At 34.5% G+C, this 72,089-nt stretch overlaps 3 protein-coding genes across 3 annotated transcripts; all 3 read left to right on the top strand.

The window, feature by feature from the left end:
* The first annotated feature begins 6,951 nt into the window (after window positions 1-6,951).
* LOC139864579 (outer envelope protein 61-like) lies at window positions 6,952-20,352 on the top strand. The gene is made up of 10 exons (XM_071853160.1): window positions 6,952-7,096; window positions 7,296-7,352; window positions 7,476-7,604; window positions 7,717-7,794; window positions 8,009-8,079; window positions 8,272-8,300; window positions 8,416-8,618; window positions 8,794-9,228; window positions 9,533-9,673; window positions 19,897-20,352. Exons 1-10 carry the CDS (start codon window positions 7,031-7,033, stop codon window positions 20,155-20,157), a joined length of 1,470 nt encoding a protein of 489 aa, XP_071709261.1. The 5' UTR covers window positions 6,952-7,030; the 3' UTR covers window positions 20,158-20,352.
* Window positions 20,353-55,408: 35,056 nt separating this feature from the next.
* On the top strand, window positions 55,409-60,378 carry LOC139864578 (outer envelope protein 61-like). The gene is made up of 10 exons (XM_071853159.1): window positions 55,409-55,523; window positions 55,723-55,779; window positions 55,903-56,031; window positions 56,144-56,221; window positions 56,366-56,436; window positions 56,629-56,657; window positions 56,774-56,976; window positions 57,148-57,585; window positions 58,272-58,412; window positions 60,012-60,378. Exons 1-10 carry the CDS (start codon window positions 55,458-55,460, stop codon window positions 60,270-60,272), a joined length of 1,473 nt encoding a protein of 490 aa, XP_071709260.1. The 5' UTR covers window positions 55,409-55,457; the 3' UTR covers window positions 60,273-60,378.
* Window positions 60,379-66,720: 6,342 nt separating this feature from the next.
* Window positions 66,721-69,041, top strand: LOC139864576 (uncharacterized). Its single transcript, XM_071853158.1, has 8 exons — window positions 66,721-66,876; window positions 67,078-67,371; window positions 67,553-67,667; window positions 67,737-67,885; window positions 68,040-68,130; window positions 68,179-68,265; window positions 68,384-68,661; window positions 68,775-69,041. The coding sequence occupies exons 1-8, from the start codon at window positions 66,721-66,723 to the stop codon at window positions 69,039-69,041; spliced, it is 1,437 nt and encodes a 478-aa protein (XP_071709259.1).
* Window positions 69,042-72,089: the final 3,048 nt, after the last annotated feature.

Here is a 72,089-nt window from a genome sequence, read left to right as displayed (position 1 = left end):
AGAGATATAGAATATAGATATTGATAATTGATATTGATAATAGATAGATGGATCGATAGAAAAATGATAGAAAAAAAGTCGTACCTAAACTGCCTAATTCGTTTCAATTTATAGGCAATTTTTGATTTCAAACTTTCACTTATGACCCCTTAACTATGTTCAATTAACAACTTTTTATTATTTAATATTATTCTTATTATGAATTATTTAAATATTATATTTTATTCTTGTGCATAGTTGACTCGTAATTTTTACACCGTTGCGTCGAGCGTTGAGAGTTGACTCATGTCCCTGTTCCAGATTTTCGAACGTCCTTTCATACAATTTTATATCGTGTACTTTGCGTTTTGTAACTTGTACTCTTGTCATTTTTAGACGTTCTTCATCAATAAATTGAACCTTTTGAATTGTATCTTGTACATTTGAGCTTTTTGGACGTTTTGGTCTTTCAAATCTTCGTTTTTGTCTTTAAATCTTCATTTTCGAGCGATTTGCGTCTTTCGTCTTCGCACTTATTTATTTAACTATTACAACTAAAAATAAGGAAATTACATTTAAAAACTTTACATATTGGAACGATATTGCTACTAAATATATGTTCATTTGGAACACTATCAACATGACCTCTCCCTATCCCATGACTCAAAGGACATGGGGGATGAATGCTTTCTATTTATTTTTCAAAATATTTTAGAGTTTACGTTTAGGGTTTAGATTTAGGGTTTAGAGTTTACGTTTATGGTTTAATGTTTAGATTTAGGGTTTAGGGTTTAGAGTTTGAGTTTAGGGTTTAGGGTTTAGATTTAGGGTTTAGGGTATAGATTTTAGGGTTTAGAGTTTAGGTGTAGGGTTTTGGGTTTAGATTTAGGGTTTAGGGTTTAGATTCTAGGGTTTATATTTTAGGGTTTATGGTTAGGGTTTAGAGTTTAGGTTTACGGTTTAGATTTAGGGTTTACGATTTAGGGTTTAGGATTAGGGTTTTGGGTTTAGATTTAGGGTTTAAATTTTAGGGTTTATAGTTTAGAGTTTAGGGTTAGGGTTTTGGGTTTAGATTTTAGGGTTTAGGGTTTAGGATATGGTTTAGGGTTTAAATTTAGGGTTTAGGATTTAGATTTTAGGGTTAGGGTTCTAGGTTTAGATTTAGGGTTTAGGTTAGGGTTTAGATTTTAGGGCTTAGGGTTTTGGGTTAGGTTTTGGGTTTAGAGTTTACGTTTAGGGTTTAGGGTTTACATTTAGGGTTTTTAAAGCTTAGGTGTAGGGTTTTGGGTTTAGATTTAAGGTTTAGTTTAGGGTTTATGGTTTAGATTTTAGGGTTTATATTTTTGGGTTTAGGGTTAGGGTTTAGAGTTTTTAGGGTTTAGAGTTTAAGTTTAAGGTTTAGATTTAGGGTTTATGGTTTAGAGTTTAGGGTTAGGGTTTTGGGTTTTGATTTAGGGTTTAGGTTAGGGTTTATGGTTTAGTTTTAGGATTTAGGGTTTAGATTTTAGGGTTAGGGTGTAAGTTTAGATTTGGGGTTTAGATTTCAGGGTTTAGAATTTTAGGGATTAGGGTTTAGATTTAGTTTTTAAATCAAAGGATGCTCTAGAAAGAGAGCATGATCTTAAAAGTCGAGAAGTAGGTAAGCTGAAGAATGAAACCCCTCAGGTTCCGGGGCAAGGTTCTCCACTTAAGAAAGCAAAAATAGGGCATCCGTCACCTCAAAAACCAAGACAGTCACAATGTTCGTCACTCAGCCCGTCACCGACACAGGATGAGCCATGCGCTTCGAGCATTGAAATGAGACGTCTCACTCTCTGACCTAAAAGGATCTGACCTGGAAACAACTCAGCATTCGGGTCCCATGGAAGCTCAGACTATGGCACATTTCAGTATAATGATGACATGGTTAAGATCGGGAAAATGGCTTTAGGAGGTACACAAGAGTATGCCAGTAGTGAATATAGCCGACCCACGAGTAAATGCGGGTTGTATGCATCTGGATCTAATGAGGAAGGAGGAAATACTCGTGAAATGGAAATGGGCAAGTATAAAAGAGAAGACCCGAGTTATAGTGAAGGATTTTGATAATTAAGATAGATGGTGTAAAAATATTCTTGCTAATTCTTGATGATATTATTATATTTTGTATATTATAGCAAAGTTTTGTGACATGGGCCATGTTTTGCTTGACCATCTTTTAATTAGTTGATTTGTTGTGAGTTTAATTGTATCTAATCATACTACTATATGTACATCGAAGACTGGCTATTATGATTCTCTTAAATTATAATCATTATATAAAAGTCGCGAAATCGCGGGTCTTTAACTAGTAATAATACAATCTCTGTTTTGCGCCCGTGAACTAAACTTTTCTCCGTGTTTGAAGTTAGGATATAATCACGTTTCGTTTATCGTATTATCTATGATTTATGCTCGTGATTATCCGTTTGTTGTTGTGGATTTGTAATTGTGATCAATTATATATTATTATTAAAGGTCTACTAATAATTAATATTAACATTAACATTAACATTAACATATTAACTATTAGACAAACCTTATGAATAGTACCAGGGGTATTTTCATCTTTTCACCTTTTCTCCCCCTTCTTTCTTTCAAGTAACACCACAAAAACCCCCCACACTTTGTTTAAAAATTAAAATCGGCCCCCAACACAGGGGGTTAAAGCGTCAAATCAAAATTTTCATAAAATATCTTAAATAAACTCCACTCAAATATTCAACAGGTCATATCTTCTCGCTTGCAACGAGTTAAATTTTTCCGACACCATCCTTAAACTCGAAATAATTTTATGAACACAATGTCACTAACTATACGCAAAACGGACACTTTTTAAAAAACGCTAAATATTTAGGATGCTTTTCATATATATGTTGATTTTTCACTCGCAGGCTCCGTAACTAAACACAATAAAATACATTAAAAGACAAAACTTATGAATAGTACCAGGGGTATTTTCATCTTTTCACTTTTTTTTCCCTTCTTTCTTTCAAGTAACACCACAAAAGCCCCCCACACTTTGTTCAAAAATTAAAATCGGCCCCCAACACAGGGGGTTAAAGCGTCAAATCAAAATTTTCATTTAATATCTTAAATAAACTCCACTCAAATATTCAACATGTCATATCTTCTCGCTTGCAACGAGTTAAATTTTTCCGATACCATCCTTAAACTCGAAATAATTTTATGAACACAATGTCACTAACTATACGCAAAACGGACACTTTTAAAAAAAACGCTAAATATTTAGGGTACTTTTCATATATATGTTGATTTTTAACTCGCAGGCTCCGTAACTAAACACAATAAAATACATTAAAAATCGAACCCCCAGCGCGAAGCGAGGGTTCGAAAACTAGTAAATTTACTAACAACTACAAATTACAATTTACAATTAAATATTAAAGTGAACTGAATGAATATAAAAAAGAAAGGGAAAAAGATCATTGTTAAAAAAATCCAACACTTGCATATATGCTTACAAAGATTTAAGGAAAAACCATCCGTATCAAGGTATCAACATGTTTACGCTTTAGTAAAAAACATTATAAACGTTACTTATATTTGATTGGCTCACGTGCAACCAGTGGCTAACACGTGGCTCCGCCACTAACTCGAACATATGCTCTAAATCCAGTCTCAAGAACGCTTTTATTACATTTACGTGTTCTAAAGTTGTATTCATTTGAAAATACGATCCCCATAAATAAAATGCTAATCCTATCATATCGCATCTATCCATCATGTGGGTCTTGAATTCTCTCTTTTACAACCACTAAGGCCACATGCAATCGTTCCAATTTTCACTGAACTTCTCTCCGTCACATCAGCGCCACATCAGCATAAATCCTTTAACATTTCTCTCACATTCTTTTCACTAATCCCTCACTATCATACACTAAAATATTACCCACAATTATACCACTAAAATATAATATATAATATATACAATATATAAAGCTTAAATTACAAACAAAATAATATTAGGTCTCATCACTTTTACGGGAGAGGTCCGTTGAATCACTAACTAACAATGCCTTTCACGAATTGCTCATAATAAATGTGAGCGGGGTAGCGACTTTTAACGGGGTCCCTGGCGGACCATTGTAAGTAGCCTAAATCAATTGGGATCCAAATATATTTATTTCGGATTGAGTTTAATAACTATCGAAAACAATGATATACTACGTATAATGACAGATTATTGATTATAAACATTTCATCAACGACTTTGATTTTAAAAATACTAGGATGACAGTTTTATTTAAATAATCGTTTAATTATAGCTATAAGACAAATCTTTGAGAATAAAACACTTTGATACGATTGTTTTGAGAACTTTTTTAGTATTGATAAATTTTAGTATTTTATTTTTTTATGTATTTAAAACTTTAACGTGTGTAAGAGCCTTTTTTTCGCTCAGAACCTTTTAAATTTTTTAGACGGAGCAAATGATGTATAATGTAATCTTTGGTTTTGAGAAAATCTTACGGTCTTAATGCTGTTATCACGAAATGAATGGTCTAAGGGCATGCTTGGTTGAAGAGGGCAAAGGAAATGGTAATGAGAAAATGAATGGTAATGGGAATGCAATGAACATTCCCATCGTATTGTTATTGCTTGTTTGATGTTTTATAATAATAATAATAATAATAATAATAAAGTAGTAATATAAATAATATAAAAATAATAATAATAATAATATTAATTAAAACACCGTAGTTACAATATTGAAATTTTATAAAGTTAGTAAGAGCATTCCCAACGTCTAAGTGATATAACCGCCAAACACCTTAGCCAATATTTGGCTCCAGTGGCAACCAACTGCCAATGCATTGTCAATCTTCATGCGCAGGGGCGAATCTAGCTTTGAAGGGGTGGGGTCCTATGACCCCACTATCTTAAAATTTTTTAGAATAATGTACTCTTCAAATTATATATGACACCACTAAATTTAACTATAAGACCCCAAATATTTTAAAAATTTATAGTTTTTTAGAGGTAGACAACCACTAAAGTACTATTTAAATATAATTAGTTTTGAAATTTTTTTTGAGACCCCATTGGATTTTCATCCTAAATTCGCCACTGTTCATGCGTGATCATTTTCGTGGTTATAAGGCATTTTGCATCACGTAAACTTTTCATGGTTTATAGTTAAAAAGTAACATTGAATGGTTTGTAGTCAACTAATAAAATTAGGATTAATAATAAAATAATAAATGGGTTCATGTGAATTGGTATGTCATGATTAGGAGTGAATTGTGATGGGTTAGCAATGGAAAGGAAATGGAAGGAAATTGTGATGTGGCGCTGATGTGACGGTGTGTTAATATAAAAAAGGGTGTCATGAATGAGAATGCTATAATATAAATGCTAAAATTAAACTTGAAGTAGATACCCTTTTAGATTGGCTTACGTACACCATGGTTAATTTACATAACATACTTATAAATAAAATTAATTGATTTAAAAAAAAGAATCAAAAACGTGGAAGTTGTAGAATTACGTGAGCCATAAAAATAGCTTGTAAGTTAGATCCATAATGATTATCATTCCTCTCAATTTAGTGAGTAATGACTCATTAATTAGTTTAAGGTAACTGAGAATTCCTATTATAAACTACGCACCTTCAATTATTATTATACTCATTCCTTATAGTCCAATACCTCAACCAAGCATGCCCTAAATGTATTATGGAGTATTATCTACTATGACTAGTTATAAAATTCTGGGAATTTGTGTATTTACACTTGTTACTAAAAAGTTACTACTATAGTACTATGGTGGCTAGCACTGCCAGGGTTAACCTAAAGGTTTCATGCTTGGTGCATGCTCTATGGTCGTTCTGGGTTTAGTTCAACTCTTTAATTGCATGGTCCCACAAGCGAGGAAAGCCGGACTTTTGGGCGGCCCCACTTATGCCTTGGATACCAAGCGTTTAGATCTTTCTCAATATATTATTGTTGAGGAAATATCGACTCGCCTTCTTATGTTCGGTTTGGATTCTTTTCGGCTATTGTAGTGCTAATATACCTACTATATAGTGTTCATACTAGCTTTGATGGTGAGAAAGAAGGGAATATTTGTGAAAAGAATGTTGTAATGGTTAAGGAATCAATTGACATAGAATACCTTACTAAGTGAAAAGCTGACCGTTAGATTTTTTTTATAAATAAAAGTATAAGGTTTTTTCTGTTCGGGTTATCCGGGAGGACGAGTAATCCAACCAATCCGACCACATACTCTTATGTACGCAGCCTAGTAGGATTACTCTCTGACTGTTTCCTACTCTTCCCTAGCCACCACAAAATATTCGTCTTAGCTAGGTAGGATTCGAACATGAGACCTCTTGCAAGGAACTCAGGAACTCAACCACTAGCTATCTTGTGATGGTTTGTTTTAATAATAATAATAATAATAATAATAATAATAATAATAATAATAATAATAATAATAATAATAATAATAATCAAACAATCCGAAGCAAGGAAACCAACTCGAACCTAGAACCAAGCTATTCTCAATCTCAAATGATAATAATAATAATAATAATAATAATAATAATAATAATAATAATAATAATAATAATAATAATAATAATAATAATAATAATTAATAATAATACTCCGTAATAAATACTAATACTCCCTTCGTCCTATATTAATAGTCCACAGACAAAAAACACACAGTTAAAGAAATGTTATAAAAGTACTGTACTTTCTGTTTAATTTTCAGTTTTACCCTTACTTTTTTTTTTTCTTTTTAATCATATCCATATACATTAACGGCATAATATAACTTTACTTTATTATTCTGTCAAAAGTTCAAACGAAAACCAAAACAATGATGAGAACCGCAAGAACCATTAATATATATGATATTCTATAATAATCGGCATCTGTTGAATGTATTCTCATCTGGACTCATCTATATAAATACCACTCCGTAATACCAAAATTCACATAAACACTAATCATCTCAACTACACCCGGCCTCCAAATCTTCAAAACCTGAGGAGCTAGCTGCTATGCCGTCTCGAGTGGATGCACAAGTAAACTATGAATTGAAGGCAGCTGAGAGGCTAAAAAAAAAGGTAAGTCAGAAGTCATGGAACTGTTCTATTCTGTTTTTAAGTTGTATACTAATGCATGGATATGTGAACATACATATATAGACCATTGTGTCGATATACTTTCACTTTGGCCGGGTTTTTTAAAAGTGGTTTTGTACTTCAATTGTTGTATTCTTGTAATTTTCATAATTGCTGTTAGATTGTGCTTTCATTCTGACAGGGGAATGAATTTCACAGTCAGGGAAGGTTTAGTGATGCCTTGGAGAAGTATAAACGGGCAAGTGCTGCATCTAAAAACTTTTAATTCTTATGGTTTTGTTCTTTGGAGTTTTAAATTATAGATTTTTCTATAAGCTTTCAAAAACTGACTTGTTTTTATCTCTTACCTTGCATTATTCAGGCAAAAAATAATCTGAAAAATGTTCCATCTTCTAAAGGCGCAACTCTCGTTCTGGCATGCTCTCTTAATTTGATGTCATGTTACTTGAAAACAGGGCAGTATGATGAATGCATAAATGAAGGCACAGAGGTTATTTATGTTTTTGTCTTATCGTTCTTATATAATGGACACCCTTAGATTCTACAGAAATATAACTTTCTTAGTATGGTAGTAAGCAAAGCTCATTATGGCATTCTTTCAGGTATTGGCAACTGACACAAGAAACGTCAAAGCTCTTTATAGGAGAGGCGAAGCTTATAAAAGTTTGGGGCAGCTACAAGTAAGTTATATATATATATATATATATATATATATATATATATATATATATATATATATATATATATATATATATATATATATATATATATATATATATATATATATATATATATATATATTCTATTCTAAACTCTTAATCGAGGCAAACAAGTTATACTGCCAACATTTTCCGAATATATAAATCCATCTGATCCGAATTGCAAACATTCTAGAAAGCAGTGTCTGACTTGTCTAAAGCACATGGATTTTCTCCCAAAGATAAACTTATTGCAGATGCCCTAAGGTATAATAATACCTTTAAATTGTTTATTGTTCTTCTCTTTTCTAATTTTTATGACTGTATACTCTGTTACAAGCATGGATTTTGTTTAATTTCACAAACTTTCTAGTCCGATAACGATCCAAACGTTTAATGCTAGTTCTTGGTTAACAATATATATTACCTGATCCATTGTCTGTTAATGTACTCTCACAGGGATACCAAGAATAAATTGATCAAGCAAGGTGATGAGGATGCACATGTTGTGTGTATTTTATGTCAAATTTCATATTGACCAGCTCTGATGTTCTAATGTCTCCTTTTTTTTTTGCTAATACTTGTATATATTTATTTCAACAGGCATAAGAATCGAAGAAATTACTGCCTTATTATCTGAAAAGGATCAAACTTCATCATCAACGTTGTCTGATGATAATAAGGATGTTACTACACAAGCTAGGACGAGTAGTAACGTTCTTAACGATGACATGGAATTGATCAGGTTTATGTTCAATATTTTGTGTAACACTACTATCTTCATGCGTTTTATCTACATATTTTTTTAGCTAATCAGATATTATATGTTGTGGTGTTAGTAGCTCTTTTCTTGGGGACTAATTTACTTTTATTCTTATCTTAAGAAACAATCATATGCCAACTTACCACGTTTGGCGGTCTGTAATTTTTTGCATTAGACATGTTTTACTTTGAACCTAGGCTATTAAAGCCAATAGATAGAATATAGGTACAATTATAATAAAAAAAAAAAAAAAAAAAAAAAAAAATCTTTTATTGATTGATGGTTTTATTTGTTTATTGAATAGATTCTTTCACTTCATATCTCAAGCTGATCCAAAAGCCATAGCATCTCTAGGTGACGAAGAATCTGAAAGTTTGTCTCCTGAGATGATCAAGATTATATCAGATATGATTAGCAAGATGCCACCTGATGTATTCCAAAAAATGGTTCAGGGGGAGGATCCATTGTTGAATAGGAATAATAATAATAATAAGAAGAAGAAGAAGAATTCAGTAGGTCAAAGAAGCTCTATTGATAATGAAAATAATAATGCTTTTGAAGGGCTTTTGAGTTCAAGAAATGCACCTCAACCTAGCTTCCCTAGCTCTAGTTCTGATATTCGAAGTCAGCTCAAGAATCCAGACATGTGCGAGGTACAAAGCTCTTTATGTATCTAGTATCTAGCTTTTATATATATATATATATATATATATATATATATATATATATTTGAAAGTGTTAAAATAGGCGAATCAGGTAGTTTTGAAAGGATAAATAAACTAATATTCTCCAAAGATGATATTTATGTTTGTGTGTTCTGTATTAAATATCAGGGTTTTCTTCATTGTTTACAATGTCATGTTCAAATTTAATTCTAAATTTGTATAGTTGTATGTACTAAGTATTCTAGTGGGGCCATTATTTACAATTCTTCTTTGACTTATTAATGTTTGCTAGATGAAGACGTCAATGATGAAAGATACGAGCCCTGACATGCTGGCTAATATGAGCCAGCAATTTGGAGTTAATCTCTCAGAGAAGGATGAGGATGCAGAAATGGAGCAATTTGGAGCCCTGCTAGAGAATCTGGATAGACTGGTAAACTTCAACTTTACTAAATTGCACCTTTACAATGTTGTTAAGATGTCAATATCAGCCCAATTTCTTATAAACTAGTATTGTGGGCCCTACGATGTTGGGGCAATTTGGAAAAAAAAAGCAAGAAAGGGAAAAAAAAGAAGGAAAAAAAGGGAAAAAAAAAGAAAACTTTGTGAGGATGGGGTTGTCAAGTGGACCAATGAGGGATGGTTTAGAATACACCATTTAGTATATACAAGTTTTTAGTCATGTGCTTCGCTGTGGTTGAGAAGAATTTTGTTGTACATTACAATATGTTTTCGAGTGAAGTAATTTGACTAGAATAAGTCATACATAAACCAAAAAACAAAAGTCGATTTAACGGATCGAACACGTCTACATTTTTTTTCTAAAGAAAGTTAGATTTTTTTTTTTAAGATTGTAAAAAAGGTAAGAGAATAATTATGAAAATAACAAATATTTAGTATGTCTTTTTAGATTGTAAAAAAGTTAAGAGAATAATTATGAAAATAACAAATATTTAGTATGGCTTTTTAAAATATTAAATTGAAGAAAGAATTTTAGGGGGCATATTGGAAGATTAGAAAGTTAAAGGATAAAAGACAAAAAATCAATATTGGAAAACTAAAAAGTTAAAGGGTTAAAAGTAAAATATTAAAATATGAAAAAGGTTGTGAAGTTGCCATGTGGACCAATGATTTGAGTGAATTTTTACACTAATTAGTATATATAGTAATGGGTTGACTCAAGCAATGGTTCAATGGGTCAACTTTATTGCTAGAAAATACTGAGAATCGATCATGAACAAAAACAAATGTATGCATATAAGAATTATATGTTTTACATGTTGTTGGGCTAAACGATTTATTAATTCTGTCTATATATATATATATATATATATATATATATATATATATATATATATATATATATATATATATATATATATATATATATATATATATATATATATATTGGTAGGATCAAGAGGGAAGTAATCAATCGGGGGAAGCAAATTTTTTTTTTTTTTTTTCGTTTTTTGAAAAAACTTTGTTCACGAACATTATAGATTGGATGAAAATAAAAACATTTAGAAAAGACACTTCGTGATGAATGTTATTATTTTGGCGGGAAAACGCTCGAAGAAGTAATAGGGGCAGGATCAAAAAACGAAAAAAAAAATAATTTTGCTTCCCCCCGCTTCTCCCCGATTGGTTATGTAACATCCCGCGTTTTTCCGTTAAATTTATTTTAACACCGTCTTTTTCTTTTAAATAATACCTTTCGTTATTTAAATTCGTAGTTTCCGTTGACTAACGTTCATAATAATTCCGTCATTTAATTATAACATCTCTCGTTAACTTGCGTTTTAAAAATACTCGATCGGTTAATTCCCGCACCCGACTACAAACATGAGGGACTTAAGTTGACAAGTGGGCAAAGTGGTGACTAGGTCAACTAGTCAACCACTTCACCTCCTCCATCCATTTCCATCCATCTCCCTCATCTCTCTTTCTCTCTAGCAAGAACACACACACACAACACCCAATTCAATCATTCATCATCTAAATTCGATTTAGGAGGCTTACAACAAAACAAATTACATATTTGGAATCCTCTCTTCATCCTCTACAATTTGATACCAACTTCATCTCGTTTGGGTAACATTTCAAAAACTCTAGATTTCTCTAAATTCGTGTTTTTGATTTGAAATGGTGTTAGTTAGTGTCTATGGCTCAAGTCTAACATGAATATATGTTTGGTTTGCTCGATTTGTTGTTTTTGGAGTAACTAGCATGAACTTGAAATGGGTTTGCTTAATCCTTGATTTTGGATGAGTTAATGTTGTTAGATTGTTAAAGTGCATGTTTTAATTGTGTTACTAGTATCACTAGCTTCGTTTTGATGCGTAGGTTGATTAAGAAAACTTCAAAAACATGAATATTGATTTTGTGATGTTTGACTAGGGTTTGATAGTTCTTGACATGAACTTTTGATGCTTGAATGCCATGGAATGTTAATTGTTAGTGATTAGTTGTAATGTATGCTTCATTACCTTCAAAACGGCATATCACATGTGTAAATTGGATTCCCGGAACTTAAAATGCATATTGATGAACTTGAGGCTTTGAAATGAGCGTTTATTGATCACATGACGAGAATTCGATTTTTGTAAATGATGTTTTTGTTTGAGGATTTGTGTTTAGTTGTGTTCCTTGTCAAAAGAGCTTTCCAACGGTATAAGATACGTCTTCTAATTGTTTGCGGTTTGCGTTTTGCGATTGTTTGAAGTTTTGACCAAGACTTGAACCTTGAAAACGACCTGACACCAGACCATGTGTTATGTCGCGGCGCGACACCCCTTGCCGCGGCGCGACATTTGCCTTGTCCAGCTTCTGTCCAACTTTTCCATTTTATGAAAAATGTTTGCTATGCTATGGACCTCCGATTCACATGTAACTTGTTCTAACATGCTTATATATGAATAAAAATCTCAGAAAAATAGTTCGGAACCCGACCCGAACGTGTTGACTTTCGTTGACTTTGACCGACCAAAGTTTGACTTTTAGTCAAACTTAACCAAACTTTTATACAATCATTCTAACATGCTTTTATACTTGTTTCTTGTATGAAACTTGACAACGTGATTCACATGCTATACTTAATCGAGTCGTAACGAGCCATAGGACTAATTGAACACCTTTGACCGTTTGTGTTTACCGTTATTGATACAACCTATATGTTTAGGTCAAGACTAGCTTTGTCTTTGCACACGTTTACTTTGTGAAGTACATTTATACTCGTGCAATCAAAGGTGAGATCATAGTCCCACTTTTACTCTTTTTGAACTTATATTGGGATGAGAAAACATAAACGATTCTTTTGAACTAAGTGAACACAAGAACGGGAAAACAAACATTCTACATACGAGTTTAGAACAAAATCCTCAATTCGATTATCATTAATTACACTTGCCGGGTGTAAGCGAGAACTTATGTTATATGGCCATATGGGTTGACAACCCTCATCCTTGACGGTTCGCTACCGTCTACGGATGAAATATAATTTCGAGAATCAGTGTTTGTTCTAGCACTAAGTGATGGGGTATACAATGGAAGGAATGTTAAGCTTTGATAATTGGGTGCTCGTGAAACAAACTTTTGGAATGTATTACTATTATTTCATTGATGCAAATCTTGTGGTTCACTTGTACTTACTTACTTAAACCTATGATTTCACCAACGTTTTCGTTGACAGATTTCTATGTTTTTCTCAGGTCTTGCACGATATGTGAAACATGCTTCCGCTTACTATTTGATACTTGCATCCGATGTCGAGTATACATGCATTTCATGGAGCGTCTTTTGACTTTACTTTAAACCGTGTCGCCTAGATTTCAATCGTACTTATAACGTTGTAACTTAACTTTTGGTTGAACAATTCTTGTAAACTTTGAAAAAAAATCTTTATTTTGAAATGAAGGCGACATATTTTGGTTAAACGCTATCTTAAAGACTTATAATCAGGTAATGGGACCCACGTAGCCGACGCCGTCACTTGACGATTTGTCGGGGTCGCTACAGTTGGTATCAGAGCCTTGGTTGTAGGGATTTAGAGTTCATTTGTGTCCACCCCGAGTCATAGGGTACATAGGTGAATCTAGACTACAACCGGCATATAGACTGAAGTAGGAATTATTTGACAAATTGTGCATTTATACTCGAACTCTTCTATCATATCTAACTCGTATTCGATCTTGATCTTACGTTGATAAATTTTGTTGATGCGCCACCTTGACTTTATGAGGTAATGTTAAATGCACATGAGAATCAGGGTAATATAATTTCCGGGATTATATTACGGTGATTCACATGGACGTTCCGACATTATGACGTAAAGAATTTAAGGCGAGTCAAGGAAAATTTTCTCTCTATCCTTATTCCATACTGTGGTTAGTATTGTTGAAAATACTAACCAACGATATTCTTGTGTCATGAAGGAACAATGGCTCACCAAGGTCAACACAATACTCCTCTCGAAACTCTGGAACAAGCTCTTCAACGAATGATAACCACCGCCGTGGGCACGGCCGTGGCCGATCACTTTTCTAACAACAACAATCATGGAGCCGGTAATTCAATCGAGGGTTGCTCCTACAAGAACTTCATGAAGTACAATCCTCCCACTTTCGATGGAACCGGGGGACCGGTTACTCTCACCCGATGGTTTGAACAAATGGAGACCGTTTTTAACACAAGCGGTTGTCGAGACCAAGATAAGGTCAAGTTTTCCACCCTCACTCTTACCGGTATCGCTCTCTCATGGTGGAACACGTATGTACAATCAGTGGGTATCGATGAAGCCCTTACACTCTCTTGGACCGAATTAAGAGAAAGAATGATCACCGAATACTTCCCGCGCGATGAGACTCGAAGGCTCGAGCAAGGGCTAAGGAATTTAAGAACGGTCGGGAATGACCTCGGAGCTTATAATCAACGGTTTACCGAACTAGTCTCAATGTGTCCAAATCTCATGACTCCCGAATTCCTAAGAGTCGAACTTTACATGGATGGCCTCCCTAAGAGCATTCAACACGGGGTAATGGCATCCCAACCCACTAACCTACAAGAGGCTTTAACAAAGGCCCACCAAACTTTAGAAACGGTGAATGAAATGGAAGCACCGGTACGAATGGTCGAGAACCACCCGGGTAACAACAAAAGAAAATGGGAAGCCTCGCAACCAAGCAACCACAACAATAGCAACATCTCCAAGAAGCCTTTCACCCCCGGCGGCAAGAAGGGGTATGCCGGAACCCTACCTCACTGTAACAAGTGTCGCAAACATCATTTTGGTGAATGTGGCAAACCATTTTGCGTCAAGTGTCAAAGAAGTGGCCATGTAGCCCACGATTGTAGGAATACCGCTCCCGTCGCCCAAAAGGAGCACAATGCACCCAAGACGGGTGTTTGTTTTGAATGTGGCCAACCGGGTCATTTTAGGAGTGCGTGCCCAAATAAGAAAATCAACCCCAACGCACGCCGTTAAACTTTCAACATCAACGCCTAGGATGCCCGAGACGACGATGGACTAGTCACGGGTATGTTTCTTCTCGAAATTCTCACGTTACATGTTTATTCGATTCGGTTACCGTTAGACATTTTATAAACAAGTCTTTGACTCGTGCTCTTTACATTCCACTTTTTCCCCTAGATACTACTTAGACGATTTAAGTGACCAACGGAAAATATTGTGTGCCTATAAATTTTATTGGAGGATATACGTTAAGACTTTTGACTTGACACCTATAGAACTAGGGAGCTCGAAACCTATTCGTTAAAAAAAAAAAAAAAAAAAAAAAAAAAAAAAAAATTCTTTTTTTCCCCATCATCTTGTATAGATTATTGCGAACTGAATAATTTTCGGTTGGAAAACCGATACCCTCTCCCTCGCATCCATGACCTCATAATTTCTTGCATGAATCCCGTGTGTATTCCAAAACGACCTCCGTTCCGGTTATCATCAATTGGGGGTTAAGTGAGAAGAGGTCTCCTAAGCCATTTCCGAACTCGCAACGTTAGTTGTAAATCTCTCTTAGTACCGTTTGATTTATTTAGGACTCCGTCCGTATTCATGAACCTCCTAAATCACGTATGCAACTTATCTAGACAAATCTGTTATCGTATTTATAGATGACGTCTTAACTTATTTAAGCAAAGAAAGAAAAACGAACAACATCACCATCTTACGCTCGAACTTTTGGAGAAAAGAGCAACTTTATACCAAATTCTCCTAGTGAGAATTTCTGTTGAACGAAGTCCAATTTTCTAGACCATGAAGTTAATGGTCAAGGCATTACAATCAATCTCGAAATCAAGCCACATGTAATCAAGAAACTCTCCCAACTCAGACTTGTATTCGTAAAAATCTTAGATCTCACCGGTTGTTACCGAAGATTCATTTCTGACTTTTCTCGTATTACACGACTTTAATCTCTCCGCGATCGAACCTTGAGCGTGATTCTTCACACCAACATTTCTAGCTAAATTCGTACAACACCAGATGGGACTCAAATATGGAAATATTTCTACTTGAACGCCGAAAGGCATACCCTCTCGACTCAAAATCAACGTAACTGAAATTCGTTATTTTGCACGAAGAATTCGAATACTAAATTGTGGATCCGATCAATATTCTTGTCATCACGTACCACACTACATACCTCTGTTATTTCACCGTTACCGTCTGATATTACTGGAAATTAAGATAACACACAATCCAACGATACTTCACTCTTCTTTGACTTAACGCCCTTGTGTTTCTGATAATCGGTCAACTATTATTCAACCCCGAACTATACAACTACGTGTACTACCTCGTTTCTCTTTCAGACTTCAACTTTTGACAACTAGAGGCACGTTATAGCAACCTCGAGATGTAAACTCATCCTATTCTAAGTCCTCATTTCACTACTATCTTTACCGTTCGCATTTCCGTTTAAAGAAACTCCTTGTAACATTTCTCCATGGATAGAGAAACTCCTCATATTACATAAGTATTCGCCACGAGGGTGAATAGTCCTAACGAACATTTTTCGAACCCTAACTAACTTGTTCAAACGTATCTTAAGAGATTCTTTTCCAACACGGTGTATCTTTGTCAATTATTCTGTATCGAAATACTCGTTTCACTTCTAGTTTTACAAGAAACCTTGGGAACCTGCTTAGACATGAGTACCGCGTACCACCCACAAACTGACGAACCGAGCAAACGAACGATTTACGTCTTGGAAAGACATCTCACAAACTCGTATTGTCACCTTTAGTAGATCACTCTTACAACAGTAGTTACCACTCGTGTGTTCACGCGCACTTTTCGAAACCTTATATGACCGCTAATGTCATACCCCTGTTCATTTAACCAAAGCATCAACCACCGAAATCTGAACTCCATCAAGAAACAACAATTGAGATCGTTCAAGTCCGAGAAGGGCTCGAGACAACCCATTGTCGCCAGAAGAGTTATACCAAACTTAGAGGAGAACCTCACAAATCCCAGTGTGTAACCGCGTAATATTGAGAACCCGCACCTTGGAAGGGTGTGATCCGTTTTGGGAATCAGGGAAAGTTAAACCCGCGACATGTTAACCCTTTTGAAACCTTGGGGCGTATTGGAACCGCTCCCTACCGTTTAGAACTTCCGACTCAATTAAGTTTCCGTTTACCCTACATTTCGTGTAACAAACTTAGAAACGTGTCCTGCGGAACAGGAACGTGCAATCCTGCTGGATACATCAACTATCGATGACAAACTTCTCTTCATAGGAAAACCAGTTGAAACTGGGGATCGTAAAAACCGAACCTTAATGCAACGTAAAACCCTGACTATCCAAATTCATGAGAACCCTCAAGAACGTACTTTCACTTATTCATAGCATTGACAACGTAAAGTCTCGAGTAAGAGATATCGACTACTACTTCCAACTAAATTTCGGGACGAAATTTCTTTTGAGTTGTGGATAATGTAACATCCCGCGTTTTTCCGTTAAATTTATTTTAACACCGTCTTTTTCTTTTAAATAATACCTTTCGTTATTTAAATTCGTAGTTTCCGTTGACTAACGTTCATAATAATTCCGTCATTTAATTATAACATCTCTCGTTAACTTGCGTTTTAAAAATACTCGATCGGTTAATTCCCGCACCCGACTACAAACATGAGGGACTTAAGTTGACAAGTGGGCAAAGTGGTGACTAGGTCAACTAGTCAACCACTTCACCTCCTCCATCCATTTCCATCCATCTCCCTCATCTCTCTTTCTCTCTAGCAAGAACACACACACACAACACCCAATTCAATCATTCATCATCTAAATTCGATTTAGGAGGCTTACAACAAAACAAATTACATATTTGGAATCCTCTCTTCATCCTCTACAATTTGATACCAACTTCATCTCGTTTGGGTAACATTTCAAAAACTCTAGATTTCTCTAAATTCGTGTTTTTGATTTGAAATGGTGTTAGTTAGTGTCTATGGCTCAAGTCTAACATGAATATATGTTTGGTTTGCTCGATTTGTTGTTTTTGGAGTAACTAGCATGAACTTGAAATGGGTTTGCTTAATCCTTGATTTTGGATGAGTTAATGTTGTTAGATTGTTAAAGTGCATGTTTTAATTGTGTTACTAGTATCACTAGCTTCGTTTTGATGCGTAGGTTGATTAAGAAAACTTCAAAAACATGAATATTGATTTTGTGATGTTTGACTAGGGTTTGATAGTTCTTGACATGAACTTTTGATGCTTGAATGCCATGGAATGTTAATTGTTAGTGATTAGTTGTAATGTATGCTTCATTACCTTCAAAACGGCATATCACATGTGTAAATTGGATTCCCGGAACTTAAAATGCATATTGATGAACTTGAGGCTTTGAAATGAGCGTTTATTGATCACATGACGAGAATTCGATTTTTGTAAATGATGTTTTTGTTTGAGGATTTGTGTTTAGTTGTGTTCCTTGTCAAAAGAGCTTTCCAACGGTATAAGATACGTCTTCTAATTGTTTGCGGTTTGCGTTTTGCGATTGTTTGAAGTTTTGACCAAGACTTGAACCTTGAAAACGACCTGACACCAGACCATGTGTTATGTCGCGGCGCGACACCCCTTGCCGCGGCGCGACATTTGCCTTGTCCAGCTTCTGTCCAACTTTTCCATTTTATGAAAAATGTTTGCTATGCTATGGACCTCCGATTCACATGTAACTTGTTCTAACATGCTTATATATGAATAAAAATCTCAGAAAAATAGTTCGGAACCCGACCCGAACGTGTTGACTTTCGTTGACTTTGACCGACCAAAGTTTGACTTTTAGTCAAACTTAACCAAACTTTTATACAATCATTCTAACATGCTTTTATACTTGTTTCTTGTATGAAACTTGACAACGTGATTCACATGCTATACTTAATCGAGTCGTAACGAGCCATAGGACTAATTGAACACCTTTGACCGTTTGTGTTTACCGTTATTGATACAACCTATATGTTTAGGTCAAGACTAGCTTTGTCTTTGCACACGTTTACTTTGTGAAGTACATTTATACTCGTGCAATCAAAGGTGAGATCATAGTCCCACTTTTACTCTTTTTGAACTTATATTGGGATGAGAAAACATAAACGATTCTTTTGAACTAAGTGAACACAAGAACGGGAAAACAAACATTCTACATACGAGTTTAGAACAAAATCCTCAATTCGATTATCATTAATTACACTTGCCGGGTGTAAGCGAGAACTTATGTTATATGGCCATATGGGTTGACAACCCTCATCCTTGACGGTTCGCTACCGTCTACGGATGAAATATAATTTCGAGAATCAGTGTTTGTTCTAGCACTAAGTGATGGGGTATACAATGGAAGGAATGTTAAGCTTTGATAATTGGGTGCTCGTGAAACAAACTTTTGGAATGTATTACTATTATTTCATTGATGCAAATCTTGTGGTTCACTTGTACTTACTTACTTAAACCTATGATTTCACCAACGTTTTCGTTGACAGATTTCTATGTTTTTCTCAGGTCTTGCACGATATGTGAAACATGCTTCCGCTTACTATTTGATACTTGCATCCGATGTCGAGTATACATGCATTTCATGGAGCGTCTTTTGACTTTACTTTAAACCGTGTCGCCTAGATTTCAATCGTACTTATAACGTTGTAACTTAACTTTTGGTTGAACAATTCTTGTAAACTTTGAAAAAAAATCTTTATTTTGAAATGAAGGCGACATATTTTGGTTAAACGCTATCTTAAAGACTTATAATCAGGTAATGGGACCCACGTAGCCGACGCCGTCACTTGACGATTTGTCGGGGTCGCTACAGGTTACTTCCCCATTGATCCTGCTCCTATATATATATATATATATATATATATATATATATATATATATATATATATATATATATATATATATATATATATATATATATATATATATATATATATAAAGGGTTCGTCGGTCAACCTTGTCTAACTTGTTTTGACATGTATTACAATTTTTCCTCTTTTATATGCAATGTTATGGTCATACATACCTAACGATGTGTGATTTCACAATTGTTTGATAAGAACCTGGTTTAGCATCAAGTAGGTCTAGGGCCATTATATTTGGTAACTTGTTTTTGATTTTTCATGTTTGGTTTATTTTTGATACAGATGAAATGGGCAGCTAGAATACAACGCACCGTAGAAGTTGCCGTGAAAACAAAAAATTGGCTTATGGGGAGGAAGGGATTAATTACGGTGTTATGTATGCTCGTTTTTGCAGTATTCCTTCATTGGCAGGGGTTAATTATGGCGTTATGTATGCTCATTTTTGCAGTACTCCTTCATTGGCTGGGGTACATTGGCAGGTTACTGAAGGTAATTCGTTTACCAAAATCAGTCGACAAACAAGGAAATTATGTAATCTTTTGATCTAGCTGGGGAAATGGTGTCATGCAAAATAAACAAATTTGGTGATTGGGGCATGTGGAGTTAGATTATATAACATGTTTATGTTCTTAAGACCGATATTGTAATACCCTTGAATCATCTTTTTGCATCCAATCCATCAATTTGCTATTCAAATTAATCTTTAGATGCCTAAATATCACTTGAATTATTTCTCTAATCATGGATTATACATTAGATTGTTTTGGTCGGGGACTCGGGGTGTAAATGGCAGTTTTACATGCTCTAAGGCGTTGGTTATAACCATGTTGGTTGAAACTTGTAAATGATGCAAGTCTCAAACTCGCAGGGGCCACAATGTAAGTACTGCCACTATTACGAAACATTAAACAGTTCTCGTATTTGATATGTGATAGCTTCTATTATAATCACGCTACCTATTAAATGACTCACAATTTGCTCCGTCGATTAATTTTTCGCGACAATTGAACACCTAACATATTTTTTTGTTACTTAGAACGTAGTAAAATTGCTAAATGTTTATCTTAGTTAAATAAAAATGTATAAAGCCTATACATAAACAACACACATAATTCACAGGTCACAACAAGAATGAAAGGAAACAGAAAGTGATAAAATACAACACAACGTTTACCATCTTACGTTGCACCTAAACACATGATTAAATTTGTTTTGTGCCACCACGATTGATCCATTATATTATTATTATTACTCCTATTATTTTCCATATTAGCTTAATATATACTTTAAAAATTCTGAAAATATTTTTAAGCTCGATTTACCTTTTTCTTCGTCTTGTCACAAGTTTTTTAAAACATAAAAATTATTATACGTGTATAGTATTTCTTCATATTCACCCTTACTAGATTATTATTCAACAATTCAGAATAAAGGGTAAATATAAAAAATAAAGAAAAAAACAATAACCATATTATTAGAGATTTTTGTTATAACCAAATTACCATATGCAATAATTGTCTTATACTACGTACCCTACGTTTGATAAATCCTAATATGATAGTTACAAACAATAATATAAGTTAAGATGATGAAAACATTAAAGATACTAATAACCCCACACCTCACTAAACATTCGAATAAATACCCCGTAACATTTAGAATTGTGCTCATCTATTTCATACTGTATATTTTTAAAAGTGAATCACTTACATAAATCATGTTTTCATTTCTTCTCTTGTTTTAAAGCTTTTTATATCCATCATTATTCTTTTAGCTTCTTTTTTTAACGTTTATAAAATTTGTTGTATTTCATCGAGTTCTAATATGCTTAAACTTTGTATACATCCACATCTCCTTGAAAAGGCCAGTTAGATAACGTACAAAAAGAAAGAAAAAAACAGCATGATATTTATTATTAATCCACATAATACAACAATGACGTACGTCACGCCACGCTCTGTCACATGCTGCGTCACGTGAAACGCATGACGTCCAGCACACTAGAGCCTATCGGGAGCTTATTTAACGCTGTGTCACGTGATGCCCGTGACGTCCAGTTAGTTAAACGGTCAAGCTTCGCTGTATTCAAGTCAACCCCACGTATCGGGTAGCGTGACGTCTTCATAAGGTTGACTTGGTGTTGCCAGGCTGGACTAAAACCCTACATATCAGGAACGTGGAGGACGTGGAGTAGGTTGTGGGCATGATCAGAAGATTCTAATGGCAGTTATGGAGAGTGAGCACTAATATAGCGGTTATCATACATAACCGCCAATTATCCATCTATAAATAGTGCCCCTAAGCCTCATTTGAAGGCTAATCAACCTGCGCACATTATAATATCTTTTCATATCTACCTTGGAGGCTAGGCAAAAGAAAAACAACACTAGACCCCTCATATCTCATTTAACCGGAGGAACCCCTTCCAAAGGTTAGGCTTTCTTTTTATTCACTTGCACTCGAACCAAATGATTTTGGTTTGATCATTTGGCGCCATCCGTGGGACCTTGAGTACATCAATCTTCACGAAATGTCAGGAGGTCCTGAATTACCATTTTCTAGCGCTGGGGAACCATATGATCCTTTGAGACCTAACGTCGAAGATAATTATGTGACCCCTACTGAAAATGTTCATCGTACTAGGCTCAATTTTGAAGATAACACCAACACTGGACCCAACGTTTCAGCCCCAACCAGTCCTGAAATCGTTAGTTCCAGTTTGAAAACAATCAATGGAGAAGAAGTCATCCGCTTCTTGGCTAAAGGAGGATTCGTCATGCCCATGTTCATGGCAGGGGGGAGGATGATCAGACGGAAGCGTCAAAAGCACCCTATCATGACTCTACACGGACAACGCATGAATTCAGGAAACGGCCCGTCAAAACGAAAGTGGAGGCGCGTCAGGAGTTGATCCAAACCCTCATCTTGGGCGCTCCACCATCCATGACGGCACAAATTGAGCAGCCCGGCGTAGCAGATGGAATGTTAAACAATTGGCACGCCATAATGGGCGGAGTCAAATTGAAGAAACCGGTTGAGCCTTCCGCGACGTCGGAGAAGTTCATCAGGGAAATTGCGACTCATCCGTTACCTGCTGTTCTCACAACACCCCTCACGTTGGGCATGTATAATTAGTAGACACAGTTCCATTGTCTAAGCTAACCTCTTTAGCCCCATTCGTTTCAACCGTCCCTTTCTGAGTAGAACTATTAACTGAAGGCTTAATATCGACACCAACGAATTGTTTCAAGTGATCTGAGTTTGAAATATCATCCTCAGATGATGAACTTACTGAGGTATTACTCGACTCATCGCCTTTAGTTGAGACCGCTTCTTCATTAATACTATCAGTCACTATGGTAGCGTCTATATCAAACTGCCATGTACCAACCTCGTTTACAAATATCTCTGTATCAACACCATTAATAGAAACCGTAACTAAGGTAGAAATAGGACATTTATCATAAGTAGCAATACAAATCCTGCTTGTTGATAAAGGTAACTTGCAATTCGGTTCGAAAAACAAAAAGCGACCAAAAGAAGAAGCTATCTTTTTACTAGCTTTCGTTCCCCAAGCACAAGTGGGAATACCCGATAATTCAATCCAAATAATTCTTTCGTCAACAACGAATGAATCGGACGGTTAATTAATGCATGAAAACAATGATAGCATATTAGGGTTGGTTTTAAATAATTCACATGTATCAAGCGAATCGAATTGAAACCAAATCCACATGCCACCTATATACTGAATCTTAAAATTTGAGAAACCTTCAATGAAACACTGCTGATAAATCAGATACAAAGTACCAATATTCTTCACCTTAGCCATAAGAATCAAGTCTTCTTTGGATACATTAATCACATCTTCCTGTTCTAATGTAATTTTCTTGATAGGTTTAGAATTTTGGTTGCCCCGAATAACAGAAGCATACGAAACTTTATCATCAGGATTATTCTCTTTCATAACTGAGTTAGCAGATTTCTCCACCTCAACAACAGGAGCTGATTTAGTAATCGAAGGTTTAACCTGAACGACTGGATCTTTTTTCTGGATAGGGATCTTAGATTTATCGACCTTCGAAGCTTCAATGAATAGGTGGTGACTTCCCATCGACACGTCGGCCAGACGTCTTTCCATGGCCGAAACGTTCTTAACTCCCATGAATCGCACAAACGCGAAACGCTTTCCAGATTTGGCCCTTTTTAACCGATGTATACGTTAATCAAATATCCATATTGATCAAAGACTCTTCGTAACGAGTCTTCAACAGCAGATAACGTAAAATTTTTAACGTAAAACGATTGGCAGTTTCTAACTTGATTCTTTCTGTATTTGAGACAAAAGAAAATATCCTTTAAGACCCTCAATAATAGATAGAGAAATAGAAGATACCACCAATTACGCCTGTCCATGTCAGTTTCAGTAATTTGATTGGTTTTTTTTTTTTAATATATATATATATGATACTGTGTCGAATCTAATCATACAAATTAAAAAAACAAGATGTTTACATACTCAAGTGTTTTGTCTTTTACATTACTCTTCTGTTGCTTGTCAATCACTGCAGGTATGGACAATAGTGAAGGTTTAGTGTACCTAATGACATATGTTTAAAACGACATAATTCACTTACTGATTGATATATAAAAATAAGAATAAGAAGTATATATTAATATCACAGTTTTATCTAAAAATCACTTAAGTTCGAATTAAACTTCTCTAAATAATAATGGAAACGTTCATCGAGTATTACAATTATTAAATAATTATATTTGATATACTCTATATATATATAGATTTATTTTAATAACAATTTAATTATGTCGTATATTATTATTTTAAGTTATTATATATACATATATTTATATTTATATTTGTATGTATACACATTTGTTTACAAATAATGGTTCGTGAATCGTCGGGAATTGTCGAAGTTAAATAATTGCAAGAAAAAAAAACAGTTCAAAAATTTTGAGACTCAACATTACATACTTGGCTTATCGTGTCGAAATCGTATAAAGATCAAGTTTAAATTTGATCGGAAATTCCCGGGTCGTCACATGACTCGTGTGTTGTGGCGAAAAATCGTTTGTAGAAATACATGATTTCGCTACATTAAATAATGTTTAGGTAGTTTATTGTTTATTAAAGGCAAGTGTTTAGGTAGTTTATGATTACAATACGCATGTTGAAAATTGATACAAATACAAACATTTATTAAACGAAAAGTGATAAATTAAAAATAAATAAACTTTTAAAAAGTAGAACAGTAAAAAAAAAAAAAAAAAAAAAAGATGATGCTACATGGTGTTTATAGATATAGGTCAAAAAAATAAAATTGCAAACGACTATGATGTGCTTTAGTGCCAAAACGACAACTATGCATACCTAAAACGACCAATAATTGCTCTTCCTTTAGTATACGACAAGTGGAGAGTCCATGCGTGTTGTTGTGAAAAATGGTTTCGCTTTATACCTCAAACAATGTTTCGGTAGTCTATAATTGCAATTTGCACATCAACTATTGGTAACAAACTTTTATCAAATGAAAAGTAAAAATATACATACATACTAATTATTTGGCGCACAATATTAGTTCCTTCCTTTGCAAGCCCATTAGAGATAGTCATGACCCATCCTCCAACAGTATATGCATCAATTCCAGACCCAATTATTAACTTGTATGGATGAATCTCACAGACCACCAGGTGGTAAACGGGGATATGTCTTGGTGATTGGTGCTACTAATAGACCTGATGCTATTGACCCAGCACTAAGAAGACCTGGACGGTTTAACCGAGAGTTACTTTTAGGTCTTCCGGACGAAGATGCTAGAACAAAGATTCTTTCTAGACTCACACGAAAAGTACAACTAGAAGGTTCATTAGACCTGGTCAAAATTTCTAGGGCAACTGCAGGATTTGTTGGAGCTGATTTAAAGGATTTAGTTAATATAGCCGGTAATGTTGCTATACGGAGAATAGTGAATGGGAGGAGAAAGTTTGAAATTTCTCAAGAAAATAAAGATACCGAAAGAACATTGTTCTTGTTTCTCTTTTCGAGAAAAAGATTTTGTTATACAAAGTTTTCGTTTTTTGCAAAAAAAAAAAAAAAAAAAAAAAAAAAGTGAGGAAGGAATGGACTTTAGAAGAGATTGAAAAACATAGTATCACAATGTCTGATTTTGAGGTAATAATCACTATATATATTAAAAGAGGGTCTCGATTAGCTAATAATTGTTTTCAAAACCCCCTTAATTACCGTTAGATTAGAAAATTACAGCTTAATACCCCTCAATACTAATCATCCACTTAAAATATTAGGTAATAAATCATTCTTAATCAAAATTATACCTTATATACCCTTAAAAACACGCGGACCTTAATTATATTCGGATCCTTACCCACCAAATTACGGAATAATACGGGGTGGGGTTACTGATATGCAAACTTTGTAAAACCCTAAACCTAAATCAGCAACATTCAACCCTAAACCCAAATCAGCGGCATTCAACGCCAACATCTCCACCCAGCAACACAAATTTTGTAAACCCTAAATCAGCCTCCATCTCTCTAAAACCAATTTTTGTAAACCCTAACCCAATTCAGTGCCTCCATCTCGAACCAACAAAAAATGGCGGATTCCAACAACAAATCTATAATGTCATTTGATTTGTTATTAATTTTTAGAACTGGATTTGAATTATTCGTATTTTTATTGCTAACACAAAGGTAATTTATTCTGTTCCCATGGTAATCAGAAATTTGATGTCTGTTGTGAATGTTTACTAATATAATGAGTTAATGGTTTTGTGTACTGCTGTTAATGTCTTCAGATCCATGGCATTGAGTAAATTCGTGTAAGTACCAACATGATCAAACCCTCATGCTCTCCAAATCCATGGTATGTAAGTCTTCTCGGTGTTAATGTTTCATTCAATTTTTTCGTATTGGCTATAGATATTTGGTGTCATTTAATTTCATTTTATGCTTTTGCTTTTTAATTGGAGAGCATAAGGTTCTCTTGGTATTGGTAGCATCATTAAAAGATAATGATAAATGGAACATCTTTATTGATCATCTTGGTAAGGAAACTTGAATCAACTATATATTTATATTTTTAGCAAACGATGTTTTAATAGAATATATTTTGAGCAAATGCAGGTGCTTTATGACTTTTAAATTAATAAATACTTCCTACTGTTGGTTTCGTGGTGATTGTTTTATCTTTTGTTATCTGAGTTTTTTTTTTTTTTATATGTTGTATGCATTTCATAGTTGTAACGAGATATTGGTGATTGCGATTGTCTTTGTATCTACTGTTGTGCAGTTTTTTGGTATGAAGAGCGGGTGAACTCATAACCTAGAGGACTAGGTTATCACAACTGATGTGAGAAGGTTGCTAATTAATATAAGAATCACACTCTGGTGCACTCTTTGGTTACACTTATAGGTAGTAAATTCGACTTTGTTATTGTTAAATGTGGTGGATTTGAACTTAGCTTCATGTTATTTGTTCAACAGGTAGTTCGAGCTACTGTGGTAAGGCAACTCGAGATTGCGACATTCATGGAAAAATTATATATTGTAATCTCCTTCTCCATGAAAGCTACTTGAAGTCATTGACCGACGATTTGTGTGTTATTAAACTTGACGTAGATTACTTTTCTCCTTTTAATATATTTCTTAGTTGATTTATTAGAAGGTCTGAAGGTGTATTAGAATTGTTCATATAATAGATTTGAAAACTTCCGTGATAAGTAGCAACTCAAATGGTATATAGTCCATATTTCTTTGTAGCTAATTACTCTTGGAATGGATTTAGATGCTTTTGCAGGCTAAACTTGACCGATTAAGATTTGGTCATTTTCAAATAGTCAAATAGGCAAATAGCATCATGGGAGCTTAATTCAGATTGGTTGTAGATAGAGGTGACTTTTTTGACCCATTTACTTATGGCGGGTCAATAGGTTAATACAAAACATTTAGCTCAAAGAGGAATGGGTTTAAGTTGTCAAACTGGGTAAAAGTAACATAAACTGTATTGGGAATACATGCAACCTTTTATATTCTTTTATTAAACATTATATACGGAGTATCATTCTTGTGAAAAAGTTCATAACCAATTTCACGTCTTAGCTTTTATTAAAACTACCTTGTAGGTCGCTCCGACACAACCCAATTTATCTTATCCCCTGAAAATGAATGACCTGTTTCTACTTTAGTTACCTTCACCACTGCCTACCGCTGTCATACAACTACACAATACACTTTTCCATACCGAAGCACATAACAGAAAAAATTAAACTAACCGCATTTTCAAACAGGTACAAAAGGAAGTGTGAAGAGCGTCCATTACATGAGCTACACAACAACGCTGCAACGCTCCAGACAAAGAAAATAATAAATCCACATACCCGCTTCAAAACCCAACAACATACAAGGTACAACACACATTATATATATACATATATTTATATTTATATTTATATTTGTATGTATACACATTTGTTTACAAATAATGGTGCGTGAATCGTCGGGAATTGTCGAAGTTAAATGATTGCAAGAAAAAAAAACAGTTCAAAAATTTTGAGATTCAACATTACAGACTTGGCTTATCGTGTCGAAATCGTATAAAGATCAAGTTTAAATTTGATCGGAAATTCTCGGGTCGTCACATGACTCGTGTGTTGTGGCGAAAAATCGTTTGTAGAAATACATGATTTTGCTACATTAAATAATGTTTAGGTAGTTTATTGTTTATTAAAGGCAAGTGTTTAGGTAGTTTATGATTACAATACGCATGTTGAAAATTGATACAAATACAAACATTTATTAAACGAAAAGTGATAAATTAAAAATAAATAAACTTTTAAAAAGTAGAACAGTAAAAAAAAAAAAAAAAAAAAGATGATGCTACATGGTGTTTATAGATATAGGTCAAAAAAATAAAATTGCAAACGACTATGATGTGCTTTAGTGCCAAAACGACAACTATGCATACCTAAAACGACCAATAATTGCTCTTCCTTTAGTATACGACAAGTGGAGAGTCCATGCGTGTTGTTGTGAAAAATGGTTTCGCTTCATACCTCAAACAATGTTTCGGTAGTCTATAATTGCAATTTGCACATCAACTATTGGTATAAAACTTTTATCAAATGAAAAGTAAAAATATACATACATACTAATTATTTGGCCCACAATCGTAATAGCAATTAAATCATTAGTTCCTTCCTTTGCAAGCCCATTAGAGATAGTCATGACCCATCCTCCAACAGTAGATGCATCAATTCCAGGCCCAATTATTAACTTGTATGGATGAATCTCACAGACCACCAGGTGGTAAACGAGGATATGTCTTGGTGATTGGTGCTACTAATAGACCTGATGCTATTGACCCAGCACTAAGAAGACCTGGACGGTTTGACCGAGAGTTCCTTTTAGGTCTTTCGGACGAAGATGCTAGAACAAAGATTCTTTCTAGACTCACACGAAAAGTACAACTAGAAGGTTCATTAAACCTGGTCAAAATTTCTAAGGCAACTGCAGGATTTGTTGGAGCTGATTTAAAGGATTTAGTTAATATAGCCGGTAATGTTGCTATACGGAGAATAGTGAATGGGAGGAGAAAGTTTGAAATTTCTCAAGAAAATAAAGATACCGAAAGAACATTGTTCTTGTTTCTCTTTTTCTCTTTTCGAGAAAAAGATTTTGTTATACAAAGTTTTCGTTTTTTGCCAAAAAAAAAAAAAAAAAAAAACTGAGGAAGGAATGGACTCTAGAAGAGATTGAAAAACATAGTATCACAATGTCTGATTTTGAGGTAATAATCACTATATACATTAAAAATAAAAGAGAGTCTCGATTAGCTAATAATTATTTTCAAAACTCCCTAAATTACCGTTAGATTAGAAAATTACAGCTTAATACCCCTCGATCTAACGGTCACTAATCATCCACTTAAAATATTAGCTAATAAATCATTCTTAATCAAAATTATACCTTGTATACCCTTAAAAACACGCGGACCTTAATTATATTCGGATCCTTTACCCACCAAATTACGGAATAATACGGGGTGGGGTTACTGATATGCAAACTTTCTAAAAGGGAGATGATATTTCCAACATTCATTTTACTTCTTCTACCTATAATGTCTAAATTACCCTTAATGAAAGACTTGCACAAATTCTTTAATGTTATATTTCAGTAGACTTATAACTACCTTTAGTGGTCTGGTTCAATATATTCAAATTGAAAGAACCAATAAAAGAGAGATGTGTTGTAGAAGATATAGGAGAGAAAGAGGTTGAAGAGAGGTGTGATGTATTTAATGTATATGTGTGTTTTTGTAACTTACATTATGCACATATATATAGTACAAATTTTACTATCCATATTTGACTAATTACCATCCATATTTAACTACTAAATTTACAACACTCCCCCTTGGATGGTAATTTTTTTTAAAGAGCAATTAATATTGCCTCGTTAATAAACCTTGCTAAAGAAAACCCAGTGGGATAAAACTTTAGCTAAGGGAAAAAGAGTGCAGCATAGAGTTGACTCCCCCTCAAGTAGACAACGCTGAGTCGTCACATCTTTTGAACTTGCCTCATGCCAATATTGTGAACGTATGTTTTGAAAACAGCGATTGACAGTGCTTTGGTATAAAAATCAGCAGAGTTGTTGATTGAACGTATCTCATTTTAATCTGGTTGTCTTTTACGAGATCTTGAGTATATGAGAAGAATCTGAGGTTTTCATCTGAAACTGTATCATCTAAATCTTTTATGTACAAGTTTGACCCTTGTAATTTGTCTACAGTCTCCTTCATGGTTTGCTCAAACTGTTGTTTCAATTCCTATTCCCTTTCAGTCTTTTTCTGAGCCTTACCAATATACCATTCTTTTCCATCAAACTTATGACCGTTAAGACCGTTTATAGCTTTAGCGCCTCGTCAGCATTTATGTTTTGTTCTGTCATTTTTGATACTCTTCTTTTATTTGTACTATGTAAGCTGTATTATCTTCATAGATAGTTGTTGGGCTTTTATAGCGTTCTAGTCCACAAGAATCAATAATGATTTGTATCATTGATCTTAACTAAAATCATTCCCGAGTAGCTTCATGTAATGCAATCACTTCGGCATGATTTGATGATGTTGCAACAAGTGTTTGTTTTGAGAACGTCATGATATTGCGGTGCCTCCACTTAGGAATACATATCCAGTTTGAGATTTAGCTTTATGTAGATCAGATAAATAATCTGCATCTGTATAACCAAACAAATCTTGTTTCGAGTTGTTAGAATAAAATAATTATAAATCAGTAGTTCCCCGAAGGTATCAAACTATTTGTTTGATCCCATTCCAATGTCTTTTGGTAGGGGCTGAGCTGAACCTTGTCAACAAATTAACTGCAAAAGAAATGTCAGATCTTGTATAATTTGTAAGATACATAAGAGCCCCAATTGCACTAAAATATGGAACTTCTGAACCAAGAAGATCTTCATGATCTTCTAGAGGATGAAATGGATTAGTATCAATATTAAGATCTAACAACCATATGAGTACTTAATAGTTTTTGTCTTGTCCATATTAAAATATTTTAAAATCTTTTCGGTATAAGTTGTTTGATGTATAAGTAAGTCATTAGTTATATGCTCAATATGTAAATCAACGTAATACTTGATTTTTTTTTTTTAAATCTTTCTTTAGAAGTTGAATGGCTTCATAGATTTCTTTATTTAAGATAATTGATATAAACAGCTATGATCACATATCCGAACATTGTTTTTATAAAACACACGTGCAAATAAGTTTATATGTATACCCTTTTCTTATCAAGTAGTAATTTAATCGATTATACCACATACGTCCCGATTGTATAAACCCATTTAGAAATCTTTGTGATTTAATGGAATATATTCCATTGGGTTTTGCATTAGATGCTTATGATACCCTAACCCTTCAGGTATATTCATATATATATCATTATTAAGTGATCCATACAGATAAGTAGTAACAACATCCATGAGATGCATTTAAATAACTACCAGGTTGATTAAGTATCTAATAAGTAATTATATTCATTATAGGAGGATAAGTTTTTCTCCTAATTCATTTCTGGTCTTTGTGGGAAATCTTGAGTTACAAGTCTAGTTTTGCCTTGTAACTTCATTTGCACATTTCTTTTCGAATAAAAATTCATTTGTATCCCATTGTTTCACATCTTTAAAAAGTGATAACGATTGATCCAAAAACTTTTCTTTTATTGAGCGATTCTAATTCAGCTCGTATTGCTCCTTTCCGTTGAGTTCAATCACGTCTATTTTGATATTCAATGAAAGATTTTGGTTACAGATCATCATCTTTATTCATGATGTCATTGTAACATTATATGAAAATATCTCATCAAGATTTTTCATTTCATTTCAGTTTCATAATATTGCATAATTTATTGCAATTTATGTATTTACATTTATCAATATCCTCTGCAGAAGGAGTATTGATTTGTGGTTCTTGTTGAACACTTTCTTTTACCTCATTATCAGCTGATTTTCTTTTTCGAGGATTTTTATCTTTGGAACCAATTGGTCTCCCACGTTTCTGCCGTAGCAAAGACTCATGAGTGACATTATTGCCAGCTTTTGTAATTTCAATTCTAGCTGAAGCATTTACTACTGGTATATATGATTTAGTCACTTATTTTTTGTATCTTTAAATGCATAAAGTAATTAATTTGCAAGTTCTTGCATATGCATTATATTTGAACTTTATTTTCGCATTCTTTTGTGCGATGATCAATATTCCTTAATTGATGTTCACACCATGAAACATCATTTTATTTATATTTCATTTCTTCCCCTAATATAGGGAACAATGTTTCATTAAAGTGACAATCGACAAAACTTGCTGTAAAAACATCACCCGTCATGGGTTCAATATATCTTATGATTGAAGATGTTTCATATCTAACATATATTTCAATCCTTCTTTGAGGAACCATTTGTTGTGGTTGTTCAATTAAAAATACACTGCACAACCAAATGTTCTAAGATGGAAAATATTTGGTCTCCACCAAAATTAAGTTGGTAATGGAGAATATTTATAACTTGCACTTGATTTAATGCGAATTAATGTCACATCATGTAAATTTACATGTCCCCATATAAATATTGAGAGTTTTGTACTCATTTCTAATTGTCTAGTTATTAGCTGTAAGCGTTTATCTATTGATTCAGCTAAACCAATTTTGTGTATGCACATGAGCAACTGGATGTTCAACAACAATCCTTGTAGACATATAATAATCATTAAAAGCTTGAGATGTTAACTCACCAGCATTATCAAGTCTCATCCTTTTAATGGTGTAATCAGAATAATGTGTTCTTAATTTAATAATTTGTGCAAGAAACTTTGCAAATGCCATATTATGGCTTGATAACACACAAACATGAGACCATGCGTTAGATGCGTCTATTAGAAAAATGGTCCACATGATGGATGAATTGGTCCATATATATACCCTTGAATTCTTTCAAGAAACATTGGTGATTATTTCTCAATGTTCTTTTCATTAATCGCCATATGTGTTTTTCATTAATCACCATATGTGTTTTTCGTTAATCACTATATGTGCTTTTCATTAATCACTATATGTGCTTTTCATTAATCACCATATGTGATTTTCATTAATCACCATATGTGCTTTTCATCATATATCATTTTCACCATATGCGCTTTTAATCATATGTGCTGCGCTTTTCGTCATATGCACTTTTCATTATATGCGCTTTTAATTATATGCGCTGCGCTTTTCATCATATGCGTTTTTTATCATATGCGCTTTTAATCATATGCGCTGCGCTTTTCATCATATGCGCTTTTTATTATATGCGCTTTTTGGTGCTACATAGATATTTCTCATTTTCGATTATCATTGACTGATAATCATATCCATTATGATATATATCAGAGAAACTTAACAAATTTCTCTTTGATTTGGGAGAAAACAAGACATTGTGTGATGACCCGGAAATTTCTGACCAAATTTAAACTTAATCTTTGTATGATTAACATTTTTGACACGATAAGCAAAGTCTGTAAAACTGAATCTCAAAATTTTTGAACTACTTTTATATATTTAAATACCCTTCGGTTGTTTTCGACGATTTGCGAACAATTATATGTAAATAGATACATATATACTATAACTTGAAAAGTTAACAATGTATTAATTGTTTGATACCGTACATTAAAATTATTGGTTTAAATATCTATTTGAATATATATGATAAGTTGAAATACTTATTATTAAAATTTATTTATAAATAACTTCTAATGTGTATTTAAAAACTGATTTATGTATATTAAAAAGATATATACATATATATAATTTCAAGTTATTTAGTAAACGATAGTAACATTCGTTTATTGATTCGATTGATATTCAGATAAGTTAACTAAAGCGTTTAAGATGAACCAGTATGCTACAGTATTTTCAAATTGCTACAGTACCCAAAATGCTACAGTGTTTTCGAAAATCACTACTTGCTACAGTGAACTTTAATTTGCTACAGTGAATTGCTACAGTAAAAATTGACTTGCTACAGTAACTTTGCTACAGTAACACTATTTTAAAATGTATTTTAACAAATAGCGAGATGATGATTTATGGAAGTAAATGACCAAAACACTCGAAAGTTTAAGATATACTTTGAGTGGTACAGTTTATGGATAATTTAAGGCTATATTTTGACAAAGGTACGTGTCACGAAACATAAAGTATTAGTTTTCTAAGCGTACGAAAATGCGTTCGAGAAACCGGAACCGGGACATAAGTCGAGTGACAACATACGACTTATCGGAACAAAAATTACAAGTCCACTATGCACGTGAATTTAATATAATATATAATTAATTATATAAATTATTTATATTATATTTATAATTAAATAATATGTCGACAAACAACGAGACAAAAATTTGTGAGCTGTAAATCCTTCCCATGCGATCGCATGGGAAATGTGCTTGAAGGCCATGCGATCGCATGGCAGTCTGTATCTGGCCACATCTATAAATTCGAGCGTTTTTCTGATTTCTGATGCACTCCAACTCTTATCTACCTCTCTCGTGTTATATTTATATATTATTATTATTATTATTATTATTATTATTAAGATTAATATTATTATTATTATTATTATTATTATTATTATTATTATTATTATTATTATTATTATTATTATTATTATTATTATTACATAAAATATTACGACGAGGTTATGGGCGTGTCACTTTCAAAACGGGTTTTCGAGCGGGATAGAGATAAGAAAACTATGGGTTATAGCTATGGACGTTATGGATAATGTTCAAGGGTATTGTTCTCAAGTCAAACCTAGTGTTTATCATCTTCGTTGCGTCTTCGTACTTTTCTGAAATATTGAATCACAATATTGATACGTTGAGATCTACGATTATTTGGTAATTCGAGTTTCGGTCACATTTTGGTGGACGACTTTATATGCTGCTAAGGTGAGTTTCATATGATCCCTTTTACTCAATATATTTTTGGGCTGAGAATACATGCGACTGTTTATAAATACTGAAAATACTAGATTTATATGCGTGAGTTTCATTTGCCTTTTTACCCTTTATATTTTTGGGCTGAGAATACATGCACTTTATTTTAAACGCAATGGATACAAGTACATACTTAATTCTACACTGAGTTTGAACCAAAAATCCCTTAGCTTTGGTAACTAGTAACTGCCAGTTATAAGAACTGGTGGGCGCGAGTAGTAGTATATGGATCCATAGGGCTTGATATCCCCGTCCGAGCTAGAGCGCTAGCCTTTTAACGGACGTATACTATTTGAGAAGCGTACACGTTGGTTTGCGTGTATTATTAAGATGATTATACAAAGGGTACAAATTATATATACGTTAAGTTTAGCTACCAGGGTGCTCAATTTTGTAGAATATTTTGATAAACGTTTCTGGATGAAATAACTGAAATCTTGTGATCCACCTTTATATACAGATTATGCGCAACATTAAAACTATGAACTCACCAACCTTTGTGTTGACACTTGTTAGCATGTTTATTCTCAGGTTTCCTAGAAGTCTTCCGCTGTTTGCTTAGATGTTAAACAAGCTATGTACATGGAGTCTTACATGACATATTTTTCAAGGAGACGTTGCATTCACCAAATCATCACCATATATCTTATTTTGACTGCATTGTCAACGGAAATACTGTTGTAAACTATTATTTATGGTGATTGTCTATATGTAGAAATCATCAGATGTCGAAAACCTTTGATTTAAATATTCATTTACGGTGTGCCTTTTCAAAAGAATGCAATGTTTACAAAATGTATCATATAGAGGTCAAATACCTCGCAATGAAATCAATGAATGATGTGTTCGTCCATATGGATTTGGAGCGATCGTCACACATTGTTTACCAAAAAAATTCGTACCATTTGGTAATATGAAATTTTGCCTTTTTCGTTCCTTATATCAAGTTTGCAAGAGCTGATATAGTATTTATAATTCCTTCATTTGATTTAAATCAATGAAATATTTCTTAGATTTGATCATAGTGTGTATGTTACTACTATCTGCAATACATAGGTCTTTACCATTTAATTGATGTTGTATTTCAGCAGGATTCATACTAAAACTTCAAATAAGATAAGCAAATAATGAGTTATATTTCAGCAAGATAATCAAATTATATTACCTGCAAACAAGTTATAATCTGAAGTACATAAAAGATAACACTTAATAAAACATATGCGTTATGGTCTAAAACCATTTATTTATGAGTGATACATAAAAAAAAACTAGGCATCTTAGAAAATTCAAACCATTCAAGTCTCAAGGTAGCTCAGGGTTAATTTAATCAAGATTTGTCAACAGATTCACTCTCGTTTTCTTTTCTTTTGGGACTTATTTGTAGAGCTAAACAAGATGTTCATGTATTCAAGAAATACTAGACTGATGATCCACGTTACCGGATCATTAATAAGAATCTCCAGAATTCTTATAAGAGCGTCTACTAATATCTTTAATTTTATTCTTTCATGGATCACCGTTATTATTATTATTTTTATTTTATTTTTATTTTTGATAATTAATATCGTATCTATCTTTGAGTATTTTCCATAATACACTTGGATTTTCGATCATATAATATGTAGATTCTAAGGACTCATCAATATGTTTGCTAAGAAAAATACTTACTATTGCTTTCTCTTGTTCGGAATAATTGTTATTTTCATTCAGGGTTTCTAAAATACCGTTTGATTCGAGATGTTTTTCTACATTCATAACCCATGTTAAGTAGTTGTTCTCACTTGTTCTAAATGAGCAAATTTAAGCCTTTTCAAATTCGACATTTTCTATTATCAAAAAGATGAATAACATAAATCATAATCATAATCAACTTCTATTCATAGACAAATAATAAAATGAAATTAGAATCATTTTAAATTCATAAGTAGCAAACAACAGAATAATGGTATGATTACAAATAATAAAACCACAAGGGCATGATAGAATATAGGTTCACCCGGTGGTATATTAGCAACAATGATGATAGTTAATATGACCAATACAATAGGAAAAATCATCCTTATGTGAATCATTTTTACAAAAACTTTTTGAGAGTAGTAATCTGAAAAATGAAGATTGATTTGTGAAAATGTGAAAACGGAGATGTTTATTTTATATTTGAAAAATATAGTTGTTGTAACGTCGTCAGTTGACGTTAACAACCGTTATGTATATATGACCGTTGTAACGTCGTTAGTTGACGTTAACGAATAAAGTCACTATATCAAAACGCGTATGAGTAATATAAAGGACAAGATTTTTTTTTCTTATTTTAACTTTTAAGATTTACTTTTAATAAAAATACAAACTACTTTTTCTTATTTTAACTTTTAAGATTTACTTTTAATAAAAATACAAACTACTTTTCTTATTTTAACTTTTAAGATTTACTTTTAATAAAAATACACACTACTTTTTCTTATTTTAACTTTTAAGATTTACGTTTAATAAAAATACAAACTACTTTTTCTTATTTTAACTTTTAAGATTTACTTTTAAGAATAAACATTAGTATGCATGAAATAAATAATGATTAATTGCATAAGTAATCTTAAATGTTAGATAACATATAAAGACCCCATTGTATTCGTATTGATCGGAATTAATCTCGACCCATGGTACCGTGTTGTCAAATGACGTGTTGCGTACATAAAGTACCGTGTTGTCAAATGACGTGTTGCGTACAATCATGAGGTCTTATTAACATAAATATAAATGTTAGTGAAGTTAATAAGAGTTAGATTACAGAAAATATAATTCATGCGGTATAACCGACCATATATAACTTAAATAACATAAATATAAATGTTAGTGAAGTTAATAAAAGTTAGATTACAGAAATATAATTCAGACGGTATAACCGACCATATATAACTTAAATAACATAAATATAAATGTTAGTGAAGTTAATAAAAGTTAGATTACAAAAATATAATTCAGGCGGTATAACCGACCATATATAACTTAAATAACATAAATATAAATGTTAGTGAAGTTAATAAAAGTTAGATTACAGAAATATAATTCAGGCGGTATAACCGACCATATATAACTTAAATAATATAAATATAAATGTTAGTGAAGTTAATAAAAGTTAGATAATTTCTTACCTTGATTAGTGACGTGTGATTGCTTAGATAAACCTTGATTATACGGAGCACTTCGTGCTGATAACGTGTTATATTTCAGTAGGCTTATAACTACCTTTAGTGGCCTGGTTCAATATATTCAAATTGAAAGAACCAATAAAAGAGAGATGTGTTGTAGGAGATATAGGAGAGAAAGAGGTTGAAGAGAGGTGTGATGTATTTAATGTATATGTGTGTTTTTGTAACTTACATTATGCACATATATATAGTACAAATTTTACTATCCATATTTGACTAATTACTATTCATATTTAACTACTAAATTTACAACATTTAAAACTTTTTCTTATAATTTATTGAGGGATATTTAGGTAACAAAACATGAAATTGTGGTGGAAGAATGAAATTGTGGTGGAAGTAGTAAAATAAATGTCTGGAATATCATCTCCCTAAGTGGAACCCTAAACCTAAATCAGCGACATTCAACCCTAAACCCAAATCAGCGGCATTCAACGCCAACATCTCCACCCAGCAACACAAATTTTGTAAACCCTAAATCAGCCTCCATCTCTCTAAAACCAATTTTTGTAAACCCTAACCCAATTCAGTGCCTCCATCTCGAACCAACAAAAAATGGCGGATTCCAACAACAAATCTATAATGTCATTTGATTTGTTATTAATTTTTAGAACTGGATTTGAATGATTCGTATTTTTATTGCTAACACAAAGGTAATTTATTCTGTTCCCATGGTAATCAGAAATTTGATGTCTGTTGTGAATGTTTACTAATATAATGAGTTAATGGTTTTGTGTACTGCTGTTAATGTCTTCAGATCCATGGCATTGAGTAAATTCGTGTAAGTACCAACATGATCAAACCCTCATGCTCTCCAAATCCATGGTATGTAAGTCTTCTCGGTGTTAATGTTTCATTCAATTTTTTCGTATTGGCTATAGATATTTGGTGTCATTTAATTTCATTTTATGCTTTTGCTTTTTAATTGGAGAGCATAAGGTTCTCTTGGTATTGGTAGCATCATTAAAAGATAATGATAAATGGAACATCTTTATTGATCATCTTGGTAAGGAAACTTGAATCAACTATATATTTATATTTTGAGCAAACGATGTTTTAATAGAATATATTTTGAGCAAATGCAGGTGCTTTATGACTTTTAAATTAATAAATACTTCCTACTGTTGGTTTCGTGGTGATTGTTTTATCTTTTGTTATCTGAGTTTTTTTTTTTTTTTTTATATGTTGTATGCATTTCATAGTTGTAACGAGATATTGGTGATTGCGACTGTCTTTGTATCTACTGTTGTGCAGTTTTTTGGTATGAAGAGCGGGTGAACTCATAACCTAGAGGACTAGGTTATCACAACTGATGTGAGAAGGTTGCTAATTAATATAAGAATCACACTCTGGTGCACTCTTTGGTTACACTTATAGGTAGTAAATTCGACTTTGTTATTGTTAAATGTGGTGGATTTGAACTTAGCTTCATGTTATTTGTTCAACGGGTAGTTCGAGCTACTGTGGTAAGGCAACTCGAGATTGCGACATTCATGGAAAAATTATATATTGTAATCTCCTTCTCCATGAAAGCTACTTGAAGTCATTGACCGACGATTTGTGTGTTATTAAACTTGACGTAGATTACTTTTCTCCTTTTAATATATTTCTTAGTTGATTTATTAGAAGGTCTGAAGGTGTATTAGAATTGTTCATATAATAGATTTGAAAACTTCCGTGATAAGTAGCAACTCAAATGGTATATAGTCCATATTTCTTTGTAGCTAATTACTCTTGGAATGGATTTAGATGCTTTTGCAGGCTAAACTTGACCGATTAAGATTTGGTCATTTTCAAATAGTCAAATAGGCAAATAGCATCATGGGAGCTTAATTCAGATTGGTTGTAGATAGAGGTGACTTTTTTGACCCATTTACTTATGGCGGGTCAATAGGTTAATACAAAACATTTAGCTCAAAGAGGAATGGGTTTAAGTTGTCAAACTGGGTAAAAGTAACATAAACTGTATTGGGAATACATGCAACCTTTTATATTCTTTTATTAAACATTATATACGGAGTATCATTCTTGTGAAAAAGTTCATAACCAATTTCACGTCTTAGCTTTTATTAAAACTACCTTGTAGGTCGCTCCGACACAACCCAATTTATCTTATCCCCTGAAAATGAATGACCTGTTTCTACTTTAGTTACCTTCACCACTGCCTACCGCTGTCATACAACTACACAATACACTTTTCCATACCGAAGCACATAACAGAAAAAATTAAACTAACCGCATTTTCAAACAGGTACAAAAGGAAGTGTGAAGAGCGTCCATTACATGAGCTACACAACAACGCTGCAACGCTCCAGACAAAGAAAATAATAAAAACAAATTATCCACATACCCGCTTCAAAACCCAACAACATACAAAGTACAACACACATTGACCAAATTTGTCATTTTCACTTTCTTTTCTTTTTACAGCTTTCAATTAGGATCACAACGGTCCAACGGTCCTTAATCATAATTACTATTAGATTAGAAAATTACATTATAATACCCCTTGATCCAACGGTCCTTAATCGTCCACTAAAAATATTAGCTAATAAATCATAATTAGCTAACTTTTTTGTCATTAATACCCTCCTAATTAAAATAAACACGGAACTCGAGATAAATAAAAGGTTAGGATTGTCATCGTCGGAATATTTATCACCTCCTGCTTTCAATTGTTCACCACCGATGCTGTGTATGTTTATGTTTCTCGCGATGTCTTCCACCTTCTTCATCTCCGCTCTAGAGTTTCTTATTTGATGCTTCATCGTTTCCTTCTTTAGTGGTTTTTTAGGGATTCCCTTTGATGTTTCTTCGGTATTTATGAAAATCCAATGAAGATTTTCCGGACTCAAACGTCGCCGTCGTTGCCATAGTTTTTATGTTCTTCGTTTCCGCTATCTCTGCCGTTACAATCGGTCAATGGTGGGTGAGATTTACTTGGGCTACCTGCTATGGGTTTAGTAGACACAGTTCCATTGTCTAAGCTAACCTCTTTAGCCCCATTCGTTTCAACCGTCCCTTTCTGAGTAGAACTATTAACTGAAGGCTCAATATCGACACCAATGAATTCTTTCAAGTGATCTGAGTTTGAAATATCATCCTCAGATGATGAACTTACTGAGGTATTACTCGACTCATCGCCTTTAGCTGAGACCGCTTCTTCATTAATACTATCAGTCACTATGGTAGCGTCTATATCAAACTGCCATGTACCAACCTCGTTTACAAATATCTCTGTATCAACACCATTAATAGAAACCGTAACTAAGGTAGAAATAGGACATTTATCATAAGTAGCAATACAAATCCTGCTTGTTGATAAAGGTAACTTGCAATTCGGTTCGAAAAACAAAAAGCGACCAAAAGAAGAAGCTATCTTCTTACTAGCTTTCGTTCCCCAAGCACAAGTGGGAATACCCGATAATTCAATCCAAATAATTCTTTCGTCAACAACGAATGAATCGGACGGTTAATTAATGCATGAAAACAATGATAGCATATTAGGGTTGGTTTTAAATAATTCACATGTATCAAGCAAGTCGAATTGAAACCAAATCCACATGCCACCAATATACTGAATCTTAAAATTTGAGAAACCTTCAATGAAACACTGCTGATAAATCGTATACAAAGTACCAATATTCTTCACCTTAGCCATAAGAATCAAGTCTTCTTTGGATACATTAATCACATCTTCCTGTTCTAATGTAATTTTCTTGATAGGTTTAGAATTTTGGTTGCCCCGAATAACAGAAGCATACGAAACTTTATCATCAGGATTATTCTCTTTCATAACTGAGTTAGCAGATTTCTCCACCTCAACAACAGGAGCTGATTTTGTAATCGAAGGTTTAACCTGAACGACTGGATCTTTTTTCTGGATAGGGATCTTAGATTTATCGACCTTCGAAGCTTCAATGAATAGGTGGTGACTTCCCATCGACACGTCGGCCAGACGTCTTTCCATGGCCGAAACGTTCTTAACTCCCATGAATCGCACAAACGCGAAACGCTTTCCAGATTTGGCCCTTTTTAACCGATGTATACGTTAATCAAATATCCATATTGATCAAAGACTCTTCGTAACGAGTCTTCAACAGCAGATAACGTAAAATTTTTAACGTAAAACGATTGGCAGTTTCTAACTTGATTCTTTCTGTATTTGAGACAAAAGAAAATATCCTTTAAGACCCTCAATAATAGATAGAGAAAGTAGAAGATACACCAATTACGCCTGTCCATGTCAGTTTCAGGAATTTGATTGGTTTTTTTTTTTTTATATATATATATATATATATATGATACTGTGTCGAATCTAATCATACAAATTAAAAAAACAAGATGTTTACATACTCAAGTGTTTTGTCTTTTACATTACTCTTCTGTTGCTTGTCAATCACTGCAGGTATGGACAATAGTGAAGGTTTAGTGTACCTAATTACATATGTTTAAAAAGACATAATTCACTTACTGATTGATATATAAAAATAAGAATAAGAAGTATATATTAATATCACAGTTTTATCTAAAAATCACTTAAGTTCGAATTAAACTTCTCTAAATAATAATGGAAACGTTCATCGAGTATTACAATTATTAAATAATTATATTTGATATACTCTCTCTATATATATAGATTTATTTTAATAACAATTTAATTATATCGTATATTATTATTTTAAGTTATTATATATATACAAATATTTATATTTATATTTATATTTGTATGTATACACATTTGTTTACAAATAATGGTTCGTGAATCGTCGGGAATTGTCGAAGTTAAATGATTGCAAGAAAAAAAAAAGTTCAAAAATTTTGAGACTCAACATTACAGACTTGGCTTATCGTGTCGAAATCGTATAAAGATCAAGTTTAAATTTGATTGGAAATTCCCGGGTCGTCACATGACTCGTGTGTTGTGGCGAAAAATCGTTTGTAGAAATACATGATTTCGCTACATTAAATAATGTTTAGGTAGTTTATTGTTTATTAAAGGCAAGTGTTTAGGTAGTTTATGATTACAATACGCATGTTGAAAATTGATACAAATACAAACATTTATTAAACGAAAAGTGATAAATTAAAAATAAATAAACTTTTAAAAAGTAGAACAGTAAAAAAAAAAAAAAGATGATGCTACATGGTGTTTATAGATATAGGTCAAAAAAATAAAATTGCAAACGACTATGATGTGCTTTAGTGCCAAAACGACAACTATGCATACCTAAAACGACCAATAATTGCTCTTCCTTTAGTATACGACAAGTGGAGAGTCCATGCGTGTTGTTGTGAAAAATGGTTTCGCTTCATACCTCAAACAATGTTTCGGTAGTCTATAATTGCAATTTACACATCAACTATTGGTATAAAACTTTTATCAAATGAAAAGTAAAAATATACATACATACTAATTATTTGGCCCACAATCGTAATAGCAATTAAATTATTAGTTCCTTCCTATGCAAGCCCATTAGAGATAGTCATGACCCATCCTCCAACAGTAGATGCATCAATTCCAGGCCCAATTATTAACTTGTATGGATGAATCTCACAGACCACCAGGTGGTAAACGGGGATATGTCTTGGTGATTGGTGCTACTAATAGACCTGATGCTATTGACCCAGCACTAAGAAGACCTGGACGGTTTGACCGAGAGTTCCTTTTAGGTCTTCCGGACGAAGATGCTAGAACAAAGATTCTTTCTAGACTCACACGAAAAGTACAACTAGAAGGTTCATTAGACCTGGTCAAAATTTCTAGGGCAACTGCAGGATTTGTTGGAGCTGATTTAAAGGATTTAGTTAATATAGCCGGTAATGTTGCTATACAGAGAATAGTGAATGGGAGGAGAAAGTTTGAAATTTCTCAAGAAAATAAAGATACCGAAAGAACACTGTTCTTGTTTCTCTTTTCGAGAAAAAGATTTTGTTATACAAAGTTTTCGTTTTTTGCCACAAAAAAAAAAAAAAAAAAAAAAAAAAAAAACTGAGGAAGGAATGGACTTTAGAAGAGATTGAAAAACATAGTATCACAATGTCTGATTTTGAGGTAATAATCACTATATACGTTAAAAGAGAGTCTCGATTAGCTAATAATTATTTTCAAAACCCCCTTAATTACCGTTAGATTAGAAAATTACAGCTTAATACCCCTTGATCTAACGGTCACTAATCATCCACTTAAAATATTAGGTAATAAATCATTCTTAATCAAAATTATACCTTATATACCCTTAAAAACACGCGGACCTTAATTATATTCGGATCCTTACCCACCAAATTACGGAATAATACTGGGTGGGGTTACTGATATGCAAACTTTGTAAAACCCTAAACCTAAATCAGCGACATTCAACCCTAAACCCAAATCAGCGGCATTCAAAACCAAAGAACTAGTAAAATACAAAAAAAAAAAATATAAGCGAAGGTTATAAACCTACTCATGATTTTTTTATCTTTTTCTTGGTCAAAATGAGTAATCTAAGTTTAATAGTGGCTGCATATCGAGATTGGATATGAACGGGTTTAATAGCTTATTTGTTTAATACCTTATTTTAAATTTAATTAATAGTGAATAATTTAGCCCATTTGGTTTAAGTGAAACAGAAGTTTAATAGTGGCTGCATAATCTAACTTCAACAGTTGCTTCAAACCAAGTAGGGTGAGTAACTAAAAGCATGGAAAAAGTAAATTAAACAATAAGCCGGGTAATATATTAACTTAGAATCAGATTACTAAACTCCTGAATTTTTGTGTTGTATGTAGGCCGACGGCGGTTGTGGCACGCTTTTCACAAACTTCATTTGTCGTCTTGAGGAACATAAATATTGCTACATTATCACCTTTGATGTGCTGCTTTGCGTTTTAATAGATGTTGGGAATTATAGTTTTCTACTGTTTTGTCATGGCAATAATGTACTCTTGCTGCTGTCTTCGCTGCTGTCTTCGGACATGACAGCCACTTCACGGAATATGGTTTCCGTTCTAGGACGTGGTAGCCTATTTGTTGCTAAATGATTGAATGAAAAAGCATATTCTTTGTCGTGATTAGTAACACCGTTGTGGACTCGGGATTTGTGTCAGCAACTGTGTTTGACGCCAACTCACCTCTCCCTTCAAGAATGAGCGAGGTACATTATAAGAAGGTTCAATAAATACATGGGAGTTGGGTCGAGCAATGAGAAGAAATGTTTCTATATCTTGGCGAGGCAATCTATAGATTGTAGCCATGGCGATTCATGTTCTCTTGCTTGATTTAAAACACGAACTCGAGCCTTATTTCTCTCCTTTATTTATCCTTTTTAAACTTTTGTTGTTGTTGTTGTTGTTGCTGCTGCTGCTGCTGCTTTTGTTATTGAAAAATTGACGAAGTGTAGGAAGCATCACGAGTCATTGTAGAATCTAACAAAAAAATTGTGGGAGTACCAAAGAAGTCGTATGCCTTCTATTGTAAGTAGTCTCAATGCAAACTGTTCCTGCTTTTGTTGCAGCGTTGGTTGATGTTATCTTTTTTTTAATAGTCTTTAAATAGTTTTGCATAGTTTACTATTTATTCTGCCACTACAACCTGTTATCTCTTTAGATGGTTACGTCCTCTGTTTTGTTAGGTTTACGATAACCCACTAAGGCGAATCAGACAACCCAATGGGGAATTTAGTAGTGCTGCATTTTTGGCGAAGAAAAATAGCCCATGGGAAATGGTACTATGTATACTTGCTTTTGCAACTAACACCGTTGCACTTCAGGTATGATCAATAATCTAGCTACCTAATATGTTTTTGGTTTGAAAAGTATATATTCAACCATTGAAGTTTAGTTTCTGTGAATATTTACAGTCTTTTAAATTTATTATATTAATTTTTTCCTCCTAAATTGTTGTGTTAAAAGATTCAAGATTTATAAACGGGTCAATATGAGTTATATTTCATTTTTAAGAGAAAAAAATGAAGTGAGGTTCTAGGTTTAGAAGTTTTATTAGGAATTATTTCATTTCAGTCCAAAACCCAACATATCCTACTATTTTTGAATCACATATTAGTAATTTTTGTTGTAATTTGTAGCAAGTAGAAAATATTGCGCATTCATTATGATTCCATTGCTCTAAAACAGCTGATACATTTTAAGTTGTACATCTATAGATACATGTTTCATACACGAAAAATGTACACATTTATGTTTTGCAGCTAAAAAGATCAAATCGTTTAGGTAAAACTGAGAAAACATATGTTCAACTCTATTTATCTCTTTAATGCTCTTTTGTTACAACTACAGCATATGGATAGAAGGCTACATGGACTTCATATTTGTTGCTTCGTTCTTGGTAAGTTTTCTTAAAACTTATTAGATACAAATCATTTGAAACATGTATTTTAAGCTGGAGAGAATTATGTTGTTTGATACATGTTTCAGTTGGGGCTATGATGGTAATGATTGAGTTCAAAAAAACCGAGCCTGCTGCCATTTTGGGAAATTATTGTAAAATTGGCTGCATTCGACTTTTTAAATCAACAAAGTAAGAGAATTAGATCTGCCTGTGATGGTAAACATTTGGTTGTATAGTTTATGTTAATAGCTTTTTGAAGAATACGCTATAATGCTCATATGTTGCTATTTAGGTACTAATTGACGATTGTGGTTCTTGGGTTAAAGTTTGCATCAATGTGGGTCACAAGTCTCAAGTTGGTAGAAAATTATATGGTTTTAAGGGAAAAGACAAAAGAGGTTTTGATGTAGGAGTTTGATTAATTGATATCTTTCTTAATTTTGGAACGTTATCATGAGTTGAAATTTTGTTGGAGATTTCGTTTTATGTTATGCATGTGTGTTGCTTGAATGACTACATATCTAAGCATTAGTTAATTGAACTGATTTGTAGCACTTCTTAGCTATTGGGCTAAAATGGGTTGATTGAGTTAGACAGTTATATATGTTTCTTTTATTCATATGTATAAAAATAATTCGCAAAAAAACTATTCGCATATCATATATAACATCCTACAACGATGCCTACAAAAAATCTCAGGTTAGCCGCAGCAACGCGCGACTGACCTCTACCTTGTTCAACTTAAATAAGTTGATCATTTTGTCTCAAATGCACTATAGGTGTAATGTATGAGCTTCGTTAATTAAGAGTGTTTCGATACTATAGGTGTAATGTATGAGCTTCGTTAATTATTACAGTTTAAATTTTGTTTTGTATTTTGCAATCTTTTTATGCTAAGAGGCTTAAATCTAATTGTAATATCTACTGTGGTTACATGGCGGTATGTGGTTAATATTTAAACAAAATTACCTTCGCAGATCATACGTTACACTTCAATCTATTTAGATACGTTTGATGAAAAAAACCCAAAAAAATATCATCTCCTACATCTTTTTTCTTTCTCCCTACAACTGAATATATGTCTACCAACCTAAATAATCAAATATGGACGAGAAATTGACAGCGATTGCTTGGGCGATTTTTGCTTCGAGTGATTTGTGCGTGCTTCCTGCAATTGTTTCGACCCTTTTAATCCGTTAATGGTTCCAACTTTTGAAAAATCGATTGTATATATGGTGTAAAGGTTAATGTTTGCGGCGTTAAAACACCAACCGCCGCCATAACAGTTGTGGCCTCTATCGCCACAGTTGCTGCTATCTCCGCCGTCACAATCGATTGCTTAGGTGATTTATATAATTGAACTGTGTATTGATTTATTACGTTTTGGAATTGTTTACTTAAATATGTATACTGTGTATTATTTTGGAGGCGAGTCTATATGTCATAAAACATGTAAATATAGCCATTTATAATTGTGTACCTGTTGGATTTTACATTATCATTGGTACAGTAGCTAATCTCTGTTAAAATGTTTGTTCTTTATTTTCACAAAATCGGTATAGTTGTGATTATATTGCTATTTCAGTACATGTATGGTATAGTTTTAATATTCTTCTTACTCTTTTGTTGTTGTTTTGTACTATGATACATTTATGAAGATTTAATGCCCATATGGAGGTTCACACAGGGTTAGTTGATGAGGAAGATAATGAGCAAGGTATTGCAAATATGATTGAGCATGTTCGCTTTGTACACAAAGTTTCTTACATATCGAGTTGAGTAAGAAAGACATGCCATATTATAAGAGCTGCAAATGATGAACACAATTGAGTACCGTGTTGATTGCCAAGTATTTTGTATCTGCATTGTGAAGTTTGTTACCGTTGCCAATATTTCTAATCCTTTTGTTGTTCCGTAAGCACATTTGTTGCAACAGTTACATTTCGAGAATAAGTTGAGCAAAAGATTCTCAATTGGACTTGAAGATTCCCAACTGCTCAATATGTGTATGTGTAGAATTGGCAAATATTTTGCAACATGCCTTGGGTTTACCAAGAATGCTTTCTATTTTTTTAACGGCGATTTTTTGGCATCAGTAGCTCATTTATTTCAACGACCCTCATCATTTGCACATAACACGCACGTTCGGGCGGAAACCCAAACCCGATTGACGGTACCCGGGAACACATCCATTTGGTCAGTGTTTTGGGTAGAGGTCCGTGAATGAATCCTGTAAAACCCCCTATAGGGTCAATATATACTACCATTATTGGTGTTCAATTGGTTTAAAGAAAATCATGACATCTCTAAGGATCGAACCCATGACCTCTCCCTATCCCATGACTAAAAGGACATGGGGGATGAATGCTTTCTATTTATTTTTCAAAATATTTTAGAGTTTACGTTTAGGGTTTAGATTTAGGGTTTAGAGTTTACGTTTATGGTTTAATGTTTAGATTTAGGGTTTAGGGTTTAGAGTTTGAGTTTAGGGTTTAGGGTTTAGATTTTGGGTTTAGGGTATAGATTTTAGGGTTTAGAGTTTAGGTGTAGGGTTTTGGGTTTAGATTTAGGGTTTAGGGTTTAGATTCTAGGGTTTATATTTTAGGGTTTATGGTTAGGGTTTAGAGTTTAGGTTTACGGTTTAGATTTAGGGTTTACGATTTAGGGTTTAGGATTAGGGTTTTGGGTTTAGATTTAGGGTTTAAATTTTAGGGTTTATAGTTTAGAGTTTAGGGTTAGGGTTTTGGGTTTAGATTTTAGGGTTTAGGGTTTAGGATATGGTTTAGGGTTTAAATTTAGGGTTTAGGATTTAGATTTTAGGGTTAGGGTTCTAGGTTTAGATTTAGGGTTTAGGTTAGGGTTTAGATTTTAGGGCTTAGGGTTTAGGGTTAGGTTTTGGGTTTAGAGTTTACGTTTAGGGTTTACATTTTGGGTTTAGGGTTTACATTTAGGGTTTTTAAAGCTTAGGTGTAGGGTTTTGGGTTTAGATTTAAGGTTTAGTTTAGGGTTTATGGTTTAGATTTTAGGGTTTATATTTTTGGGTTTAGGGTTAGGGTTTAGAGTTTTTAGGGTTTAGAGTTTAAGTTTAAGGTTTAGATTTAGGGTTTATGGTTTAGAGTTTAGGGTTAGGGTTTTGGGTTTAGATTTAGGGTTTATGGTTTAGTTTTAGGATTTAGGGTTTAGATTTTAGGGTTAGGGTGTAAGTTTAGATTTGGGGTTTAGATTTCAGGGTTTAGAATTTTAGGGATTAGGGTTTAGATTTAGTTTTTAAATCAATGGATGCTCTAGAAAGAGAGCATGAGCTTAAAAGTCGAGAAGTAGGTAAGCTGAAGAATGAAACCCCTCAGGTTTCGGGGCAAGGTTCTCCACTTAAGAAAGCAAAAATAGGGCATCCGTCACCTCAAAAACCAAGACAGTCACAATGTTCGTCACTCAGCCCGTCACCGACACAGGATGAGCCATGCGCTTCGAGCATTGAAATGAGACGTCTCACTCTCTGACCTAAAAGGATCTGACCTGGAAACAACTCAGCATTCGGGTCCCATGGAAGCTCAGACTATGGCACATTTCAGTATAATGATGACATGGTTAAGATCGGGAAAATGGCTTTAGGAGGTACACAAGAGTATGCCAGTAGTGAATATAGCCGACCCACGAGTAAATGCGGGTTGTATGCATCTGGATCCAATGAGGAAGGAGGAAATACTCGTGAAATGGAAATGGGCAAGTATAAAAGAGAAGACCCGAGTTATAGTGAAGGATTTTGATAATTAAGATAGATGGTGTAAAAATATTCTTGCTAATTCTTGATGATATTATTATATTTTGTATATTATAGCAAAGTTTTGTGACATGGGCCATGTTTTGCTTGACCATCTTTTAATTAGTTGATTTATTGTGAGTTTAATTGTATCTAATCATACTACTATATGTACATCGAAGACTGGCTATTATGATTCTCTTAAATTATAATCATTATATAAAAGCCGCGAAATCGCGGGTCTTTAACTAGTAATAATACAATCTCTGTTTTGCGCCCGTGAACTAAACTTTTCTCCGTGTTTGAAGTTAGGATATAATCACGTTTCATTTATCGTATTATCTATGATTTATGCTCGTGATTATCCGTTTGTTGTTGTGGATTTGTAATTGTGATCAATTATATATTATTATTAAGGGTCTACTAATAATTAACATTAACATTAACATTATTAACATATTAACTATTAGACAAACCTTATGAATAGTACCAGGGGTATTTTCATCTTTTCACCTTTTCTCCCCCTTCTTTCTTTCAAGTAACACCACAAAAGCCCCCCACACTTTGTTCAAAAATTAAAATCGGCCCCCAACACAGGGGGTTAAAGCGTCAAATCAAAATTTTCATAAAATATCTTAAATAAACTCCACTCAAATATTCAACAGGTCATATCTTCTCGCTTGCAACGAGTTAAATTTTTCCGACACCATCCTTAAACTCTAAATAATTTTATGAACACAATGTCACTAACTATACGCAAAACGAACACTTTTTAAAAAACGCTAAATATTTAGGATGCTTTTCATATATATGTTGATTTTTCACTCGCAGGCTCCGTAACTAAACACAATAAAATACATTAAAAGACAAAACTTATGAATAGTATCAGGGGTATTTTCATCTTTTCACCTTTTTTTCCCCTTCTTTCTTTCAAGTAACACCACAAAAGCCCCCCACACTTTGTTCAAAAATTAAAATCGGCCCCCAACACAGGGGGTTAAAGCGTCAAATCAAAATTTTCATTTAATATCTTAAATAAACTCCACTCAAATATTCAACATGTCATATCTTTTCGCTTGCAACGAGTTAAATTTTTCCGACACCATCCTTAAACTCGAAATAATTTTATGAACACAATGTCACTAACTATACGCAAAACGGACACTTTTAAAAAAAAAGCTAAATATTTAGGGTACTTTTCATATATATGTTGATTTTTAACTCGCAGGCTCCGTAACTAAACACAATAAAATACATTAAAAATCGAACCCCCGGCGCGAAGCGAGGGTTCGAAAACTAGTAAATTTACTAACAACTACAAATTACAATTAAATATTAAAGTGAACTGATGAATATAAAAAAGAAAGGGAAAAAGATCATTGTAAAAAATCCAACACTTGCATATATGCTTACAAAGATTTAAGGAAAAACCATCCGTACCAAGGTATCAACATGTTTACGCTTTAGTAAAAAACATTATAAACGTTACTTATATTTGATTGGCTCACGTGCAACCAGTGGCTAACACGTGGCTCCGCCACTAACTCGAACATATGCTCTAAATCCAGTCTCAAGAACGCTTTTATTACATTTACGTGTTCTAAAGTTGTATTCATTTGAAAATACGATCCCCATAAATAAAATGCTAATCCTATCATATCGCATCTATCCATCATGTGGGTCTTGAATTCTCTCTTTTACAACCACTAAGGCCACATGCAATCGTTCCAATTTTCACTGAACTTTTTCCCGTCACATCAGCGCCACATCAGTATAAATCCTTTAACATTTCTCTCACATTCTTTTCACTAATCCCTCACTATCATACACTAAAATATTACCCACAATTATACCACTAAAATATAATATATAATATATACAATATATAAAGCTTAAATTACAAACAAAATAATATTAGGTCCCATCACTTTTACGGGAGAGGTCCGTTGAATCACTAACTAACAATGCCTTTCACGAATTGCTCATAATAAATGTGAGCGGGGTAGCGACTTTTAACGGGGTCCCTGGCGGACCATTGTAAGTAGCCTAAATCAATTGGGATCCAAATATTTTTATTTCGGATTGAGTTTAATAACTATCGAAAACAATGATATACTACGTATAATGACAGATTATTGATTATAAACATTTCATCAACAACTTTGATTTTAAAAATACTAGGATGACAGTTTTATTTAAATAATCGTTTAATTATAGCTATAAGACAAATCTTTGAGAATAAAACACTTTGATACGATTGTTTTGAGAACTTTTTTAGTATTGATAAATTTTAGTATTTTATTTTTTTATGTATTTAAAACTTTAACGTGTGTAAGAGCCTTTTTTCGCTCAGAACCTTTTAAATTTTTTAGACGGAGCAAATGATGTATAATGTAATCTTTGGTTTTGAGAAAATCTTACGGTCTTAATGCTGTTATCACGAAATGAATGGTCTAAGGGCATGCTTGGTTGAAGAGGGCAAAGGGAATGGTAATGAGAAAATGAATGGTAATGGGAATGCAATGAACATTCCCATCGTATTGTTATTGCTTGTTTGATGTTTTATAATAATAATAATAATAATAATAATAATAATAATAATAAAGTAGTAATATAAATAATATAAAAATAATAATAATAATAATATTAATTAAAACACCGTAGTTACAATATTGAAATTTTATAAAGTTAGTAAGAGCATTCCCAACGTCTAAGTAATATAACCGCCAAACACCTTAGCCAATATTTGGCTCCAATGGCAACCAACTGCCAATGCATTGTCAATCTTCATGCGCAGGGGCGAATCTAGCTTTGAAGGGGTGGGGTCCTATGACCCCACTATCTTAAAATTTTTTAGAACAATGTACTCTTCAAATTATATATGACACCACTAAATTTAACTATAAGACTCCATATATTTTAAAAATTTATAGCTTTTTAGAGGTAGACAACCACTAAAGTACTATTTAAATATAATTAGTTTTGAAATTTTTTTTGAGACCCCATTGGATTTTCATCCTAGATTCGCCACTGTTCATGCGTGATCATTTTCGTGGTTATAAGGCATTTTGCATCACGTAAACTTTTCATGGTTTATAGTTAAAAAGTAACATTGAATGGTTTGTAGTCAAGTAATAAAATTAGGATTAATAATAAAATAATAATTGGGTTCATGTGATGGTATGTCATGATTAGAAGTGAATTGTGATGGGTTAGCAATGGAAAGGAAATGGGAGGAAATTGTGATGTGGCGCTGATGTGACGGTGTGTTAATATAAAAAAGAGTGTCATGAATGAGAATGCTCTAATATAAATGCTAAAATTAAACTTGAAGTAGATACCCTTTTAGATTGGCTTACGTACACCATGGTTAATTTACATAACATACTTATAAATAAAATTAATTGATTTAAAAAAAAGAATCAAAAACGTGGAAGTTGTAGAATTACGTGAGCCGTAAAAATAGCTTGTAAGTTAGATCCATAATGATTATCATTCCTCTCAATTTAGTGAGTAATGACTCATTAACTAGTTTAAGATAACTGAGAATTCCTATTATAAACTACACACCTTCAATTATTATTATACTCATTCCTTATAGTCCAATACCTCAACCAAGCATGCCCTAAATGTATTATGGAGTATTATCTACTATGACTAGTTATAAAATTCTGGGAATTTGTGTATTTTCACTTGTTACTAAAAAGTTACTACTATAGTACTATGGTGGCTAGCACCGCCAGGGTTAACCTAAAGGTTTCATGCTTGGTGCATGCTCTATGGTCGTTCTGGGTTTAGTTCAACTCTTTAATTGCATGGTCCCACAAGCGAGGAAAGCCGGACTTTTGGGCGGCCCCACTTATGCCTTGGATACCAAGCGTTTAGATCTTTCTCAATATATTATTGTTGAGGAAATATCGACTCGCCTTCTTATGTTCGGTTTGGATTCTTTTCGGCTATTGTAGTGCTAATATACCTACTATATAGTGTTCATACTAGCTTTGATGGTGAGAAAGAAGGGAATATTTGTGAAAAGAATGTTGTAATGGTTAAGGAATCAATTGACATAGAATACCTTACTAAGTGAAAAGCTGACCGTTAGATTTTTTTTAAAATAAAAGTATAAGGTTTTTTCTGTTCGGGTTATCCGGGAGGACGAGTAATCCGACTAATCCGACCACATACTCTTATGTACGCAGCCTAGTAGGATTACTCTCTGACTGTTTCCTACTCTTCCCTGGCCACCACAAAATATTCGTCTTAGCTAGGCAGGATTCGAACATGAGACCTCTTGCAAGGAACTCAGGAACTCAACCACTAGCTATCTTGTGATGGTTTGTTTTAATAATAATAATAATAATAATAATAATAATAATAATCAAACAATCCGAAGCAAGGAAACCAACCCGAACCTAGAACCAAGCTATTCTCAATCTCAAATGATAATAATAATAATATAATGATAATAATAATTAACAACAACAACAACAACAACAACAACAACAACAACAACAACAATAATAATAATAATAATAATAATAATTAATAATAATACTCCGTAATAAATACTAATACTCCCTTCGTCCTATATTAATAGTCCACAGACAAAAACACACAATTAAAGAAATGTTATAAAAGTACTGTACTTTCTGTTTAATTTTCAGTTTTACCCTTACTTTTTTTTCTTTTTAATCATATCCATATACATTAACGGCGGCATAATAGAACTTTACTTTATTATTCTGTCAAAAGTTCAAACGAGAACCAAAACAATGATGAGAACCGCAAGAACCATTAATATATATGATATTCTATAATAATCGGCATCTGTTGAATGTATTCTCATCTGGACTCATCTATATAAATACCACTCCGTAATACCAAAATTCACATAAACACTAATCATCTCAACTACACCCGGCCTCCAAATCTTCAAAACCTGAGGAGCTAGCTGCTATGCCGCCTCGAGTGGATGCACAAGTAAACTATGAATTGAAGGCAGCTGAGAGGCTAAAAAAAAAGGTAAGTCAGAAGTCATGGAACTGTTCTATTCTGTTTTTAAGTTGTATACTAATGCATGGATATGTGAACATACATATATAGACCATTGTGTCGATATACTTTCACTTTGGCCGGGTTTTTTAAAAGTGGTTTTGTACTTCAATTGTTGTATTCTTGTAATTTTCATAATTGCTGTTAGATTGTGCTTTCATTCTGACAGGGGAATGAATTTCACAGTCAGGGAAGGTTTAGTGATGCCTTGGAGAAGTATAAACGGGCAAGTGCTGCATCTAAAAACTTTTAATTCTTATGGTTTTGTTCTTTGGAGTTTTAAATTATAGATTTTTCTATAAGCTTTCAAAAACTGACTTGTTTTTATCTCTTACCTTGCATTATTCAGGCAAAAAATAATCTGAAAAATGTTCCATCTTCTAAAGGCGCAACTCTCGTTCTGGCATGCTCTCTTAATTTGATGTCATGTTACTTGAAAACAGGGCAGTATGATGAATGCATAAATGAAGGCACAGAGGTTATTTATGTTTTTGTCTTATCGTTCTTATATAATGGACACCCTTAGATTCTACAGAAATATAACTTTCTTAGTATGGTAGTAATCAAAGCTCATTATGGCATTCTTTCAGGTATTGGCAACTGACACAAGAAACGTCAAAGCTCTTTATAGGAGAGGCGAAGCTTATAAAAGTTTGGGGCAGCTACAAGTAAGCTTTATATATATATATATATATATATATATATATATATATATAAATTCTATTCTAAACTCTTAATCGAGGCAAACAAGTTATACTGCCAACATTTTTCGAATATATAAATCCATCTGATCCGAATTGCAAACATTCTAGAAAGCAGTGTCTGACTTGTCTAAAGCACATGGATTTTCTCCTAAAGATAAACTTATTGCAGATGCCCTAAGGTATAATAATACCTTTAAATTGTTTATTGTTCTTCTCTTTTCTAATTTTTATGACTGTATACTCTGTTACAAGCATGGATTTTGTTTAATTTCACAAACTTTCTAGTCCGATAACGATCCAAACGTTTAATGCTAGTTCTTGGTTAACAATATATATTACCTGATCCTTTGTCTGTTAATGTACTCTCACAGGGATACCAAGAATAAATTGATCAAGCAAGGTGATGAGGATGCACATGATGTTGTGTATTTTATGTCAAATTTCATATTGACCAGCTCTGATGTTCTAATGTCTTCTTTTTTTTTTGCTAATACTTGTATATATTTATTTCAACAGGCATAAGAATCGAAGAAATTACTGCCTTATTATCTGAAAAGGATCAAACTTCATCATCAACGTTGTCTGATGATAATAAGGATGTTACTACACAAGCTAGGACGAGTAGTAACGTTCTTAACGATGACATGGAATTGATCAGGTTTATGTTCAATATTTTGTGTAACACTACTATCTTCATGCGTTTTATCTACATATTTTTTTAGCTAATCAGATATTATATGTTGTGGTGTTAGTAGCTCTTTTCTTGGGGACTAATTTACTTTTATTCTTATCTTAAGAAACAATCATATGCCAACTTACCACGTTTGGCGGTCTGTAATTTTTTGCATTAGACATGTTTTACTTTGAACCTAGGCTATTAAAGCCAATAGATAGAATATAGGTACAATTATAATAAAAAAAAAAAAAAAAAAAAAAAAAATCTTTTATTGATTGATGGTTTTATTTGTTTATTGAATAGATTCTTTCACTTCATATCTCAAGCTGATCCAAAAGCCATAGCATCTCTAGGTGACGAAGAATCTGAAAGTTTGTCTCCTGAGATGATCAAGATTATATCAGATATGATTAGCAAGATGCCACCTGATGTATTCCAAAAAATGGTTCAGGGGGAGGATCCATTGTTGAATAGGAATAATAATAATAATAAGAAGAAGAAGAAGAATTCAGTAGGTCAAAGAAGCTCTATTGATAATGAAAATAATAATGCTTTTGAAGGGCTTTTGAGTTCAAGAAATGCACCTCAACCTAGCTTCCCTAGCTCTAGTTCTGATATTCGAAGTCAGCTCAAGAATCCAGACATGTGCGAGGTACAAAGCTCTTTATGTATCTAGGCGAATCAGGGTAGTTTTGAAAGGATAAATAATCTAATATTCTCCAAAGATGATATTTATGTTTGTGTGTTCTGTATTAAATATCAGGGTTTTCTTCATTGTTTACAATGTCATGTTCAAATTTAATTCTAAACTTGTATGCAAGGTTGCAAAATTCGCTATTCGGGGATTAATCGGTCGGGACATTGAAAGGATTAATCGGCAATTCGGAGATTAATCGGGGATTAATCGGATTGTACTGTATACATTTAAATATTAAATTTTAAGATTTATATGTGTAACTATAGAAGAAAATCATATATATAAAAATAAAATTTAACATAATTGTCTAAAATTGTTCATTTTGCTTCAAAACTATAAAGTTTTAGTTTAAATTCATGTTAAAATATTAACCATTTTTTACTTTGACCGACTTTGATTACCAAATTCGATTTTGACCCATCAATTCACGTTGACCGTTTAATTAAACGGATTTTTGAAAATCGGAACGGATTGTTCTTAAAAATGATTAATCGGAGATTAATCGGCGAGTAATCGGGTTTTTTACAACACTGTATGTACTAAGTATTCTAGTGGGGCCATTATTTACAATTCTTCTTTGACTTATTAATGTAGTGGGGCCATTATTTACAATTCTTCTTTGACTTATTAATGTTTGCTAGATGAAGACGTCAATGATGAAAGATACGAGCCATGACATGCTGGCTAATATGAGCCAGCAATTTGGAGTTAATCTCTCAGAGAAGGATGAGGATGCAGAAATGGAGCAATTTGGAGCCCTGCTAGAGAATCTGGATAGACTGGTAAACTTCAACTTTACTAAATTGCACCTTTACAATGTTGTTAAGATGTCAATATCAGCCCAATTTCTTATAAACTAGTATTGTGGGCCCTACGATGTTGGGGCAATTTGGGAAAAAAAGCAAGAAAGGGAAAAAAAATAGGAAAAAAGGGAAAAAAAGAAAACTTGGTGAGGATGGGGTTGTCAAGTGGACCAATGAGGGATGGTTTAGAATACACCATTTAGTATATACAAGTTTTTAGTCATGTGCTTCGCTGTGGTTGAGAAGAATTTTGTTGTACATTACAATATGTTTTCGAGTGAAGTAATTTGACGCTAATAAGTCATACATAAACCAAAAAACAAAAGTCGATTTAACGGATCGAACACGTCTACATTATTTTTCTAAAGAAAGTTAGTTTTTTTTTTTTTTTTTTAAGATTGTAAAAAAGGTAAGAGAATAATTATGAAAATAACAAATATTTAGTATGTCTTTTTGTTTTTTTAGATTGTAAAAAAAAGTTAATAGAATAATTATGAAAATAACAAATATTTAGTATGGCTTTTTAAAATATTAAATTGAAGAAAGAATTTTAGGGGGCATATTGGAAGATTAGAAAGTTAAAGAATAAAAGACAAAAAATAAATATTGGAAAACTAAAAAGTTAAAGGGTTAAAAGTAAAATATGAAAAAGGTTGTGAAGTTGTCATGTGGACCAATGAATTGAGTGAATTTTTACACTAATTAGTATATATAGTAATGGGTTGACTCAAGCAATATAGTCCCTTTTTTTTTTTTTTTTTTTTTTTTTACAAGGAGAAATCCTTTAAAAGTTACTTATTACCTCTAATGGTTCAATGGGTCAACTTTATTGCTAGAAAATACTGAGAATCGATCATGGACAAAAATAAATGTATGCATATAAGAATTATATGTTTTACATGTTGTTGGACTATACGATTTATTAATTCTGTCGATATATATATATATATATATATATATATATATATATATATATATATATATATATATATATATATATATATATATATATATATATATATATATATATATATATATATATATATAGTGGTAGGATCAAGAGGGAAGTAATCAATCGGGGGGAAGCAAATTTTTTTTTTTTTCGTTTTTTGAAAAAACTTTGTTCACGAACATTATAGATTGGATGAAAATAAAAACATTTAGAAAAGACACTTCGTGATGAATGTTATTATTTTGGCGGGAAAACGCTCGAAGAAGTAATAGGGGCAGGATCAAAAAACGAAAAAAAAAAAATAATTTTGCTTCCCCCCGCTTCTCTCCGATTGGTTACTTCCCCATTGATCCTGCTCCTATATATATATATATATATATATATATATATATATATATATATATATATATATATATAAAGAGTTCGTCGGTCAACCTTACCTAACTTGTTTTGACATGTATTACAATTTTTCCTCTTGTATATGCAATGTTATGGTCATACATACCCAACGATGTGTGATTTCACAATTGTTTGATAAGAACCTGGTTTAGCATCAAGTAGGTCTAGGGCCATTATATTTGGTAACTTGTTCTTGATTTTTCATGTTTGGTTTATTTTTGATACAGATGAAATGGGCAGCCAGAATACAACGCACCGTAGAAGTTGCCGTGAAAACAAAAAATTGGCTTATGGGGAGGAAGGGATTAATTACGGTGTTATGTATGCTCGTTTTTGCAGTATTCCTTCATTGGCAGGGGTTAATTATGGCGTTATGTATGCTCATTTTTGCAGTACTCCTTCATTGGCTGGGGTACATTGGCAGGTTACTGAAGGTAATTCGTTTACCAAAATCAGTCGACAAACAAGGAAATTATGTAATCTTTTGATCTAGCTGGGGAAATGGTGTCATGCAAAATAAACAAATTTGGTGATTGAGGCATGTGGAGTTAGATTATATAACATGTTTATGTTCTTAAGACCGATATTGTAATACCCTTGAATCATCATTTTGCATCCAATCCATCAATTTGCTATTCAAATTAATCTTTAGATGCCTAAATATCACTTGAATTATTTCTCTAATCATGGATTATACATTAGATTGTTTTGGTCGGGGACTCGGGGTGTAAATGGCAGTTTTACATGCTCTAAGGCGTTGGTTATAACCATGTTGGTTGAAACTTGTAAATGATGCAAGTCTCAAACTCGCAGGGGTCACAATGTAAGTACTGCCACTATTACGAAACATTAAACAGTTCTCGTATTTGATATGTGATAGCTTCTATTATAATCACGCTACCTATTAAATGACTCACAATTTTCTCCGTCGATTAATTTTTCGCGACAATTGAATACCTAACATATTTTTTTGTTACTTAGAACGTAGTAAAATTGCTAAATGTTTATCTTAGTTAAATAAAAATGTATAAAGCCTATACATAAACAACACACATAATTCATAGGTCACAACAAGAATGAAAGGAAACAGAAAGTGATAAAATACAACACAACGTTTACCATCTTACGTTGCACCTAAACACATGATTAAATTTGTTTTGTGCCACCACGATTGATCCATTATATTATTATTATTACTCCTATTATTTTCCATATTAGCTTAATATATACTTTAAAAATTCTGAAAATATTTTAAAGCTGAATTTACCTTTTTCTTCGTATTGTCACAAGTTTTTTAAAACATAAAAATTATTATACGTGTATAGTATTTCTTCATATTCACCCTTACTAGATTATTATTCAACAATTCAGAATAAAGGGTAAATATAAAAAATAAAGAAAAAAACAATAACCATATTATTAGAGATTTTTGTTATAACCAAATTACCATATGCAATAATTGTCTTATACTACGTACCCTACGTTTGATAAATCCTAATATGATAGTTACAAACAATAATATAAGTTAAGATGATGAAAACATTAAAGATACTAATAACCCCACACCTCACTAAACATTCGAATAAATACCCCGTAACATTTAGAATTGTGCTCATCTATTTCATACTGTATATTTTTAAAAGTGAATCACTTACATAAATCATGTTTTCATTTCTTCTCTTGTTTTAAAGCTTTTTATATCCATCATTATTCTTTTAGCTTCTTTTTTTAACGTTTATAAAATTTGTTGTATTTCATCGAGTTCTAATATGCTTAAACTTTGTATACATCCACATCTCCTTGAAAAGGCCAGTTAGATAACGTACAAAAAGAAAGAAAAAAACAGCATGATATTTATTATTAATCCACATAATACAATAATGACGTACGTCACGCCACGCTCTGTCACATGCTGCGTCACGTGAAACGCATGACGTCCAGCACACTAGAGCCTATCGGGAGCTTATTTAACGCTGTGTCACGTGATGCCCGTGACGTCCAGTTAGTTAAACGGTCAAGCTTCGTTGTATTCAAGTCAACCCCACGTATCGGGTAGCGTGACGTCTTCATAAGGTTGACTTGGTGTTGCCAGGCTGGACTAAAACCCTACATATCAGGAACGTGGAGGACGTGGAGTAGGTTGTGGGCATGATCAGAAGATTCTAATGGCAGTTATGGAGAGTGAGCACTAATATAGCGGTTATCATACATAACCGCCAATTATCCATCTATAAATAGTGCCCCTAAGCCTCATTTGAAGGCTAATCAACCTGCGCACATTGTAATATCTTTTCATATCTACCTTGGAGGCTAGGCAAAAGAAAAACAACACTAGACCCCTCATATCCCATTTAACCGGAGGAACCCCTTCCAAAGGTTAGACTTTCTTTTTATTCACTTGCACTCGAACCAAATGTTTTTGGTTTGATCATTTGGCGCCATCCGTGGGACCTTGAGTACATCAATCTTCACGAAATGTCAGGAGGTCCTGAATTACCATTTTCTAGCGCTGGGGAACCATATGATCCTTTGAGACCTAACGTCGAAGATAATTATGTGACCCCTACTGAAAATGTTCGTCGTACTAGGCTCAATTTTGAAGATAACACCAACACTGGACCCAATGTTTCAGCCCCAACCAGTCCTGAAATCGTTAGTTCCAGTTTGAAAACAATCAATGGAGAAGAAGCCATCCGCTTCTTGGCTAAAGGAGGATTCGTCATGCCCATGTTCACGGCAGGGGGGAGGATAATCAGACGGGAGCGTCAAAAGCACCCTATCATGACTCTACACGGACAACACATGAATTCAGGAAACGGCCCGTTAAGACGAAAGTTGAGGCGCGTCAGGAGTTGATCCAAACCCTCATCTTGGGCGCTCCACCATCCATGACGGCACAAATTGAGCAGCCCGGCGTGGCAGATGGAATGTTAAACAATTGGCACGCCATAATGGGCGGAGTCAAATTGAAGAAACCGGTTGAGCCTTCCGCGACGTCGGAGAAGTTCATCAGGGAAATTGCGACTCATCCGTTACCTGCTGTTCTCACAACACCCCTCACGTTGGGCATGTATGATGGGAGTGACGACCCGGAAGATTTCATGCAACAGTTCGAACAACACTGGGATAACGCTACGGCATGCCATATGTTCCCGGGACAACTCCGGTCCAGTGCTCGGAAATGGTTCGCCAACATGCCGCCACTAAGCGTCTCCAGATTCGCTGATTTGAGAACGAAGTTCATTCAACGCTTCCAGAACTTTAGGAGGACGGAGTTAACGCATTTGGACGCGCATGGAATCAAACAGAGACCACGTGAATCGTTGTCAAACTTCACTACCAAGTTTACGTCTGAATGCCAGAAGATACCTGACTTTCCTGAGTCACAGCAAATATCTACTTTCATAACGGGGATATGCCAGATTCGGCACTTGTCGTTGGTTAAGTCCATGAGACGGAAGTTACCAAAGACTTTACTGGATGCTGTAAGGATGGTACGCGACTACATTTGCTCCGAAGAGTTTGATGACGTGGCTGTTGCGGATCATAAATCTGGAAACAATGATAAGGATGACAAGGGTAGTAGCCGTTACCAGCACTCTGGCGGACGTCACAAAGGCGATAGTGGGAGAGCAGTAGAATTCGCTTCGGCATTAAGTTCGATAGCCGTAACCACCATACCTATGAGAAATATGGCACCAAGAGATTGTCGGCAGAGGAGGAATCCCTCATCAAGTCTTTATCCAAAATGCCCAAGGAGATCTTGGCAACGGAAGAAGTAAGCAAAGACTTCCCACCGCCCAAGCCTATGAAACCACGTTTCGTGGTGGACGAAACCCAATACTGCATCTTCCACGAGGATAAGGGGCATGACGTCGATGACTGCCGAGAACTGAAGAAAATTATCATCGAAAGACTTAAGCTATGGGAGTTTAACAATTTGAAACCTTCAAACAAAGGAGGTTCCGCAACTAGAAAGTTTGCATGGCAGAAAGGACAAGATAAAGCACCTGAAAAGCACATTCACATGATTCAGATGTGGCAATCGGGTCACGTCAGGAAGGCCGAAGCGCTAGAAGAATGGGAATGTGCACCAATCACGTTCCTGGCATTTTGGAAAGTCTGTCCAATGGACTTACCGTTAATAGTCACCACTATGATCGGACGCTGTCGTGTATCACGTATTTACATCGATACGGGTAGCGCTGTGGACGTTATCTATGAGCATTGTTTTTTACAGCTACTGCATGACGTGAGGGATAAGGTTAAACCACTGTTGCACCCCGTCACGGGATTCACAAGTGAAACAACTTGGCCCTTGGGATGCGTCAGTGTTGTCGTGACGTTGGGAGATGACCACCGGTCCCGTTGTAACACCCTGTTTTCGTTTCAGTTGATCAGGACGCCGTCCAGCAAAGAAGAGTGGGACCCCGTCCAAGTTTTGGGACGTCATCCAACATAACTGACGGGCCAGCTGTTTTACTTAAAGATATTTAGAGGGACAAAATGGTATTTTCACATGTGGAACGAGTTAAGGCCACAGGATCAGTTCTAGGAGCCTCATTTGCTCCACTATCACCCACACAAACCCTCTCATCTTGTTCTAGTGAGAGAATAAGAGTTTAGAGAGAGAGAGCTTGATTTGGAGAGGAAGGAGTCGGATTCTCGCCAAAGCTCGGGTTTTAAAGTTATTCATCTCGCTCCTAGCTACGTTGTGGTAGTATTGGTAAGTTCAAACTACGAATTTCATTTGATAGATTTGATATTCAAGTTAGGGTTTGAGCTTGATTAGTTGTGAAACCCTCTTAGATGATGAAATGGGTTTAGGGTGACTAGTTATTCTTGTCACTTGGAGGGTTTTGGGTTGGTTGACGATTTGGCCTTGATTAGGCTTTGATAATGGGTTTAATCACTAGGTATAGTGATTATAGAAGTGTTGGAACCCTTTTGGGTATATTTGGTTGACTAATTTTGAAATGGGTCAAAATTAGGGTTTTGGTGTCAAAATGGGCGAGACCCATGTTTAACCCTCGTGTTCGGGTTTAATTGGTGTGTTAGGACCATTTTCACTTGTGTTAGTGATTATTGGTTAGTTTGGGCGCAGTTTATGCTTGGAAGTGCAATTGGGTCGAATTTGCACTAAGTGTCAATTGGGTTGTTTGTAAATCCACCCTAATTGTGTTGTTGTGTTTGTGATAATGGAATAGGTACATTCCATCGGCGAGTTGCGGATTATTCGGTAGCATTCATCAAGGTGACAAGGTGAGTGTTAATATCCTATGTGCATATGTATGTGTAGGATGGGTGCGGGTCGAGTGAAGTGGTTCTCGGTTATAGAGCTCACTTCACACATAGGTGGATTTTGATGGACTTGCGTATAGGTCCAATTGGCACGGTTGTGCGTTTTGGTTGACTACCTTTGGCGAGGTGCACACTTTGTGTGTACGATATCACATATGCTTGTGATGTGGATTATACAACCCCAATGGCGAAGGGTTGGTATTGAGTTGTGATTGGAGAAGTGGATCACGTGTGGATGCGAATTCACGATGACGCTTGTAGTTTCGGGCATCTTATTGAGAAAGTGAGTCTCGTGTAGTTCGGATTCACGATGACTCGTGTAGTTCGGTCATCTTATTGAGGTAGTGATCTCGTGTGGTTGAGGATTCACTAAGGCTCGTGTAGTTCGGCCAACCTCGATGTTTGTTGTGGTATTGAAGATAGTAGTCTCATGTGGATGCGGATTTACTAAGGCTCGTGTAGTTCGGCCAATCTTCATGTTGGTAATTGGTAGTCGGTTCCGGTATTGGGTTAAGGGGTTAACCTTGAACGTTTGTATATTGCTTATTGTCGTATTGTTGTGTTGTAGCTAACCCTCTGGGTGTAGCTATTTGGCATTGTTCACATCGTCGTTGGTGAACTTATACTTGTTGTTATTATTAGCTTGATGCTTAGTGATCGTACGGTATGCTTAGCTTAGCTGGCCTTTATGCCTGGATGCTCCAGTATGCATTATTTAATTACTTGTGTGACGTGTTCATTTTATACATATATATGTATGTAGTATATTCTCACTCACTAAGCGTTAGCTTACCCTCTCGTTGTTTATTTTTTTATAGATGTGCATGGATGTGGTGGCTCGGGTAAGCAATGGGAACTAGTGGACTTGCGTAGTTACTTTAGAAGACTTGCTTTTGAATTTGATTAGGATTGGGTAGCGTATCCCCAATCCCATGCTCGGTCTATGTTTTGAATTTAACTAAATGGGTCGAAATGGTCACTTGGTTGTAATTTGGGTCGATGTGGGCCCGGGGTTGTAAAACTCGTTTTTATCCTGGAAAACTCTTAGTTTTAATTATTATAACATATTGTGAAAGTGTTTTGGTTTAAAAGTGTCGGGAAGCGAGTTTTCCGCTCGCGTGTGTTTGAAAAACTGATCAGGAGCTTTTAGTGTATTTGGACGCCGTCCCAGATGGCTGGACACCGTCCAGTCCTTCAGAGCTGGACGCCGTCCAGATGAACTGTCCCAGAAAAAAAATTAGCACGTTTTTGGATGGATAACGGGTTAGGTCGTTACACCCGTACCGTGCAACTAACATTCGTGGTGGTTTGCAGCCAATCCAAGTACAATGTGATTCAAGGACGGACGACGCTACAAGAGTTGGGCGCCATACCTTCTACGGTTTACGGCATGTTGAAATTCCCCACCAGGGCAGGCGTTGCAACTTTATTTTTGGATCGTGCCCAAGTTTGCGCTGAGGTTAGTCAGCCGATTTTCTAAACGGCACCCGTTAAACAGGAGGGGGCGTTATAATCAATCATGCGTTTCCCCAAAAAATCATCAAGATTGGCAACATCCTTTCGGAGGAAACTAAAAACGCCCTATGTGAACTGCTATCCAACAACGCAGATATCTTTGCCTGGTAAGAGCCAGACATGATAGGAGTTCCAAGGGAGATAGCGGAGCATCGTTTAAACGCAAATCCAAGCAGAATGCTGGTAAGGCAGAAAAAGAGAGTAACGGCACCGGAACGCAGCGTGTTCCTACGCAGCGAGGTGGAGAAGCTTGTTGACGCCAACATCTTGAGAGAGGTTCGCTACCAAACCTGGGTAGAAAACTCGGTTCTATTTAAGAAAGCCAATGGATAGTGGCGCATGTGTGTTGACTTCAAGGGTATCAATAAAGCATGCCCAAAAGATAACTATCCGTTACCGGAGATTGATTGGAAAGTCAAGTCGCTCGCTGGGTACCGCTTCAAATGCTTCCTCGATGCTTATAAAGGGTAAAATCAGATCCAAATAGCAGAAGGAGACGAGGACAAGACGGCATTCCACACTGACCATGGCATCGTTTGCTACACCAAGATGCCGTTTGGACTAAAGAACGCCGGGGCAACGTATCAACGAGTGATTGTTGCCGCCTTTAAAAGCCAGATAGGACGCAACGTTGAAGCTTATGTTGATGACCTTGTGATCAAAAGTCATATGGAATTTTCTCTTCTTAAAGACGTCCAAGAAACCTTCGATTCTTTGAGGAAAACAAACATGAAGCTTAACCCGAATAACTATAAATTTGGTTTGAAGAAGGTAAATTTCTTGGTCACTTCGTGACACCACACGGCATTAGGGCGAATCCAAAAAAGATTCAAGCAGTGGACGAGATGGTAGCGCCACGTACAAAGAAGGAGGTTCAAAGTTTGAATGGAAAGCTGGCGGTGTTGTCCAGCTTCCTGTCAAAAGCAGCAAAACACTCGCTACCATTTTTTAGGTGTTGAAGGAGAGTATAGGCAAAAGTTTCAATTGGATACTGGAAGCAGAAAATGCCTTCCAGGAAATGAAAACGTTAATTAAAACCCTACCTACGTTAACAGCTCCGGTACCGGGTAAAGTATCCGTTCTAGCTAACAGTACCAATATTGCATACTTGTTCACTAATGTTTTCAAAATTTCAGGAGAAACTTTGACTGTTTACTTGGCAGCGAGCACTGAAGCAATTAGCTCAGTACTAGTGACGGAACGTGATGAGACCCATATGCCGGTGTACTTTGTCAACAAAGTTTTGCAGCATGGTGAAGTCAACTATAATCCTGTTGAGAAACTCGTTTACCCGATAGTCCATACCTCAGGGAGGCTAAGGCGGTAGTTTCAAGCACATCACATTTCCATTGCAGGTTTTAAGCAGGTCGAAGATTGTTTCTAACATATCAGAACGAACACACATATCAGAGAATGGGTTTCTAACATTTCCATTGCAGGTTTTAAGCAAGCCAGAGATTTCTGGCCGAATACCGAAATGGGAAATCGAACTGGGAGAACATGAAATCAGCTATGCGCCGCGTAATGCTGGTAAGGGATAAATCAAGGCCGATTTCATGGTGGAATTCATCAATCCAGGACCACCAACGGCTGTTAGTGAAACGGCACCCCATGCCGTCACGTGGGAGCTTTTCACTGACGAGGCGTCTAGTTCAGATGGGGCTGGTACCGGGTTGATACTTACCAACCCAGACGGCGAAGAACACACATATTCCTTACGCTTTGCTTTCCCTGTTTCTAACAATGAAGCCGAATATGAAGCGTTTCTCTGGGTTACGCATAGTGGAAAAAATGGGTATTAAGGCACTGAAAGTGGCGGTTGATTCACAGCTAGTGGCAAATCAGTTAAACGGAATGTTTGAAGTCAGATATCCTGCAATGCAAAAATATTTAAAACTAGCGGAAGAATTGGCTAACAAATTTGATTCTTTTTCAATCATGCATGTGCCACGGTCGATGAACAAGAAAGCTAACGCCCTCAGCAAGCTTGCTTCTTTGACATTTGGCCACTTCGCTAAAGACGTATGGGTGGAAGTTTTCGAACAAAAATCCACCGACGTGGTACATGTATCAAGCCATCGCGCTTATAAAACCTACATACCACTAACAATTTGGTAAAAACACATTCACAAACAATTAGCCTTACGTAACGTTTATAACGTGATGCTTTACAGGTGGCAGCACCGGTCGAGGAGGTGAACACTTGGATGAATCTAATTATCAATTACCACAAAGATGGTACGTTACCCACCGATAGCGTATTGGCCCGGAAGATTCGTATGAAAGCACCCATGTACGTCATACGTGATAACGTACTTTACAAAAAGTCCTTTTTGAGTCCGCTACTTCGTTGTGTTGGTCCGCAAGAGGCTGAAACCGTAATTAGGGAAGTACATGAAGGAACTTGCGAGATGCATTCAGGGTTTCGTACCGTTGTGTGAAAAATTATGCGCTTGGGTTATTACTGGCCGTCCATGTACCGTGACACCAGCGATGTCATCAAAAACTGTGTTTCTTGTCAACACCATGCACCGCAAATTCATGCGCCGTCTCATGAGTTGATCCCTATCTCATCGACTTGGCCGTTTTACAAGTGGGCAATTGATTTGGTTGGCCCGTTCCAAGATGGGTGATATCTTGTTGTAGAGGTTGACTTCTTTACAAAATGGGTGGAGGCAAAACCCTTAAAAAGTATTACCAACAGACAAATTTTTAACTTTGTTTGGGAGGAGATAGTGTGCCGTTTCGGTGTACCACATGAAATTGTCAGTGACAACGGAAAACAATTCGCACATTGTAACATCCTCAACCAGGCCTAGCTGTAAGATTACTAGATTGCCCTTAAGTTAGTATTGTGTTATTATATGCTTTTATTTTTATTTAATATTTACTATTAATTAATGATGTGGTTAGGACCAGTTTGTGACAAGGGTCACATAACAGGTTTGTTTATTTAAATTGGACTTCGTTTGGGTTGCCAATTGATGTACGAAAGATATCAGATAACTGATAAATACCCGTGTGTTGCACAGTGTAGGATTTTAACCCACTTTAGATGACTAGTGCTTCTAATTTCTTCATTTGGTTTCCAGATTATTCACACACACAAACACATCTCGTTCTTCATCCCTTCTAACTACCAAACCCTAGATCTTTAATCCTTGTTCTTGAGCTCAAATCTTTCTTACTACCTTGCTCTTTGTGTTTTACTGATTCTATCAAGGTAAGAATCACAAGCTTTCATGCTCTAATCTTTGAGAAATTGAGTTTTTATGCAAAGTTTTACAAATTGAGTAATTTGGGTCAAAGTGGTTAGATTTGATGTTGTTTGAGTCAAAATTTTGTGGGTTTATGTTTCTACATGTTTAGTGTCTTCGATTTGGTCAGTTTTGAGGTCATAATCGAGCTCTAGAGCAAGAATTGGTCGATTTATTAGTGTAAATGGTAATTAATTATTAAATGCTTCCGCTACGTATACGTATATATAAAAAAAATAACGGTGTCACAAGTTGGTATCAGAGCTTAGTTTGGCAGCATGCACATTGTGATCTAAATGTCATGTTTCCAAACTTAGTAGAGTCATATCAAACATAACATGCTGGGGATGGGTTAAGTGAGTATTAGGACAGGTTATGTGTTAGTTGTTAGTACTAACAGAGTTTATACTAAGCTTTGGTGTGAGTGTTGTGGTAGTGCAGTAATGGCAGATAATGAAGCTAACGCTACTGGCCCTGCCGCCCCTGGAACTGGTACTTTTCGAGCCCCTGATGAGGATGGGCATGTGTCATCAGAGGAAGAAACTTCTCAAAAAGTAATAAACCTTCAAAGCCGATTATTAGAAGCTTAAGAGAAAATTAAGAAATTAGAACAAGAACTGGCGCACTGGAACCCTAATACCACTGCGTTGAATACACCTTTTTCTTCAAACCTTTATACTCAAGCTGGTGGCAGTATCCAATCATAGTTTCCTCAAAACACCTATAAAAACCTCCAAATGCCATTTCCGTTTAACCAGTCTTTTCCAAATCAGATGATATACCCATTTCAAGTTCCCGAGACGAGAAAGAAGTGTTCATATAAACAGTTTCTGGACTGTAAACCTCCCTAGTATAGCGGTCACACAAACCTTACAGTAACCCTTAATTGGCTAAGAGAAGTGGAGAGGGCATTAGAAGCATGTTTTTGTGAGCCAGAATCCATGGTGTTGTTTGCTAGTAGGCTTTTTAAAGGTGAAGCAATGGAATGGTGGGATTCTATCACTGCATATTTACCCAAAGAACAGATCAGTCAGATTACCTGGGAACAATTTGCTGCTAAGGTTCGTGAGTAGTATTGTTCTAAATATGAAATGGAAAGATTGAAAACCGAGTTTTTGAATTTGAGGATGACGGAAAATATGACGATTGATGAAGTTTTAAGAGATTTCACATACAAGTTAAGGTTCGTTCAACAGTGGGTACCGACTGAAAAGGATAAAATTCAGCATTTCATGCGGGTGATTAAGCTAAAGTATAGAACAGTTGTGAGGTTTGCAACGACCTTGGCGCAGGCTCATGAGATGGCCAAGGTTACTAAAGGTGATGTAATGGCAGCGAAAATTGAAAGTACAAAAGGTGGATCCTTTGGGGGAAATTATAAAGTCAAACAGGTGGTCAGGTTGTTCAGCAATCAAGTAAGCAATCCAGTTTTCGTGGTAAAAAGTCAGGCGGGTTTAAATAGAAAAGTAAGTTTGGTATTAGTGGATCGGGTTCAAGTCAGTCTGGGTGGTGTAATGTTTGTAAGTCGACCCATGTCGGTCCGTGTTCTCCAATGACCAGAAGGTGTTTGAAATGTGGAGTGTTAGGTCATGAATCAACAGATTGTTCCTTTAAGTCTAATGTTTGTTGGAGTTTCCATCAGGAGGGGCATAGATCTGCAAGTTTCCCATCTGCGTCAAGAGCCAGTTCCGGGGAAGGGTCAGGGGCGAGATCGGTAACTTCTGGGGGGATCTTCTGCTTCTACTGTCGGGCAGAAGAGAAAGAATCCTCCAACAGCAGAGGCAAGGGCGTTTCAGATGACGGTAAACACTGCAACCGCTACCGATGACGTCATTACCGATATGTTCTTGGTTAATTCTTTGCCAGCTCGTGTGTTATTTGATTCTGGAGCAAATTGTTCTTTTATGTCCTTAGGCATCTGTGATAAGTTGAAGTTGCCTATTAGGATGTTAGATGCGCCTTTGGGGATAGAAGTAGCTGATGGTAAAATGGTTCCATGCTCATCGTCTGTGTCCGGAATTACCATCGAAATCGACGGCCATTGCTTCCCTTTAACTTGTTTGTTGATGCCTATACCTAGCTTTGATGTAGTCTTATGCATGAACTGGTTAAGAGTTAATAGGGCTAATATTAATTGTGATAAGAATATGATTTCTTTCCGTTTGGCCGATGGATCCCGCGTGGTAGCTAGGGGAGAGCGCAGTGGATTTAACTTTCCTATGGTTTCCCTAA

This window comes from Rutidosis leptorrhynchoides, chromosome 8 (assembly GCF_046630445.1).
Source record: "Rutidosis leptorrhynchoides isolate AG116_Rl617_1_P2 chromosome 8, CSIRO_AGI_Rlap_v1, whole genome shotgun sequence".
NCBI classification, from domain to species: domain Eukaryota; kingdom Viridiplantae; phylum Streptophyta; class Magnoliopsida; order Asterales; family Asteraceae; genus Rutidosis; species Rutidosis leptorrhynchoides.
Note: the sequence above shows the minus strand (reverse complement) of the source record. Positions and strands in the feature narration are given on the sequence as shown.

Excerpts from the sequence above, each read along its gene's own strand:
- LOC139864579 (XM_071853160.1), top strand. The coding sequence starts at position 7,031 with ATGCCGTCTCGAGTGGATGCACAAGTAAACTATGAATTGAAGGCAGCT. Across the intron at positions 7,795-8,008 it reads AAAGTTTGGGGCAGCTACAA|AAAGCAGTGTCTGACTTGTC; the intron begins GTAAGTTATATA and ends CAAACATTCTAG. Across the intron at positions 8,301-8,415 it reads GAATAAATTGATCAAGCAAG|GCATAAGAATCGAAGAAATT; the intron begins GTGATGAGGATG and ends TTATTTCAACAG.
- LOC139864578 (XM_071853159.1), top strand. The coding sequence starts at position 55,458 with ATGCCGCCTCGAGTGGATGCACAAGTAAACTATGAATTGAAGGCAGCT. Across the intron at positions 56,032-56,143 it reads GCATAAATGAAGGCACAGAG|GTATTGGCAACTGACACAAG; the intron begins GTTATTTATGTT and ends GCATTCTTTCAG. Across the intron at positions 56,658-56,773 it reads GAATAAATTGATCAAGCAAG|GCATAAGAATCGAAGAAATT; the intron begins GTGATGAGGATG and ends TTATTTCAACAG.
- LOC139864576 (XM_071853158.1), top strand. The coding sequence starts at position 66,721 with ATGATAGGAGTTCCAAGGGAGATAGCGGAGCATCGTTTAAACGCAAAT. Across the intron at positions 66,877-67,077 it reads ACGCCAACATCTTGAGAGAG|ATCCAAATAGCAGAAGGAGA; the intron begins GTTCGCTACCAA and ends GGGTAAAATCAG. Across the intron at positions 67,372-67,552 it reads ATAAATTTGGTTTGAAGAAG|GTGTTGAAGGAGAGTATAGG; the intron begins GTAAATTTCTTG and ends ACCATTTTTTAG.